Genomic DNA, 70,772 nt, shown 5'->3' with positions numbered 1-70,772 from the left:
GTCCATGGTGGGATGGTCCTTGCCTATTTGAAGCTCTTGACGCCATTGAAATTCCTCTACGAGATCCTAAAGCTCCTTTCAGGTACGGTGTGTTTGAACTTTTTACAGTAACACTTCCTTATTCCTCCTCAAAGTCCATATGTATGTGCATGTAAACACGCGCGTACACACATGCATATGCTTTTGTGTGTATTTTTTAAGAAATTAACTTTGATAAGGTTGGATTTCTGGTTCTCATAGGATGCCCATACTCGACAAATTCAAAGACATGGGTACTGTTGTTATGGGCAAAGTGGAATCTGGTAGTATTCGTGAGGGAGATTCCTTGTTGATTATGCCAAATAAGGTGATTTATATCATCTTTTATTTTATTGATCTTTTTTCGGAACAATTATGAACTTTGTTCTTTCTTTTCTACTGCTTTTTATCCCCCATTCTTAATATGATTGCATATTAATCTGCAGGATCATGTGAAAGTTGTTGCTATATTTATTGATGAGAATCGAGTTAAACGTGCTGGACCTGGTGAAAATTTACGGGTTAGAGTATCCGGTGTTGAAGAAGAGGACATATCATCTGGATTTATCTTGTCTAGTACTGGTAAGCTTTTGCTGTACTATGTAAGATGCGTTGCAGCATATTTTTTTGTGAAATATTAGAAAAGATTTTATTGAATAAAAGATGCTACCGAAGATGTTTCACAATTATATTAGATGAAGTATGTGAAAACTAGTAGTATCCCTTGGTTCATTTATTACTTCTGCATGTAATATTAAAGTAAGTTTTAGAGTAGTGTGCCATGCCATGAGATGTTCAATATCTATACATATAGTATGTGTAAACTAGTGATGTCTCCTGGTTCATTTATTACTTCTGCATGCAGTATTAAGGTAAGTTTTAGAGTAGTGTGCCATGCCATGAGATGTTCAATACCTCTACTATTGTACCATGTTGTTTCAGTTTTACTTTAAGCAAGTAATACCTTTTTCAGTTTTGGTAATTGGGATGGTAGCCTAGGCTTAAATTCTGAAAGGTTCGAAAGGTTGATTCAGAAGTAAGGCATTCAATAATGGTGATAGAAGAAACCTTCTTCCAATTTCTCCTTCACAAATGTTCTAGTCAATTCATTATGTGTCTCTCTACCTTTAGATTATGGCTGTGTTTATATGGTTATGCATTTGCTGATCAGTTGTGTTTTTTGTTATGATCTCAGCAAATCCAATACCAGCTGTAACAGAGTTTGTTGCTCAGTTGGCAATCCTTGAATTGCTAGACAATGTACTTACTCATCCTCCTCTCTTTTTTTGCATTTGGTTTTTTACGAAATTTCTCTGTATTGATCTAGAGCACCTGTTGTATAAAATTAGGCAATTTTTACTGCTGGGTACAAGGCTATCCTGCATGTCCACTCTGTAGTTGAAGAATGTGAGGTTATTGAGCTCATGCATCAAATTGATCCGAAGACAAAGAAGCCTATGAAAAAGAAAGTCCTCTTTGTGAAGAATGGTGCAGGTGTTGTATGTCGAATTCAGGTACATGCTCTGTAAATTTGGGTATGAATTTGGTTCTACAAATTGTTATATTGCCATACTAGAGTTTTCTAGGGATGTTAAAAGATTTAAACTTATGATGATCATGTGGGAGGATTGTTGAGTTTCAGATAGAGGAATTAGTTGCTCATGCAATGGTGATTTATTAATTTTTTCAATATTACAAGCTTCTTCTAATCTTGTTTTGGAAACGTTCTTACAGGTTAGTAACTCCATTTGCATAGAGAAATTCTCCGACTTTCCACAACTTGGGAGATTCACTCTTCGCACTGAAGGTAATATTTAAGAAATAATGTCTTCTTTTTTGTCCAAATGATATCATTGTAATTATGCTGAAAGCACATTACCCTGTCCTACAGGAAAAACTGTCGCCGTGGGAAAAGTCATGGGTTTTTAAATAGAGAGCACAATTTTGACTTGAGGTAAATAATATTTCCTTAAATCACTTGAAATACTTGTGTAAATTTAAATTCATAAGCATAGCTCACAAAGAGTTTGATTGGTTTACTTTTGGTTTTTATTATTTCTGTACAAATTAGTTATGGTACTTGGATTTCATCAGGATATTAATTTGGACATAACACAATTCCTGCATAGACAAATGGAGCTGGCCGCATTGAGACATAGTTTACAATATTAAGCTTGAAATGTGTCCATATTGAAGAGTAATCGTCTGGTTGCAGCCAGTACATGTGTACTTTTATTTATGTGAGTGATTTTGATATTTTATTGTGGATTCTTTGTGAAAATTTTGGGAAACTGAAATACATAGAAATGGAGATATTAGTGGAATGAAATGTACAACTATTTCCAATTAGTATTTTAACTCTAATGAACAGGAATTGAGTTTGACGGATTGGTTGTGGTTGAAAATAGGCATCTTCAATTTTTTTCTCTATGATTAAATTTAATTATCATTTTATTTGTTAAGGGCTTTGTAGGCAGTTTCTTCTTTTATTCGTGGACGAAGTGCTAATAATTACTAGAAATTCGGTTTAATCTCACTAAGAAAGATTAATTTTCGTAATTTTGTATGATGGGTAGTTTTAAAAAATATCATTTACTATGTTATTTTTCACATTATTATAAGAGTTAAAAGGTAGTGCACTGACAGTGTAAAATAGTTTTACACTGTCATTCAATAGAAAAACCATCAATTTGCCATGTCATTAAATAATTTTTTAAATTAAAAAATGGTTTAATTGGATACATGGTGGTGATTGGTTGACAGTGTAAAACTATTTTCCACAGTGCATCACCCCTTTTCTCTTATTATAATCATAGAAAAATAGTCATTTATATGGATCATAGGACGAAAATAAAACTTATAACTTAGATCTATACCGATCAAAGTAATGAAAAATCGAGACTGAATCAATGGAAGAAATTGAAACAGAAAACCTAGATCTATGTTGAAACTAAATTAAATTGTTACTGAAGTATTCAAAACTAGCTTTCTCTGATGAATATCAAAGAATAAAGAGGAAATTTTAAAGTGGAGATAGAATTTCACTTCAATAAAATAGGGCATCCCTTGGAAAATAAAAAGTTCTTTAACAAAACTATATAATTGATGTGAATGTATTCTCTCAAAAGTCTAACATTCAAAAACTTCTAAAGCACATTCTTGGAATGTAGTCCCCTCAAACTTAAATATTAAAAAACTCAAAATATATTTGGTTTAAAATTAAAATATTTCAACTTTTGCTCGTATTTAAGTTCATTGTATATTCTACACACTTCAAAACCCTCAATAATAGACATTCACCCTAAATCCTATTAAAATAGTTTAGTATTGAAAAACTAACAAAAGAGCTTAAATACCAAAAAAACATTCTAAAAAATAATTATTAGGACACTAATGATTGTTGAACTTTCTCTTTAATTTTGATGTATCATTATCCCTTGCGAGACATGCATATACGTTGTATCTAGAACATCAAACATGACATTAAGCGTATAATTTACGTAATATAAATAATTAAATATAACTATATAATATAACTATATGCATCCTCTAGACATGTCTTTGATCTAAAGTGTCGATAACATACTAATAACTAAAAGCAAAGTGTTGATGATTATTACTTTACACAAGTTTAACATTTGGATTTCTCATAGGTTTCATCCACATATCAGCCACAATTTTTGATGAAATACTCCACAACAAATCTTGCCCTTTCACCAATGCATGTTTTCCTTTCTTCCCTCCTTTTCCTAATCCATATTCAATCAACCATTGCATTGAAGTTAGCCTTTTCTTCTCACTATCCCAACCATTCTTCTTTCCATCACCACTCCTCACCTTAAACCCTCCCACATGCATACTACTTACTCTAAACCTCTTCTCCTTATCATCTTCATCATCATCATCATCATCACCCTTTGTATCCACATTTGTTGCATGAATTAGCACCATCATAGGTCCTCCAACTGCTTCATACCTTCTTATTGGATCCCTTAATTGAACCACAAACATCAATGTGATATTCGATAGTTCATCGTTTTCAAAGCTTTGATCTCTAATCCAATCCTCAAGTGAAATAGCCGAACTCAATAGATCTTTTTCTTTGTTCTCTTCCTTTGTATGAAATGATGAAACATCGAACGGAGCTTCTTCTTCCGCCATATCAGCTTGAATTTTCAATGCTTCAATAGCCATGAACTCAATCTTCTGCATTGTAAAAGCTAGAATCTTCTCTGCCGTAAGTGGAATATCATCAACATTCCAAATTCCTGTTGAGATTCTTTCTTGCCTTCCTAAACTCATCGCGTTCGCCATTTCTTTCAACGCGGAAACTATCCGTGCAGCACTCGAGCTAGCTCCTTCTTTGTTTCTACCTTGTATGATAGCAGAAGCAATGCCTTCAAAAGCAATCTGTTCAGCAGTTTTGCCTAAGAGTTCGTCTATTGGCATCAACGAGAAAATTTGAGAAGTAAGTTCGTCAAGATCAACGGAAGCCAGTTTCTGAAACAACTCGAATCCGTTTAAGGATTGTTGAGATGCTAACACAAAAGGCTTTGACATTTGCATTGCGAGCTTCGGAGTATCGTTTCTAGCTACATGATTGTCTAAGGGATTCATCGATGCTAAGTAGCCTCCGTCTTTTGTTTGAACAACGCAACCTAAGCCTTTTCCAAGATCAGAAAGATACACTTTGGAATTGGATTCTCCACATGATGAAGAATTCTCATCATGTTCTTCGAGTTCAAAATGTGGAATTTCGGATTGGTTGATTTTGGATATTCTAGACCTTTGATCTTCAAGCATATGAAGAAACTCTCTTGTAACATTTTCTTCATCAGAATCCAATCTTTGCGATTCCGTGTCAAAATCTTTGTTGTTTTCTCCCATCATGGATTCAAGAGCCTTTATCTGCTTAGAAAGTGATTCGAGTTCGGTTAATCTTGCTAAGTGCAATTGATCATGGACTATTTCCTTAACAATTTCACTTGAAGATGATTTCACTTCAAAAGATTTCTCAGATCCTTCTCGTCCGTCTTCAACTTCGACTCCTCTATCAACAACCTCGAATTCCGGAAGATCAAGATCAAGGTCCTCCACTTTTTCTTTGTCATCAAAAACTTTCTGACTTGATGAATATGGATCATGAACTTGATTTGGATTTGGATTTGAATCATCATCATCAAGATTCATATCATTCATACCTTGAATATCTTCTGCTAACCTTCTCTGTGACGGAGTCCAAGCATCGTTTCTGGTAACGATTCTTGGACTAGGCATGCTAAACGACGACTTCGATTGTCGACGAGCGAACGTAGAAGTAAAGTTTTTGAACCTACTACTAGGCTTCAAATTCTCCTCATTGCTATATATTTCAACTCCTCCATCTTTCTCAATGATCTGAAACCCGAGTTTTAATACCAACTCTCCTCCGTTTGCTTTTCCTGATAAACCAAAGCTTGTCTCCCACTGTCTAACTCGATTTCCTTGTCGGCTTTTCTCGATCGATTCTTGAATCAACTGGCTTAAATCCACTAAATTTCTTCCAAAATTAAGCTCTTTCGCATCGACTGCGAAAAGGTATATCAAAAATGGCCTTGACTCAAACTTGAGATTCTTTCCATTACCTTGTTGGTTGCAATAAACATTACACCTAATGAAAAGTGTCTCTTCAAAATCAGCAGCACCTTGAGAAACTCTTGATGGCATTGTTTGAACAGCACCATCTTTGTTCTCTTTCTTTCTAACACAAACAGAAAGCCTTAATCCATTCATGGATGCAGGAAGTGATTGAGCAGTGATTATTTCAACAGAAAACAAACAGCTTATTTTCTGCTTACCAATATGTGAAATAGCCCTTATAGGCTTCCAATTCCATATCCCTTTTTTCTCAGCCGAATTCGCCTTTTCGTCGAACTTCTTGTTATCTGATTGAATAGATGATGATGGTGATGATGCTAATGATGGTAATGATGACTTAACATCTTCAATATTTGTTCTTGATTTCCATGGAGACAAAGACATGCGGCGCGACCGCGGTTTTTCGCTGTTTCTGTTGCTGTCAAGTTTAGCAGTGTTGTTATCATCTTTAGGAGATGGAATGGAAGGAGTTGAGGCTCTTGGAAGAGTTAGAGAAGCTGTTCTTCTAGCTGTTGTTGTGTGTGATTGGTAAAGTGATTCACTTAGAGCCTCAAGCTCTTCAAGAAGCTGAACATTGGAGTTTCTCCTGGTAGAGTTATCAGCTGCTGCCATAACTAGTGAATGAAGAAGTTGTTGCAGCAACAAATTGTGATTGTATTAATGATGATGATTTCACAAAGAGAGAGAGAGAGTATAGAAAGAGTTTTTGGAATAGTAAGATGATAAAAATGCTCACATGTGATATAATGGTTGGCTAAATTGAGAACTTTAGTCTAAAAGATTATATGATATATTCTGATTGTGATTACGTCCAACCTAACAATATCAGACCAGTAATATAATACAGGGTCATCTCATATTTTTAGAGACTATATGTAGATTAATCACAATTTACCTATAACAAAACAAATAAAAGTTATATTTAATCACGATTTAACCATGATAAAATATTTTATGAATCTTATTTATGCAATGTCTGATCGTCTATATTTTATACTATGTGCAGTAATCTGTCTTCCGCGTCCTTATGAAATTGTGAAGTTGTTGGACATATGTGAGCCAAGAAAATGGTATGAAGTGAATTTGTGGTGGATAAAAGATGAACGGTAGCATTGAATTGATGCCTTGATGAAGAAGACAAATATGAAATTTGATAGGTAAAGTGGACCCAATGAATTTAATGATTGTTTTCTATATTTAGTTACATGTGTGAGTGTTGCATGGGGGTAGGGATCTTATGTCAGAATAATTTAAGTAAACTTATGACATTATTTTTCTTTTGAGTATTACTTTTCATATATAGCAATAAATTTTGATAGTTTCATTTCATCTATTTATGTCAATGACTATGGAGAGATAGATACCAAATTTTTCACACAACATGTCATTTAATATTTTAGCATAAGGTATAAGAATGCAATTATTAATGAATTAAAATGACATTAATAACTACATATAATTTTTTTACAAGATTTTTTAAACTCTATTTTCTTAGTGACATATATATATATATATATATATATATATATATATATATATATATATATATATATATATATATATATATATATATATATATATATATATATATATATATATATATATATATATTTGAAGGAACATATTAATTGTTACCATATATGAGAAAAGGTGAAATGGTTGATTTGAAACAAAAATTACATGTGTCATAGGTTTTAGTCAAACTGAATGGTCTGGTTGGATTGAGAAGCTGTGAGTAATTGCTTGGATATGGTTCAACCATGTAACCATTTAAGTCTTAGGTGTTTGAAAGAGAAACACTTTATGTTTCCAAGAGGATACGTGTACAAGAGCATAATCACAGGTCTTTCCTACCAACAAGTCCTTTTTTTGGTGTTCTAAAAGTCTACTTTTGAATCACCCTTTCTTGCCTTCTAAAAAACACCTACATTTTGATAAAAAAAAAAAAAACACCTACATTTTAAAGGCAGACACATATACACATGACAATGTTGATGAACTCGTTCAAATTTAATGGTGTTTGGTTCCTTAACATACTTTGATATTTTGAATAGCTAATTTATCAATTAAATTAAGATTATCAATCAAATTTTAGGGTTAAATATATTTTTAGTTTCAATAATTAGGTTATAATTTAATTTTAATTTTTAAAAGTTTTTTGTTTTTTTACTAGTGGTTTTTTAAATGTTTTTCGTCTATATCTTTGATCCCGCCCATTTATTTTTACTAATAGAGGGTTTGGCGTAGAAGGCCACGTGACATAATTTTTACAAACCGATGGATACGTGTCAAACATGAATTTGGAGGAAATAAAATTAATTTAGAATTAAGTAACCAAATATTATTTTAAATTGTTAAAAGCTCTCAACCATTTGAAATCTTGCAATTTTCAGTTGAAAATTCATCTTGTATTTAAACACAATTCGTAGTGCTTGAACCTTCTATTTCTGCTCCATTAATGTCTCGTATGTAGATTTTGTTCGAATCATTACATCAACAAGTCGAAGGTTGTCGTTTATAACCGAGTATGTGTTAGAATCCCATTTGTGCATAGTTTGTATATATGTTTTGTGGTATTTCTGAAACTCTTGTGCCAAATTTGATTACTTTTTGATATAATAGTATGTAAATAAATAACTCTATGTTTATTTTCTAAATTAAGTTAGTTTATTAACTCGTGTTATGTTTTCTTTAGGTTTTAACAATTTTTGAACAAGATGGAATGAGAAGAATGATCAAAACAAGCTTGCAATGAGGATGGAATGCAAAAAGAAGAATTTTTGTGCAAGGAGGTCCGCTCAGCGGAGTCCAAGCGGACCCAGGCAGGGATGCAGCAGTTTTTTTCATCAGCAAGTCCGCTCAGCGGAGCTGAAGCGGACGTGGGCAGTGAAGAGCAGAAAATTTACCTCCGCTCAGCGGACCTTGAAGGCAAAACAGATATTTTTACTGCTCCGCTCAGCGGACCCCCTCCGCTCAGCGGACCTACTTTTTCAACTTTTGTTCTTAGCCACATAAAATTGATGATTAAGCATGGTTAGCTTTGTTCTTATCATAACACACATTTGAAAAGAAAGTTAGGGCAAGAGAAGAAGAAAAAAAACCATTTGTTCTTAAGAGAAAATCAAGATTTCCAAACATCTTTCTTTGATCTTCTTGAGTTTGATGTCACTAAATCTTGGTTTGTTGCTTGTTGTTGAAGCTTCCATGGATATGGAGGGCTAAGTTTCATCTTGTGTCAAGATTAGAGGTAGTTAGTTTGTAAATATGTACTTTCTTTGATCTTTTATGTATGAACTTGGTTAATGATTAATACATGGTGAATATCTTGTTATTTATGTTTCATTTGTTGTTTTGGATCACTATTGAGAGATATGTTTCAAAGCTAGACCTAAAAGATATTCATCTATCAATAAACAAACTCTAGAGATAGATTTGTGAGTTGATATTCACAAGTATCAAGCTTTTAAGATTATCATGTTGATTGTCGGCATGAGAGATCATCTGACGGTGAATATGATAATAATCACGATATTGCTTTAGAGATAAACAGTATCGAGAGGATACGTGATTGTATTAATCAGGAATAGGTTCATATATATAATCTTTAGAGTACATATGAAGCAAACTAATGAACACTAATCTTGACACAGTTTTACCAAATCGTTTTTAAACCCGAATTTATTGTCTTTAATTTCTTTAATGTTATTTATCTTTCATGATACTAAACACATCCAGAGCCTTAACTCAAAATACACTAAGCTGTAGAACGGCGATAATATCGCATCAATCCCTGAGGAGACGATACTAAAAATACTTATCCTATACTTTCTAACAAAATGGCGCCGTTGCCGGGGATTGGCGTTAAGATATTATAAGCATATCAATAGTTTTTGTGTGTTTTGAGTATAAATATTATTATTATTACCTAGTCTTTGCTCACTTTTTGGTTAGTGTTTCAGCTCTGGTTTATGCGTGGGAGTGTCCCAGCAGATCAGCTTCTTTTTGATCCAGAAATTGAAAGAACTGCAAGGAGATTGAACAGTAAAACCAGAAGAAGAAGGAAACTAGCCAAAGAACGAAGATTAGCCCAAGAAGCAACTACTTCATCAACACCACAAGTTATAGAAGAAGAGATGGCAGGGAATGGAGATCAGGATCCACCACCACCACCACCTCCAAGAGCACCATGTGCTAACAGTCCAAGAAGAGCAGCCCAGTTTGCACGAAATGACAACAATGTAAGAAATTCTGAAATGAAGACTGGCATTCTTCAACTACTTTATGCTAGTCCTTTTTCAGGACTTGATCATGAGGACCCATATACACACTTGACAAAGTTCTATGAAATTGCCGGAGCAGTCGGAGCACCTGAAAAGGAGGAAGAGCAAGTGTTTAAAAGATTATTTCCTCACTCATTGATTGGTAAAGCAAAGGATTGGTACCTTGATCAACCTACTCAAACCATGACAAATTGGAATGAGTTAGAAGAAAAGTTTCTGGATAGGTTCTTTCCTCAGTCAAGGTTGCTTGAAGCAAAAACAGCAATTTCAGTGTTTTCTCAAGGTGTGAATGAAACTCTTAATGAAGCATGGGAAAGGTATAAGTCAATGTTGAGAAAATGTCCGAGTCATGGCTTTGATGAACTCACCCAGATTCATATTTTTCGTAATGGCTTACAACCTCAACCGAAGCTTCTTTTGGATGCTACTGCTGGAGGTTCTTTGATGGCTAAGACAGCAGAGGAGGCAATAGAGATAATTGAGAAAATGGCCAGGAATGATCATCAGGTGCAACATAACCGAGGAGTTGTTCAAAAGAAACCGGGACTTATTGAATTAGGAACCAATGATGCTATTCTTGCTCAGAATAAGCTTCTTTCTCAACAAGTGGAGGAGCTTACAAAACAAATGGCAAGGTTACCTCAACAACTCAAGGAATTACATGATCCTAACAAGAACAAACAAGTTGCTTCGTGTGAGCTTTGTAGTGGAGACCACCCTACCGGATATTGTCCACCGGTGAATGAAGTGAATTACATGGCGAATCAAAATCAAGGAGGCTATCAACAAAGACAAGCTCCTTACCAAAACCAAGGTGGATACCAACAAAGGCCTAATGCACCGCAATATGGTCAAGGGTGGAGACAAGATAATTATCAACAAAGACAAAGTCCTTATCAACAACAACAACCTTCTCAAGACAAGCCTTCAAAGTTGGAGGAGACTCTAAATCAATTTATGCAAGCATCAATGGCGAATCAAAAGAGTAATGAAGCGGCAATAAAGAATTTAGAGACTCAAGTCGGCCAACTTGCAAAACAATTAGCCGAGAAGCAACCCGGACCATCATTCACGGAAAACACTCAAACCAATCCTAAGGAGCATTGCAAAGCGGTTGTAACTAGGAGTGGGAGGGTGCTTGAAAGTGAAGTGGAGAAGGAGGTCGAGGAGGAGGAAGTTAGGATAGAAAAGGAGAAAGAGGTGGAAAGTGAAGTAGAACCAAAGAAAAATGAGGGAGTCTTAGTTGAAAATGAGAGTGAAGAAAAAAGTGAGGAAGAAGAAGAAAAAAATAGAGAGAAAAAGAGAAGGATTAAAGAGGGAAAGAAGAAAGTTACGAGTCCTCCCGTTCGTAATTTACCGTACCCTCGTGCGCCTTCGAAGAAAGATAGTGAGAAGCAATATGCTCGTTTTCTTGACATATTTAGGCAATTGCAAATTAATATTCCTTTTGGAGAAGCTTTAGAGCAAATGCCAAAATATGCCAAGTTTATGAAGGACATTCTCACAAAGAAAAGAAGTTACACTGAGCCCGAAACGGTTGTCCTAGATGCTAAATGTAGTGCCATCATTCAAAGTACTTTACCAAGGAAGGAAAGAGATCCAGGAAGAGTTACTTTGCCGGTTACTATTGGTGACATTCATATTGGAAGAGGTTTGGTTGACACGGGATCAAGTATCAATTTGATTCCTTTATCCATGGTCAAGAGGTTAGGCATTGTGGATATGAAAAATACAAGAATGACACTTCAATTAGCCGATAAGTCTACAACTATGCCTTTTGGGATAGCGGAAGATTTACTTGTGAAAGTTGACAAGTTCTTCTTTCCGGTTGATTTTGTTGTCATTGATATGGAGGAAGATGTTGATACCCCGTTGATTCTAGGAAGACCTTTTATGAAGACGGCAAGGATGATGATAGACATTGATGATGGTTTGATGAAATTGAGGTTCCAAGATGAGGAAGTGTGTTTTGATCTCTCGGAAGCAATGAAACATCCAAATGATACAAGTGATTGTTTTAGAATTGATGCTATGGAGGAAGTTATCATGCAAGTTGAAAGTAGAGCTCATATGTTCAATCCTCTTGAGAAAACATTAACCAAAGCTCTTGATGTTCTCAATGAAGAAGAAGAAAAAGAGATTGAAGAGTGTTTGCGAGATCTTGATGTTTTTGAAGAGATAAGTCCTTTTGAAGCAAAGATGGAGGAGTTGAAAGATGAGCCAAAGGTGGAAGAAACCAAATTAGAATTGAAGATGTTACCGCCCCATTTGAAATATGTTTTTCTTGAAGAAGGTGGTAAGAAGCCGGTGATAATTAGTGGTTCATTGTCTAAAGAGGAGGAAGAGAAATTAATTTATGTGTTGAAAGCTAACAAGGAAGCAATAGGATGGGTTCTTTCCGATTTAAAAGGAATTAGTCCGGCCTATTGTATGCATAAAATTATGATGGAGGAGGATTTTAAACCGGTAGCTCAACCTCAACGCCGGTTGAATCCTACAATGAAAGAAGTTGTAAGAAAGGAAGTGGTGAAACTATTGGAAGCCGGAATGATTTATCCTATTTCCGATAGTGCATGGGTGAGTCCAGTCCAAGTGGTACCAAAGAAAGGAGGAATGACCGTAATCACAAATGAAAAGAATGAGTTGATTCCGACAAGAACCGTGACGGGTTGGAGGATGTGTATTGATTACCGAAAGCTTAACCAAGCTACTAGGAAAGATCACTTCCCTTTACCTTTCATGGACCAAATGTTGGAAAGGTTATCGGGTCAAGAGTTCTATTGTTTCTTGGATGGCTACTCCGGGTACAACCAAATTTCGGTCAATCCGGAAGATCAAGAGAAAACGGCGTTCACTTGTCCCTTTGGAATTTTTGCTTATAGGCGAATGCCGTTTGGATTGTGTAATGCACCGGCCACTTTCCAAAGATGTATGCAAGCTATCTTCTCGGACTTCATAGAAAAGACAATGGAAGTTTTCATGGATGACTTCTCCGTTTTTGGAGCCTCATTTGATCTTTGTTTGAAGAATTTGGATGCCGTGTTGAAAAGATGTGTTGAAACCAACTTGGTCCTCAATTGGGAAAAATGCAATTTCATGGTTACTGAAGGCATAGTTCTTGGTCACAAAGTTTCTTCCAAAGGAATTGAAGTCGACCGAGCAAAAGTGGAGGTTATTGAGAAGTTACCACCGCCAACGAATGTCAAAGGAATCCGAAGCTTCTTAGGCCATGCGGGATTCTATAGGAGATTCATCAAAGACTTCTCAAAGATTGCAAAGCCTTTGAGCAACTTGCTCAACAAAGATAAGTCTTTTGTTTTTGATAATGCATGCTTTTTAGCTTTTAATGAATTAAAACAAAGATTGACCACCGCACCCATAATCATAGCACCCGATTGGAAACTTGATTTTGAACTAATGTGTGATGCTAGTGATTATGCGGTAGGAGCGGTGTTGGGTCAAAGAAAAGGAAAATTTTTTCATGCTATACATTATGCTAGTAAGGTTCTTAATGAAGCACAAATTAATTATGCAACAACTGAAAAAGAACTACTAGCTATTGTATATGCATTAGAAAAATTTAGGTCCTATCTAATTGGTTCGAAAGTTGTTGTTTACACTGACCATGCAGCGATAAAGTATTTGCTTACCAAGCCGGATTCAAAGCAAAGGCTCATTAGGTGGATATTGTTGCTACAAGAATTCCACTTAGAGATTAGAGACAAGAAAGGAGCGGAAAACTTGGTGGCGGATCATTTATCAAGGTTGGTGAATGAAGAGGTAACAAACAAAGAAGAAGAGGTTTTGGAATCATTCCCGGATGAAAAGTTGTTCATGGTGGAAGAAAGGCCGTGGTTTGCTGACATGGCTAATCATAAGGCATCGGGTTGGATGCCGGAAGATTGGAGTAAAAGTGCAATAAAGAAGTTTCTCCATGATGCCAAATTCTATGTGTGGGATGATCCATACTTGTTCAAAATTGGTGTGGATGGTGTGCTAAGAAGATGTGTGACGAGAGAAGAAGCAATGAGAATCTTGTGGCATTGTCATAATTCACCTTATGGTGGGCATTATGGTGGGCAAAGAACGGCGGCAAAAGTTCTTCAATCCGGGTTATATTGGCCGACGTTGTTCAAAGATGCTTACTTGCATGCACAAAGTTGTGACAATTGTCAAAGAAGTGGTGGAGTGAGTAAAAGGAATGAAATGCCATTGACAAATATGTTAGAAGTGGAAGTGTTTGATTGTTGGGGAATAGACTTTGTAGGACCATTTCCTTCATCTTTTGGTTGTGAGTATATATTGGTTGCGGTTGATTATGTTTCAAAGTGGGTGGAAGCATTAGCGTGTTCAAAGGCGGATGGAAAGACCGTAATCAAATTCTTGAAGAAAAACATTTTTACAAGGTTTGGAACACCAAGGATTCTCATTAGTGATGGTGGCTCACATTTTTGCAACACACAACTTGAAAAAGTCTTACAACAATATGGTGTGAAGCACAAAGTAACCACGGCCTATCATCCACAAGCTAATGGTCAAGCCGAAGTTTCCAACCGAGAAATCAAAAGAATCTTGGAAAAAACAGTTTCGTCGTCAAGAAAGGATTGGTCACAAAAGTTGGATGATGCTTTATGGGCTTACCGTACGGCATACAAGGCACCGATTGGTTTTACTCCATTTCAAATGGTCTACGGGAAGAGTTGTCATTTACCTGTGGAGTTGGAGCATAAGGCATTTTGGGCCTTGAAGTTGCTTAACTTTGATCCGAAGGCAAGTGGTGAAATGAGAAGATTGCAATTGCTTGAGATGGAAGAATTGCGATTACAAGCCTATGAATCCAACAAAATCTACAAGGAGAAAGTGAAAGGATATCATGATAGAAAGATTGTGGAGAAGGATTTCAAAGAAGGCCAAATGGTTCTATTGTTTAATTCAAGGTTGAAGTTGTTTCCGGGCAAATTGAAATCCAAATGGTCGGGTCCGTTCCGAATCAAAGAAGTAAAAGACTATGGAGCGGTTGTGCTTGAAAATCCGGCAACAAATGAAAGTTGGACCGTGAATGGCCAAAGACTCAAGCCGTATCTTGGTGGTGAAGTCGATCGAAATTCGGAATCCGTTCCGATTTTTGATCCGTAAAGCCGCCTCGGACCGTCGAGCTAACCGACGTTAAACAAAGCGCTAGTTGGGAGGCACCCCAACATTGTAAGTATTCTCTGTTTTTTTGTGTTTTGGGAAATTTGAAAAGTCGGTGGAGAAAGAATCGAGTGGAACAGACTGAGAAAAAACCAGAAAAATGTTGTTTTCTGTCATCCGCTCAGCGGACCCCCCTCCGCTGAGCGGACCTGCTAAAAACCAGAAAAAAAAAAGGCCCAATGGACCAAACCGGTCCAAAGGCCCACTTAAGAAAGAAGTCTGTGGCTGAGCGGGTTCAGAACCCTAACTCACCACAATTGTGAAACTCACTTGCCTCCACTTGCTCTCTTCTCTATCTCCACCATTTTCAAACCTTCAAGTCTCAATTTCTTTTCTATCAACTGCTGTATCTTGTTCTCTTCAGTTCCAGACAAGGTATGTGGTGTTTAATGTTGCAATTTTCTGTTTAAAGCATATTAGGGTTGCATAGATATGTTTCTTTTAGGAATCGGTGTGATTTAGTAGTAGAATTAAGAATAGATTGTGTATTAGGTTTGATTTTAGAAAGAAATTCTGTTTAGGTTTTAGATTTAGGTTAGATTAAATTGTAAATGTTAGGGTTCCTTGAATTGGATGTTAATATTCTGGTTTTCCATTGCTTATGTGCTTGCTTCCTTGTGCTTGAAAGGGGTTTGAAACCCCATGGTTGTTCCTGGCGCAGACCTCTGTTCTGCAGAATTTTTGATTTTCTGCGCAGGTCCGCTGAGCGGACCCCCTCCGCTGAGCGGACCCTGCTGAATGCAGAATTTCAATTTTGTTTTCTGTTGGGTATGCAATGGTGTAGGGCCTGGTTTAATACTACCAATGGACTTGTAATATGCTATAAATGTTGCTTTTGACGATGTTTGTTCGATGTTGTGTTGTTTTTTTTGTAGATGTCGTCAAGAAGTGATCGGGGAAAGCGAGCTAGGCAATTGGCAGGCTCGAGTTCAGGAGCTGCTCCGCCACCACCCTTTGATTCCCATAGGTTTCTAGGACCAGAGCAGCAGGAGAGGTTTGAGAAATTGGTTGGTCGGAAGATTTGGCCAGAAAAGGTGTTTGACCTCCCGCATAGAGGTAACTTTTATCAGTTTCTGGAGAATATCGCGGAACGCCATTGGGAAGCTCTGATTTCTCCAGATACTCAAATCAATGCGGACCTTGTGCGCGAGTTCTATGCAAATGCGATTCCGGTTGAGGGAAGGGTGTACACTTACACGTCCTATGTGAGAGGTAGGGGCATTTCTTTTTCAAGGGATGCAATTAACAATTTTTTGGGAAGACCGTCTCCTCGTGCTGCAGGTGAGAAGTGTGAGTATGCAAGAAAAAAGGCTGCAAAGACTTGGAATATGCAGGAGATTGCTGATCTGCTATCCTTTGAGCACCGAGGGTTCACTCTTAACCCTTCCGGTTATATTCAGAAGATGGACAGGAAGAACATGACTCAAATGGCACAGCTGTACACAGTTTTCCTCCTGAACAATGTCATGCCGAGGAGCCATACATCTGACCTAACCATTGACATGTCTTGTCTTTTGTTTTGGATTATGACAGGTGGAGAGGTGGATGCGGCTCAAATCATTTCTGAGGAGATTAGGATTGTGGCTTCAAGTGGTACCAAAAGAGGGACAAAGCCGTCTGCTCAGCTTGGTTTTCCAAGTTTGATTATGGGGCTGTGTAGGAATGCAGGTGTGGAGTTCCCTAATGTTGCAAGCATGAAGTCCACTAGTGTTGTGGACACAGGTTATGTGCATAGGCACTGCTCTCCCAAGCTAGGTGTCCAGCAGCATCCTCAGCCACAGAACATGGCTCCTCCTGCTGGTGGTAGGTATAATGAAGAATTAGCTTGCAGGTACAATTGGGCGTATTTTGATGCCAACAGAAGATCGCAGGCGATGATTCATGATTCACTGTGCAAGCTCTATCGCCACCAAGTAAACCCGGCGGATGTTCCCTCTTTTCCTACTAATGAGGATTATGAGGCTCATTGTGCATGGCCTGCGGAGAGGCCATTTTTCAGAGAGGGGGATGGTGAAGAGGAAGAAGAGGAAGGAGATGGCATGGAGCAGGATGATGAGGAGGATTGAGGATTTTCAGTGATTCTTTTTTATTGTTGTTTATGTAGTTTATGTTTAGTTTTATAATACTCTGTTAGTTGCTTTTATGTTGTTGAACTAGTAGCATAATTTCTAGTACCTTTGTTAGTATTAGTAACTACTTTTGTGCCATCCATCTGAGGATGAGGTTTGTTGTACTTTGGTGGCCGTAGGTGCCACCCGAACATATTTTGTAGGCAACTTATGCCTTTGTTGTTTAAGTATTTGGTTTATGTGCTTGTGTGGGCAAGTTATGCCCTTGTTGTTATAATATTGTGTTTTAGTAGTAGAATAGTGTACATATATTATATGTTAAGGTGTATATAATTTTTTGTGTTTGTCTTGGAATAGAAGTGATGCTCTAAAGAAGAAAAAGTGATAAGGTGTGTCAACATCAAAAATTTGGATGGTGATGATGATATTCTTGATGATGTTCATACCAAGGTAAGTATTTTGTTGCTTTGTAGATTATAAGGTGACTATGAATTAAGGACTTTACACAAAGTTTTGATCACATTGCATTTTAGAAATTTTGTTTGTGTTTGAATCAAAAATAGGACAAAACTAGATAAGTGAGTGGACTTCCATTGTGTACAAAAATAAGAGTGTTCTAGTGATTGATGTTAACTCAAATGATTCATGTTTAATCTTGCTTTGTATGAGACATTAGAGCTTAGAAGGGATCGAGGCAAATTTTTTTTTGAGTAGTATGAGAAAAACCACCTTAAACAAGGCTACCCGTGAGTGTGTGATCTTTTGTAACCAATTTTGAGCCTAAAATTTTTGTTTTGTCAAGTGACTAAAAGAAAAAAAAAACAATGAATTTTGATAAAGAGAAGTGATTCACTTGACAATTTCTTTGGTAAACACTTAACCCAATAGTATTTGAACCTTAAATGGAAAGCATTGATGTCTTTATAGATAGAAATGTTTAAAGTTGGGGAGAGATGTTTCTTAAAGATAAAGAAAAGAAAGAATATGGTGGTGCAATGCATTCTTTGAAAAAAAAAAAAAAGAGGAAAGACAATGATAAAAGAAAAAAAAAAGATGTGTTAATGGTCTAAAGAAAAGGAAAGGATGCATTGTATGGTGAAAAACAAAAGGGTAACATATTAGTAGTGTTGTACATAAATAATGCTTTCCATGATCATTCACCCTTTTTGTTTCAATGGCCGTGTACATATAATATCACTTGTTTGGAACCCAGGCCAAGTTACAACCAAATGAAGTCCTCAGTGATCTTTGTCTCTATTGTCTCGTGTGCATAGTAAAGATGAATATATGAATTGTTTTGGATGTGCATCATTACTAGGGAGTGTGATTTGTCCTTTATGCTATCATGGCAATTGTCCTTCAATTTTTTTTTGTGAAGTGAAACATAGGTGATTCATTCATGAACATTATCTCTTTAATGCAATTGTGTTGAAAGCTTGTGTTCAGAAAGTGGTTCATAGTCATGTTAGAATCTTGTACAAGCAAGGAAGACTTATCTTGTAGGTATGTAACTCAAGTTTGAACCATTCAATTGATGTTGCTAACCTCATGTGATTCGATGATGTATGTTTTTGAGCTAGCTTTGTTCGAGGACAAACAAAGATCAAAGTTGGGGAGAGTTGTTAGAATCCCATTTGTGCATAGTTTGTATATATGTTTTGTGGTATTTCTGAAACTCTTGTGCCAAATTTGATTACTTTTTGATATAATAGTATGTAAATAAATAACTCTATGTTTATTTTCTAAATTAAGTTAGTCTATTAACTCGTGTTATGTTTTCTTTAGGTTTTAACAATTTTTGAACAAGATGGAATGAGAAGAATGATCAAAACAAGCTTGCAATGAGGATGGAATGCAAAAAGAAGAATTTTTGTGCAAGGAGGTCCGCTCAACGGAGTCCAAGCGGACCCAGGCAGGGATGCAGCAGTTTTTTTCATCAGCAAGTCCGCTCAGCGGAGCTGAAGCGGACGTGGGCAGTGAAGAGCAGAAAATTTACCTCCGCTCAGCGGACCTTCTCCGCTCAGCGGACCTTGAAGGCAAAACAGATATTTTTACTGCTCCGCTCAGCGGACCCCCTCCGCTCAGCGGACCTACTTTTTCAACTTTTGTTCTTAGCCACATAAAATTGATGATTAAGCATGGTTAGCTTTGTTCTTATCATAACACACATTTGAAAAGAAAGTTAGGGCAAGAGAAGAAGAAAAAAAACCATTTGTTCTTAAGAGAAAATCAAGATTTCCAAACATCTTTCTTTGATCTTCTTGAGTTTGATGTCACTAAATCTTGGTTTGTTGCTTGTTGTTGAAGCTTCCATGGATATGGAGGGCTAAGTTTCATCTTGTGTCAAGATTAGAGGTAGTTAGTTTGTAAATATGTACTTTCTTTGATCTTTTATGTATGAACTTGGTTAATGATTAATACATGGTGGATATCTTGTTATTTATGTTTCATTTGTTGTTTTGGATCACTATTGAGAGATATGTTTCAAAGCTAGACCTAAAAGATATTCATCTATCAATAAACAAACTCTAGAGATAGATTTGTGAGTTGATATTCACAAGTATCAAGCTTTTAAGATTATCATGTTGATTGTCGGCATGAGAGATCATCTGACGGTGAATATGATAATAATCACGATATTGCTTTAGAGATAAACAGTATCGAGAGGATACGTGATTGTATTAATCAGGAATAGGTTCATATATATAATCTTTAGAGTACATATGAAGCAAACTAATGAACACTAATCTTGACACAGTTTTACCAAATCGTTTTTAAACCCGAATTTATTGTCTTTAATTTCTTTAATGTTATTTATCTTTCATGATACTAAACACATCCAGAGCCTTAACTCAAAATACACTAAGCTGTAGAACGGCGATAATATCGCATCAATCCCTGAGGAGACGATACTAAAAATACTTATCCTATACTTTCTAACAGTATGAAGAAAAGGGAAAAACGTTGATTTGTTGGTGTGGTGGTCCCATTGAGGTTTTGAAATCGGGGGATGGTTTCATTGAGACATTAAAAATTATATTTTGTGATCCTTCACAGTGCAGTTCAAGACGGTCCATATGTTGCCTCAATTTATATTTTTTTGTTAAATACTATTTTAGAATTTCTTTATCCATCACTTTTATGCGTGTGCTGCACAACATGTTTCATGTTAGAAATGTTTGAATATAACAATTTGGTCTTGATTGTTTAATGTAAGTCGTATTTTGACTGTATTTATACTGCATACCGTATTTGACTCAATTTGAACAAATTTGATTTGACTCTATGTTATGTACATGACATGGGTTTATTTAAGTAGGTGTTATACACCAAAAGTTATTTTGTAAAAAACCGTAAGTTAAGGTACGAGGATGAAGAAGTTTAAGCATATAGTGGACAAGATCCTGATTTCAGATAACATTTTAAAGCTTGTGATTTAATCAAAGGGATTGACTCAGAGTTTGATGTTGAGACTATGAAAATGTGGTGAAAACACGATGACGATATAGTTTGGATGAAAATTTAAAACTCTTTAGGAATGATGGAGATGCGAATGAGTTATCTGTGTTTGGTGTTGAAAATAGCCGTGAAGTTGAAATATTCATTGAGTCCAAATCTGTTTTAGGTGAGGCCGCATTTATGGATATGGTTAGAGAGAAAAAGAAGGGAATACATTTTAAAGATAGTGAAGAGGAGAGGATGTATAGTATTGATGGTGCTACCACGAGTGAACCACTCAACCATGTCTTTATCACACAAGAGATGGGTAGGGAACATATCATTGAAAAAGAGTATATGATTGACGAACTTAACACTGGGACAGATGATGACAGTTGTGATGATAGGCCTATTGTGATTAGATTCAATAAAGAAGATGCATTTATTAAGGATTTTATTTTCAAGGTTGGAATAAAATTTTCTTTATTGAAGCAGTTCAAGAATGCTATAGTAGGGCATAATGTCTTGAATGGTAGGGAAGTCATATTTGAGAAAAAATAATGCAAAGAGGTGTATGGTGGTTTGTAATCACAAGGAACATTATAACTACACAGTGTTACGAAGTAGAGTTTTAACCTCCACAATATTTAAGATTAAGACATTGTCTCACAAGCACAGATATGAAAGACAACTCTTCAATAAAAGTGCCAAGGAAGTTTGGGTTGCAAAAATGATTGTTGATAAGTTGAAGAATTTTTTTATAAATAATAAATAATTTTACATTTGATCAATTTTTTTTTTTTTTTACATAAATGTGTTGTCAAAACATGCATCTATAAGTCAAAATAGGTTATAAACTCTGGTGGTAGGAGGAACATAAATTCAGAAATAGAAGGATGAAAGGCGACTAATGGTGTTTATGGAGGATTAAAGTGCCCCCAAAACTAAGCATCTTCTTTGGCGATTGTGTCGGGGCTGCCTTCCTACTAAGAAAAACCTCCGACAATACTTTGTTCCTTGCCCTCTTAGCTGCTAGTTGTATAATGCCGAAGTGGTGGATGAATGAAATATATTCTTTGGTTGTGCATTAACGAATAATTGTTGGAATGTTGCCGCGCTTGAAATGTTATCAGGCCACGACTTGCCGCTATGAACGAGGCGTGGGAACTAATCCAAGATATAAGTAGTAAGGAAGATTCAAAAGTAGTAGGGAGAATGACAATCATGGTTTGTATGTTATGGAATAACAAGAACAACTATATCTGGAATGAAGAAAAGATTGATGCTAATCACTTAGGTGCGCAGGGTTACCATTTGGAAGGATTGGTTCTTAGCCCAAGAGCCACTTAGGAATGACATGAATAGAATCTAGCACAAAAGTGCTTGGCAACCTCCACAAACCGTTTGGTTGAAATGTAATGTGGATGCGGGGTTTAGTGACTAACTTGACACGATTAATAGAGGATGAGTGTTAGAGACCATGTTGAGAGTTTTAGGGTGGCTGGTACATTGTTGGATTATGGTCGATGTTCTATTGTTGAAACAAAGACATTGGCTTTGAAGGAGGAAGCGATCAAAGGAGCAATCCAATTAGACTTGAATAATATACTCTTTGAAAATGACTCGTAATCAGTGATTCAAGCTATTCACGCTACTTCGTACGATAACTCCAATTATATATCCTTTAATTATTATAAAGTTAATATTTCTAACACATTTATAATTTATATCTTTTAACTCTCTCGCCGGTGTGTCTTACTCTTATGACTTATCCGGTATATGCCTAGGTGATTTATTGGTTGCCTTTAACAAATATAAATTGCGCATATAGAAGAAGTAAACAATTATTGTTGGTTGCCTTTAACAAATATAAATTGCACAAAATTTCTTAATATGACTCGGTCACGCTAATATTTTAGGCAATTTACTACATAGTTATATTTTTTAAAAACAATTGGAGAAGAGATAATTTTTATTAATTAAAAGTAGATTAAAAAACTTACAAAGTTAAACTCTATCAACCATGATGAAAAATTTCTTTCAATTTGAAAGACTATATTTACGAGGAGAGAATGTTTAATTTATACTTAGAAAAAAATTCTCTCATAAGTAATAATTCATGTATTGTTTTTAAGGAAATTGAGCCAATAACTAGATCACTATTTATCGCATTTTATGGATTGGTATTTATTTTTTCGGTATAAAAATGTTAAAGAAAGTTAGGAGTAGTTTGGCTAGCCACTTTATGAACACTATGGTTGGTAAGGAACGATGTTTGTTTCTAGAATGAAGTTTGAAACTTTAACAATACCGTTTGGACCATAAAGTTGTTGGTTTGGAAGTGGTTTTTTTGCGGAAAAGTTACACATTCCAATTATTTTTTTTACGAGTTTAATAAAGACCTGTTATTATTTCTCTCGTAAGTTTAATTGGTTTGTAATATTTCTTTTTATCAGAACTTTCTATTTTTTATGTAATCGGGTTGGAGAACCCTTAATTCTCCATATTAATATATCTTGCTAAAAAAAATATAACCATTAGTAATTGAAAATTATGGGGTAGCTAGATAGTCCCACCATAGCATAGAAAACTTATCATACATAGAAAATCTGCAAAGATAATCAACACCACATTTACTCCAAAGAAAACAGCATAAACTTATTGACCTAACCATACTTCTCACATTTTCCTATCCTGCATTCAAAACATAGTTCAATAAAAAATATTCTCAATATCAACAATCAAATCAAGAACAAACAACATTCATTTAGACTTTGATAAATTGAGTTTAAAATACAAAGTCCAAATATAATCTGTCTGATCTTGATAAGACGGTCTAGATGGACGACGACCCTATTCCTTACATGCCAAAGAACGGACATAGTTAATACCAAAGCTAAAATATTCAACTACCAATTCCCTTGGTGGAACACAATCTTTGATAGGTGAAGTTTTGATGAAGTTATGACCCCACTCATTAAGAGAAGGAAAACTTTCAACATTGACTAATTCAACTTCTCCAAGCTCCTCAAGAACATTAAGCCAATATGATATCCAACCAGCTACAATATCAAGATACCCAATCTTCTCTCCACCAAAGTACTTTTTCCCTTCAATCTCCTTCTCAAGAAATGATAGTAACTCCTTTGCAGCATCAATAGCTTTTGCTTTTTCTTCTCCTTGAGCCACACAAGCTTCCCATACACCAACCAAATACTATTTCCATTAAAATAAACTTAAGTCAAATAAAAAATCTTAATTTAAATATAATCTCCTCGAAATCCTAATAATTTTTGTAGCAGACTTCTAAAAAAAAACGTGTATGTGTCAACTATGATTACCTTTAATTCATTCATTTTTAAAAATTATTTTTAATGTCGATGTGTCTGCGTCGTGTTTTTTGTGTCTGGGCATCATATAGAGAAAATAAAATCATGGATCTATAGTATTATATTCACCTTTTCATCAATAAACTTTGCCCAAAAACGAGCTAATGATCTCTCATATGGATCTTGTGGCAGCAAAGGATTGTTCTTCCATGTCTCATCTATGTACTCAAGGATGACAAGTGATTCAGCTATTGATTTTCCATCATGAAGTAGCACTGGAACTTTCTTGTGGACAGGATTGGATTGGAGAAGTAAAGGACTCTTGTTTAATAGATCTTCTTGTATGTATTCATATTCAACACCTTTTATCCTTAAAGCCCATTCAATTCTTGCACAAGGAAAGCTTTGAGGAGATGCAATTAGCTTCACTTCTCCCATTATTTTTAACAACTATACTTTTGTAAATAATGAAGAATACCAATATTATATATATATATATATATATATATATATATATATATATATATATATATATATATATATATATATATATATATATATATATATATATATATATATATATATATATATATTAGTTTAAGAAACTGAAAGTGACCCAGAATATAAAAAGAGAGGCTATTTTGAACTTGGTCATATTTTGATTAGTCTAGTTTTTCTTTTTTTTGGATAAATAAACTATGGAAACTAGAACACTACGACTAGGTTAAAGTTACATCTTTCAATCACTTAGCCTCCATTGCACTAAATTCTAAAAGAGGAATATTGACATCTTTATAAAAAATGAACTATATATTTTATGGCACCTAATCCGTTTATGAAAATTTCTTTACCCATTTCTCTTTCTCTATGGAGGGTCACCCCCAGCGAAATTCCCAAACTACCCCTGCTTCGGAAATGAACTTCCGAAGCGCTTTTTTTTTTAAAAAAATTTCCTTGATTCGGAAGTTCATCTCCGAAAACACCTCATGGGGGGTGCGTTCGGAGATGAACATCCGAAAACACCTCATGGGGGGTGAATTCGGAAGTTCATTTCCGAATTATGCAGAAATTGTGTTTTTTTTTAATGTTTTTTCTTAAACGCAACCGCATTTTAATTAAACGTTACCGGCAAATAAAATAAACAATAGATAGACTAAAAACACTAATATGATAAATAAACAAAAAAAATACTAATATGAAAATATTATATACAAACCGAAATAAATAAAAATAGTGTGCTAAATATACAATCCAAAATCAAAAAATGAATAAACCCCACCACTACTGGGTGTGCCTAACCCGCTCACCCTGGGCCCTCCTCTGCCGCCTGTACCCCGCCGCACGGCCCGCATCAGTGACGATGATCTCCATCACGGCGACTGCCTCTGGTCCGCCCTGATGAATGACACCTCGATCCAACGCGTCCCGCCCAAGCATCTCTATCCGCTGGCAGATCGGAAGGAGATCAATGGCGTGGTCATCCTCCGCCTGCCGGTTCTCCAGGATCTCCTCGTGTGCTGGCCTAGGAGCGCCGGGAACGTCGGGTCTCAAGACAGGATGGGACACCCGGTAGAACCATGTGACGTACCCCTCCACACTGTGCCAGTCCTGGGTGACCCGCATGCGACGGTACTCCTCCGGTACCACATGATGCTGCCACTCCTCCCATATGGCAGTGAGCTGCACTCTGGTCACTGTGTCAGGAGCAGCCTCGAAGGGTGACCTGGGTATGATCTGCACGAACCCAAACTGCCGCATGCACCGCTCCGGGAGATACCGGACCATGATGCCGGTCCCGCATGCCAACCAGCCTGAATATAGAGCAACCCCGTCGAAGGGGACATAGTCGGCGAACGGCCTCCAGGTGACGTCGTCGTGCATCGTGCGGTCCAGGTACAGGCGGTATGGTCCCACCGCATCGTTCCCCCTCTGGAGGGCGTATCTGGCGGCCCTGGGCATGGCGTCAACGTACGCAGGATCGATGTGGAAGCCGTGGATGCGGGAGAAGTAGGAGATGATCCAGCTCTGAAACACAAATACGATAATGTATTAAAAATAAATACGAAACATAAATAAATAAATAAATACGAGAATGTGTTAAAATCAAACGTACCGTAAGCAGAGTGCAGGATCCGACCAGCCTCGTCCTCCAGTTGGAGGCCTCATTCAGCTTCTGGTAGAGATATGCCAGAGTAGCTGCCCCCCAGTTCCACTAGTGAACGGTATCCAGGTCCATGAAATAGCGGAGGTAGGTCACGTCGACGTACCTGGCGCTCTTGTCCACAAAGCATGCAGCGCCTACCACATGCATGTACCAGCACCGAAGAGCGCAGTCGTGGTGATACTGTGTGAATAGCTCGTCACCCGCAGCCTCGGCCTCGGCAGCCGCGTCCAGATGGTGCTCAAAATAAGTCTTCAGTGTGGTGAACCGGATATGAGGCCCAGATGTCGTGGCGCACTCAAAGTGAGCAACCTCCTCCTCCATGCCCAGATAGAGCGTCATCCACTCGATGGCCTCGACCCTCTGGATCCGGGAGTGGTCCAACAGCGGCCCCCTAATCGGCAGGTGGAGAAGACACTGCACGTCGTGCAAGGTGATCGTCATCTCCCCAACCGGCAGGTGGAAAGATGACGTCTCCTTGTGCCAGCGCTCCACAAATGCCCCCTGCATGCCGGTGCTGATGGTGGTGTACCCGGTCATGCAGAGCCCGCTAAGCCCTGAACCTCGCACGTGGTCGTTAAACCACTGAGCTGCTGGTTTAAACAGACCGAAAATCTTCCTGGAGTGGTTCACCATTTTCAATGGCTCTCTCTCCTGTTAAAAAAAAAAACAAATAAGCGAGAAATAAACGGTAAAATTATAAAAAATGGTGACAAATAAACGGCTAAGTTAAAAAAAATACCTCTCCCTCCCAGATCCGCCGAGCGACGTGATCCTGGTAGTGAATCAGCAGGGAAGTGTCAAAAGGCCCTCCCGGAAAGCTATCCACATCCTGCTCCTCCTGCTCCTCCTCCTCCTCGACTGGAGGGTCAACATCCGGTATGACCTCCTCCTCCTCCTCATCCTCATCCTCCTCCTCTCGCTGGCGGGAAGAAGATACCCGAGCCAGCCTACTCCTAGAGCCTGAAGCAGATGAACTCTCCACCAAGTCCTGTGGAACGCGGACACGGCGTCCCCGTCCCTGGGTCAACGCCAGCTGCGCCGCCGCCCGCTCGCGTCTAGCCGACGCAGTCTGGGACTCTCTCCCCTGTCTGATGCGTGTTGGCTGGTCTGACATGATCCTGTAAACAATCGAAATCGATTAATATGCGAGACAAATGAAAAAACAAAAAAAAAATGAACTTCTGGTACAGTTCGGAAGTTCATTTCCGAAAACTGGGATGGAGGTGTTTTCGGAAATGAACTTCCGAAACACCCCCACGCAGAGCTTCTCTGCAACCTCCAATGGCAGACCCAAAAACCTAAACCAAATCCATTTTTTTGCCTACTAAACATCCTAATATCAGTACTAAGCTATCTTAATGTCATTTTTTCAGATTCTAAACACCCTAATATAGTTTAATCAAATAGATCTAAAACTTGAAAAAACAATGATAAAGTTACCAATTAGTGTTTAATGATGAGTTTGGTTGAGTTTGGAAGAAGAGTTTGGCTACTTCACACTTGCTTCTGCAGAAATTTCGCCTATGGAAGTGTTTGATGATGATTAGGGTAAATGATTTGGGGGAGGGGGAGAGTTCTGCTTAATCTGCAGAACGCGTTTTATTTCGGAAGTTCATTTCCGAAATTGTAGTTTCGGAAATGAACTTCCGAAATAAGACATTTTTTTAAAAAAAAAAGGCGCTTTCGGAGATGAACTTCCGAAAACACCTTTTTCATGCATTTCGGAAGTTCATTTCCGAAGTCAGGGGTATAATGGGGTTTTCACCAGAGGTGGACTAGAAGATAGGGAGGTGGCCAAAGAATTTCTCTCCGTTTATTTCTACTTTTTATTTTAAAGGAAAAAGAGAAAAATATAAAAAAATAAGGAGAGTGGAGATACTATGTCCAAAGTATAAGAGAATACCATATGAAAGACATATAAGGAGTATCAAAATCGGGATTAAAACTAACATGAACAAGCAATTTTTTATAGATAAAACAACTCCCAATTCAAAACAAAACTACGAGGATAAAACGAACAAATTAACCAGCAAAAGACAAGGCTATAACTATCCAATACAAAATAACCAGTTCAAAACCACTCACTCTTTATTGACTAGGATAGCGTTCTCTAGCCAGGCCGAGAAGACACATAAGTTTTTCACAGATTTATCGAGATACCATTTTCAAGCCAAGAAGGTGCTCATGCCTTCCACATCTTTTGGTGTCACAAAGAACCTGAAAAGTTTATATAATTCCAAGATTTTCGAATCGAATTAACCATGACATGCTAAACCATCAACCTCCCTCTAGTCCTAAAAACTCCTTACAAGGAGATAAACATATGAAAAGAGCCAAGATATCACTAGGAAAAACAGTACACCACTCCAACTAGGGATGACAATTTGACCCATACTCTTTAGGTACTCGCAAAAAATGTCCACAACTGATATGATAAAAATCCGCAAAACAGGTATGAGCGCGGACACGGATAATTACCCATTAAAATAAACGGGTATTAGTGCGGACACAAATATCTTACTATCCACCCCGCCCTATGCCCGCACTACATATTTATATAATGTCGTTAATATTATTATATAAAAATACATGTTTATCAATTTTTTTAAAAATATATCACTATTAAACTATTATACATTTTAATAAAAATGTTTATTTATTTCTTAATTCAACAATAACATCCATATTTTATTTTAATACGGTTAAAAAACTTAAAATTATATGATATTTTATAATTCATCAATTTAATTTAACAATAAACGGGGGTAAACGAGTAAGTGTATTGAGGTACCCATAGGGTACAAGTACGAGTATGAACATTGATGTTCATGTGGGTATCAGGACGAGTACTATAGTACCCTACCCTAACCCTGCTCATTACCATCCCTAACTCCAACCACCTAAGATCATATACCAAAAGGAGGACGCAAGCGCATAAGTCACAAAGAGATGAGAGGATGACTCAATGTGCAATGAACAAAATGGACAGGAAATCCAGAGCAAAAGGGACACGAAATATACGAAATAAATTCCATCAGTCAACTCACACCACCTCCACACATCCCTCTCAACAGTAGGGATGAAGCCACTAATCACAGATTGGAAATCTATTAAAAAAAGCCATCTCATTATCAAAGAGGAAATGTCTCATCCATTTGAGATCCCAGACCCAACTCTCCCCCCTCCCATCTTCCAACCTCCTCCACAAAATTAGAAGTTTAGTCATAAATCAAGAAAAACACAGAGAATCTAAGACGAAGAGGAGAGTCCCCAACCGAAATATCCTTCTAGAAAGAAGTAAAGGACTCATGACTGACTGACTCGTGACAATGTTCAGATGAAAGTCATCTCAACTATTCAAAGTTTCTTGTACAAGTCTATAACACAGTGGTCATTTAGCACTATGAACACGTTTTAGACCTTTAATATTTTTTGAACGCGTCTCTTTTTATGTTTATTTTTACGTACACTACCTTTAAACCTATATTAAAGTGATTAATTTAATTTAACATATTATTATTTCACTTCACACTTAAAATTATGATTAATTATTTTTTATATCGTGAATTGAACTAAAGACATGTTCAATTGAATGAATTAGGTTTAGGTTTACAACCTGCATAAAAAAAGAATGTATCTTTAATGGCAATGGATTCATTATAAAAAAGTGTATGTTTATTGGCATTGAATTTATTATTAATAATTGTAGCCCAATACTTTATCAAGTATAGCCGTTGCATCTCCCACACGCTCCTGTTCTCTTTTTCTCTCCGTTTTGTGATTCCACCTACTCTCTCTCTCTCTCTCTCTCTCTCTCTCTCTCTCTCTCTCGCAAATCTTCAATTTTTCATCTCAATTTCAAACCTTATTGAAATTCCCAATTCACACTCCCCAAACCCTAACCGCTACCCGCTCCTTAATTATCGATTTCCGTAGCTGCAATTGACAATCCTTGCCGCAAAAATGACTGAATTAGATCCGTCTAAGAAAGTAGCTGATAGGTATCTCAAACGTGAGGTCCTTGGTGAAGGTACCTATGGTGTCGTTTACAAAGCCATTGATACCCAGGTAAATCTTGGGGTTTTCCTCTAATGTCCAGTTTTTCGTTTAATTTGTTGAGTAATTGTGAGAAATTTCAATGAAAAACGATTTTTTTTTTAGTTTTTTCTTTCTGGGTTGTGAAAATTGGAGCTTTAAATTAAATTTGGAAGTTGTAAGAGATGTTTGAATGTGTTATAGGTAGATGGGTGTTATAGGAATCTTGAAATAAGAAGAAAAAAAATGCATTTTTACATTGAACTTTGGAGTAATGTAACGTCTCATATTGCATTTAGTATTTGGGCTTTCCTAGGATAATATTCATGAGCATGTTTCTTAAGTTGTTTAAGTTTAGATTTTATGCAGTTGTGTAATTTTCTTCTAGTAACTTGCAATGGTCAATTCGAATTTCAAATTTTTTTGGAGTGGTGACTGGTGAGGGTTACTAGTTGATTTTGTTCTGGATATAAGATGTATTTATTCAATAGTGAAAATGATTTCACATCAGTGGTACTATTATGATCCTGTGGTCCTTACAAAGATGTATTTATTTTATGGACAGACGGGACAGACGGTTGCTATTAAGAAGATTAGGATTGGCAAGCAGAAAGAAGGGGTGAATTTTACGGCTCTTAGAGAAATCAAATTGCTTAAAGAGCTCAATGATCCAAATATAATTGAGTTGATTGATTGCTTCCCACATAAAGGGAATTTGCATCTTGTGTTTGAATTCATGGAGACAGACCTTGAAGCTGTCATAAGAGACCGGAATATTTTCCTTTCACCGGGGGATATCAAGTCTTACCTTCAAATGACGTTTAAAGGTCTTGCTCATTGTCACAAAAAATGGATATTGCATAGGTGGGTAATGTAACTGGTTTGGTCATTAATAATTGAAATGTATTATTAGTTTATAACTGAAAAGTTTTCATCTGTATTTTCAGGGATATGAAGCCTAATAATTTGTTGATAGGACCTAATGGACAGCTGAAACTTGCTGATTTTGGTTTAGCACGGATATTTGGAAGCCCGGATCGCAGGTTCACTCATCAGGTTAATTTTTTATGTACAATAGCATGTGAATCCTTTGGAAATTGTTGGAAAAAATTGTGTGGCCATCCCTATGTTCAGTTATTTGTCATTTCGTTTGTTTGCTTTCATTGCAGTGGTACAACACTATAAATGTGTTGGATTGAACAGGTGGGTTTATTCCCACACTGCCTAGAGATATCAGATATAACCTTTGTAGTGCTTATAAGGTTTGGACAATCCTCAGCTTATAAGCAAGTTTGTGAGCTGAGTTAGGATCAAAACATAAGATGATATCCGAGCTATCTTAGTTCTATTATCGCCCATATTATCCAAGCACTAGACCCAATAGCCCTTGGCAATTAGGAAAAACCCAAATCTCGCATTAGCCAGAGATAACACCTAATTAGAACATATAAAGTCTAGGTTGAGTTATTTGTTGTTGGGGGTTGCTTGCATCATCAGCGGTCCAGGTCTAACGTGAATGGTGGTGTTGCAAAATCTGCCTTAATAGCCGCCACCCCTATGGTCTTTTATTTCGCCACTTAGTCTGCATTCATTGCACTGGTGCAACACCTTTAGTGTGCTTGGTTGCGCATCAGGCCCAGTAGCCTTGTGTCTAGACAATCATCGTATTACAAGCCGGCCGGTATTGTAGAGTTGTGTTAGGTCTTACCCAAATTCCAAGGGGGAGTTTGTTTCCCGGTATCAAAATTTAATTCCAGGAATAATTTCCCCAGGCATAACTTTGCAAGAAATAAATTTTTGAAATAGTGTTTGGGTAGTGTTGTTAATTTCCAGGAATCTTATGCTTTATTTTCAATATGTATTCACAAAAATAGATATTACAATTCATAAAATACTCTTCCGGCTAAACTGGTCTTATAATAAGATATCATTATTATTGTGATTTCTGAAGTTGGCCAACGATTGGAATAATGCCGGAATAGTGGTTTTATTAGTATGTGGAGAAGTTGAATATGAATATTATATGAATATCTGTTCTAGGTAACCAAATCATTATTTTGTTATAAGAAACAATGGCACTGGAGTAAAAGCACTTTTGTAGTAAACTTGCAATATGGAATGAAGGTACTGCCAGAAATATTTTTAGAATCCACAAACAAACGCCCCCTAAGATGAACTAATTTCTTTTGATAAAACCCAGCATTCTTAGTAAACTGAATATAAATCAAATTATAGCATTAGTCATCCCTTCCTCATGTTCTTTAATTGTGATTTTCTAGGATAACCATATTAGTGATGTATAATCTGTTGAACTAGTAGCAGCTTATATTCAATCTTCTATGGGATGAAAAAGTTCTGTTTGAACCCTTGTCTATCCTTAAATTTAAAAGTTTATAGTCTCTACACGTTAACTTTTGCATAATATTGAACATTACTTGTTTTGTTTTTATGTCTGTATTCTGCACTTTCTCTTAATGAATCTCTCGAATACTTGAATAGGTGTTTGCACGGTGGTATAGAGCACCTGAGCTATTATTTGGTACTAAGCAGTATGGCCCAGGAGTTGATGTTTGGGCTGCAGCCTGTATATTTGCTGAGCTTCTTCTTCGTCGGCCCTTTTTGCAGGTAAATTATGATTCTCATAGTGATGGATTATTCACGTGGTAAATCATAAATGGTTGATATTTATGGAAATGATGGGATATTTTGTTTTTCTTCTCTTCACTTATTACCACTTATTAGCCATATATCATTTTAGGATGAGAATAACCATTCAATATCATGACTGTGTGCTTCAGCATCTTTCTTTTGGATAATAATTTCATGACTTGGGTTTTATTTGTAGGGTTCAAGTGATATGGACCAATTAGGAAAGATTTTTGCAGCATTTGGAACTCCATCTCCTTCTCAGTGGTCTGATATGGTATACCTTCCTGATTATGTCGAATATCAATATGTGCCTGCCCCTCCTCTGCGTTCTTTATTTCCAATGGCAAGTGAAGATGCTTTAGACTTGTTGTCTAAGATGTTTACATATGACCCAAAGGAACGAATTTCGGTGCAGCAGGCATTAGAACACAGGTATAATCTTTTAAAGATTCTGTTAACGAAAAAATTAAGCAATTTATTTCTTTTTTCGTTTTCCTTAATTTAATCTCCTCTTCCACTTCAGATACTTTACTTGTCCTCCTCCGCCCACAGATCCAGATAAGCTTCCAAGACCAGCCCCTAAGAAGGAAATTAAGGAATCAGATTTGAATCCACGTGAGGGTCCCACAGTCTTATCACCTCCTAGAAAGACTAGGAGAGTAATGCCAGGACGCGATGGACTTGAAGGAAGTTCGTTGCAAGGAGACAAGGTTGATGATACTCATTCTAACCGGGAACAGGCCGCTGGTGATAATATAGGAAAAAGTGATCCCGCACCAATGTCACTTGATTTTTCTATCTTTGGATTAAAACCTCCAAACAGACCAACAATTAACAGGTTAGTCGACGAGTAGATAATAATATTGATCATCCAAACGTTTCAAAGCTGCATAATAATGGTTTTTCTTTTGTTCTGCAGTGCTGACAGATCACATTTAAAAAGAAAATTAGATCTAGAATTCCAGTAACAAGAATGAACATTCTATATATGACCGTGCACCAGTACAAGACGATTGTTGCAATGAATAAGCTTTTATTGTATTTCTGTCATTCCTTATCTTTGTTGATCTGCATGAAGAAGCTGCTATGAATGTGTAGAGATGTTTAAATGAAGAAGTTGCTGTGCAAGCTGATAAGCATCTCGTTTCAGCAGCAGTTCAGTTCAGAGACCCAAAATAACCTATCATAGAAGAAAATGACACAGTAACCATACTCTGTTGACCCTTTGTTCTCAATTTGTGTTCTGTGTAAAAAAAAAAAAAAACTCGTGCAAGTACACGGAAGAAGGCAATGCCGAGGGCATTTTCTGTAGCCATTGCTGTATCTGACTTATGAGGTGCAGTGTTTGGTGAAACCGATTTTCGACATTAATTTGTTATTCATCATAAGAGAAATTATTGTTTACACTTTGAGGGTAAAACATGTACTTTTTGGCTGCTTCTGACAGGTTTTTGTTTACTGAACAAAATATTTTGAAAGAGATGTTGCTTGATTGAATGCTTTTATGAGTGTGGTTTGTTCCATAGCTGGATGAATGGTTTGTTGATTATTTTGCCAAGAAGTTTATAAAATATGAAGTGTATACTTTTTGAATTAGTCAATTCATTTTTTTTTAAATAATAACGTTATTAGATAAAGGATCCACGCAAAACAAACGATTTAATTAAGAGACTAAAAGCCGATTTCAACCTAATTTCTACTATCTCTTCAAAAAAATACACACCCAAACCTTTTAAATCCTCTCTTTTATTTTTTTTTTCTCCTATATTTTGGTTTATTAGTCTGGAGAGTAAAGTTTCATCGCTTAAAGGTGAATAAGTGGGATGTACGAAATTCGAATCCACGCCTTATGATATGATGTTATTGGAGTATAGACCAACCAAAGATATGTTTACTATATTTGTAAAGTTGGTTAAGTGGTTGGTTAGTTAGTTAGGATGGTTAGGTTGTGTAACTAACTTCAAGTTAGAATGTGTAACTAACTTGATGATTTTAGCTTGTATAAAAGGAAAACTTTAGCTTCTCCAAATATGATGAACATAATATCAAAGCAACAAGATCTTGATTAACCTTTCTCTTCTTTCTCTTACATGCATGAATGTTCAATGAATGTTCATTCAATATGATATCATACGCCTAATAGAGACCATTTTTCGTTGCATCATCATCATATTCGTTGAAGATTAAAGCTTCAAAAAAGCTTTATATACTGTAAAACATGTTATGCATCAAGTTTTAGAGAAACTTCATTGGCCGAATTAAATATTTCACCATAGGATTCACACCATGGAGTTCAAACTTCTCAAGCAACATCAACAAAACTTGCTTTTTCGGGTTCTGCAAATACGTTTGCATCAAAACTGTCAATCAAGCTCTAAGAAAACAATTTCTTGCCGTGGAAATAACAAGTTGAAGGTGTCATCGTCTAAAAAAAACTCCACAAAGTTTGAACTAACACCATACAATTTGATGTTGATGTACAATTACCATCTTAATTGGCTTAACAAAACAATGTTCTCAATTTTATAGTAGGACATTCAAATAATATATAAAAATAATAGCTATATTCCACCTTAATCCATTTCATACACTATTTTCAAAAGTCATCCATTTTTCACCCATTCTCAAATAGAAATTCAAACAAAATTTCACATCATCCAAATTATATGATACATATGAAACAAAATAAAATGAAATGCTAACCTAGTTATATTAATAACCGAAAAAGGTGTAAGAAAAATGTGATTCTTTTGATGATATACTCAAATAATAATTATGGTTTTAATTAAGTTCATGATACTGAATTTTATTTCTATTTTCTACATAAATTTTCTACTCATAAAATAACAGTTTAGGTTTCTAACTATTTAGCTGCAACATTAATTTCTTCAAGGGGAAGTGCATTAACTTGACCTCCATTGCCTCCTACTCTTATTGCAGCCTTATTTGCCTGAACAATGTAACATAATCTTGTTAACATTGGTAATTAAAAATTGTTTGAAATTCTTACAACTCGATACTAATTCGACAAAAACAGAGAAAAATTAATGTATTTTTCAAAATTCACCTATAAATTTTTCTTTATTTTTGTAGAATAGGCATCAATTCGGTTGACATCGCAATCATAAAAGTCAGTATATCCGTAAACCACTAAATTTGTGTTGATAAAAAAAATCATTAGAAATTGAGAAAACTTACTTCTTTATTCCAATCAGTGCGCATTGTGATGATAACAAAACACACGACTTGAATAATAAGTGCTATTGTAAGACCTAAAAATAATCCCTGTATTTATAAAGAATCAAGATAATCTCAAATTTAGAATAGTTCTAAATCAACTAGTTTAATCACTTCTGAGCAATATTATAAAAGGGATTAAAAAAAAGTCTTACCTGTCCCTTCATGTGGAGGATAAAAGCAAATACAACAGAACAAGGAATTCCCACAAGATAAAAAGATCCTAGGTTAACATATGCACCAAATTTCTGCCAACCACATCCTCTGGCAATACCTTTTCACACAATTTTCACACAATCAAATAATTAGTTAGTTTTCGATCCATGTAACATTCAGAAACAATGTAGTATTCCTCTCGTCTTATTTATAAGAGAAAATTTGTTTATATATATATATATATATATATATATATATATATATATATATATATATATATATATATATTAAATAATCAATGTATCTGAGATATATTATTACCTTGGAATGCTGTTTGAAATGAATCTATAAAGATAGATATTGCGACAATCGGTGTCATAGAAGACACATAAGAGACTACTTCACGTACGTTACTAAAAGCTTTGCCCCAAACTTTCCATACCGACAAAAGAAAAGCAAACTCTATAACTCCAAAGGTTAAGGCCATGATTAAGGTCACTATTACAGCTAAATATGCAGTGTTTGGACATCCAGCTCCTAGTTCGTTTGAGATTCTTGTACTGTTGTGTAGAAATATGTAATGAGATTCATATTGTTAAATATTATACTCTCTGATCTTTAATATAAGAAAAAAAATTATTTTTTAGATTTATTGAATAATCAATATACAATATATTTGATTTATTATACAAACATCTGCGTTGATTATTCAATAAAACTAATAAATCAAACTTTTTATTATATTAAAGGCTAAGGGGATTATTAATAGAGTTTATCATGATTAATCAAAATAAATACAGTTTAACATGAAAGACTAACCTTCCAGCAACACTAACTCCAAATGGTACCATCCAGAACATACCATTTATATTAACACTGAAAATTATATTAAAAAAAAAGAGTACATTTGGTCATATTTAAGAAATAAATAAATATAATATCAAGAACATGGAGTTTTCTAATTATTTAAGAGAAACTAACCATATAGAAAGCACTGAAGTTTGCAATTTTGGATTAGAAAGAGCACCAGACAGAAGCACCATTATTTCAAATGTCCATGATTCCAAACTATAACATAACAATAATGTAATATAGATGCAATTAGATAGATATTTTAAAGAATAACAAGTGTTTAATACTCCATTCGGGTTTTATTATAAAATATATATTTTTTTAATTTATTGAATAACTAAGTCTTATGTATCTGAACTATATATATAAATTCAGAACCGTCTTAAGTTTTTAAAAGCTATAGACAATCTTCTACACTCTAAAAGATGGGTTTTATATAGATCGGAGATATTAGTTATTCAATAATTTTAAAAAATAATAATTTATTTTTAGAATTGAGTCAAATGAAGTATTTAGCCTTTTTTTTTTTATAATAAAAAAAAGTATTTAACTTTTGTAAAAAATATCATACCAAACCATGACTGCAGAAGGAAAAGCAAGTTTGAGGAATTGAGGAATATTGTGAAGAGATTCCTTTGAAAGACCAACCCAAGTATTCTTACAAGAAGATGATAGCTTGATGTAAAATGCCAATAGTATCACATTAAACCAATTGGAGATACAAATTGTGATAGCAGCTCCTTCAATACCAAGTCCAAATTTTATAATGAAAACCCAACTTAGAACAACATGTATCAATGTAGTGAGTCCACTAGTAGCCACCATAGGAAAAGTAATGTTTTGTGTTTGTAGGAATTTAACAATGCATCTAAGAAGGCCATTGGCTGAAATGCTTGGAATTGAGTAACGAGCAAAGAGTTGAGCTTGTGATGCAATGGCTCTGTCTTGATGTAGTAGAATTAAAATGGGTTTTAAGTATGCCAAAATAATTGATAATGGGATACTAACAAGAGTTGTAGCTATCATTGCTCTTTGTGTGTAGATTCCAACCATGTGATATTGTTTTGCTCCATATGCTTGACCACAAAATGTGTCTAGTGCACTTGACATACCCATCTAAACATACATTAACATTAGTTGCAAAGAATAGTATAGTATATTTTTTAGTCAACTAATTCTGAATTACACAGTGAACCAACTAATCTGGTTTCGTGGTTCAGAGGAACGACTAATTAAGCCTGATTCGTAGTTGCAAAGAATAATATAGTATTTTGATCAAAGAAAAATAATATTGTATTTATCATTATCTTTGTTTTTATAATTTTATTTGTAAAATAATTATCAATGTTATCATTTTCAATAATAATAATTTTATTCTAAATTATTTTTTTGAAATAATATTATCATCATGATATAAGTTTTAGATTTCCCAAAAATATAAATTTTACAATCTAAAATTTGATAGATTAATAAACTAAGTAATTTATAATAAAATTAGGGATATTGACAACTGTTGTACTTTGTTAGTAACACCAAAATTGTTAAGAAATTTTGTCAATATGTAAAATATATTAAAATATTTGACTTGTACTAGATTAATAATTTTAAAATTATAAGCAAATTATTTCTATTAATAATGTTCATAAAATATTCATTTTTCTTAAAAATAAGAAAAATGTTAACATTTACCTTAAAAACACATTTCAAATAATCTAACATGTGTTTAATTCTACAATGATATAAATTAATCTAGTATAATTGATTATGATTAAAAGTAAATTAGACGAAGTAAAGAAATTTTTATATTTAAATACATTTACATAAAAGCGTGTTCAACATATCCAGATTTAAAAGCTATAAATTTGAACTTTAACTTTGAATCAACTTTATAGACAAAATTAATTTTACCAGAAAAATAATCAAACATATAGAGAAATACATTCATTATTCAATGAGTCTAAAAAGAGAATATTTACTTATAAATCAGGTCGGAGTAGTACTTGAGATAACAACGCTTCTCTAGGCAGCGTGTGGAATGGCCAACAACGGACTTTTTTTGATATATAATCTAAATGGAGAGTCAAGTTAAAATTAATTTTATACATTCAAAATTAATTTTAAATTCCAACCCAGATCTAAACATAAGGCATATAATGTAAACAAAAATTTAAAAAAAATCTTAAAAATAGTGCATGAAGTGTTTTTGAAACACAAGTTGACATGATACTAAATATATTTTAGTAGTGCAATGAAACATGTCTACCATGACTTTCAACAAAAATGAAGAAAGTGAAGATCAATAAAAATGAAAATGAAAAATGAAGAAAATGATATCAACATACCAATACATTGAAGCCCATGACATTGACAAATGAAATAGCCAAAGAAGCACCAGCAAGAAGCAATTCCTCATTCAAATGTCCAACAAACATCAAAGATATCATTTGTAAGCTGTTTTGAAACACACAAACCAATATCATTGGACCTGCTAGCCATAGTTGTTTTTTTGCTTCTTCTATAATCTCTTTTCTCTCAAATTTCATTGTTCTTTCTTTTCTCTCTCTCTTTGAACTCTCCAAAACAAAAACACAAGTGTTAACACAAGTGTTTTTTCTAAATGGATTTCACTTGAAAACAACACTCTTTGAAGACTCTTATAGTAAAAATAGCAAAGTTCTTTTGAATTGAAACTTGGCTTTTGTCTAGCTTGAATTAGGAAAAAAACAAATATGTTTTAAGAAATATCTTTAATTACAAAAAATATTTTGATATCCATTGGCTTTATAGTCTCTGACTATTTCTACACCTTACATAAAATTAAGTTCAAATTTCAAAGTTGTCACTAATAATAATAATGAAAGTGTAGCTTAATTGAATTGAGTCAACACACTTTTCCTTATTTTTTACAAAACATTTTTTATTTATTTTTTGACCAAACAAAAAGATATCTTGTTCAATATGTATAAGAAAAATGATAATTTTTAAGAAACAAGATCCTCAAAATAAATTTCAAGATCTTAAAAATAATATTTTGAAGGAACTTTTTGAAGATTTCAATTAAGTTGATAAATGAAAAATATATGTTGGAAAAAATTTTCAAGAAAAATATTGTCATGAAAAAATGCAAGTTTTCAACCGACAACATTTCTAACAAAGTAAAAAAAAATCCTAGCAATGTGAATTTTTTTGAGAATTTGCAAAGGTTTAAGAGACCTCGAAAAATAGATATATTACTATAAATTATATATTTTGTAACTGATTCTTACTTCCGTCATTTATTCCACTGAAGTAATATATATTTAACCGTGATGAAAAGTGTTATCTATATAAGCGATATTTGTTTCACTTTTGAACAGAATTGCGTTTTAACTCCATAAGTGAAACCTTAACCTTTAATTCCTTATTTTAATCTTCTTAAACGTCCGCACAACACTGCTTCCCAAAAATCTAACAAATCTTCTCCAACTTGCATGGATCCAGAAAAGATGTCATGAAACTTGCAAGACAGAAACAAGAAACTCATTTCTCTGGCTTCCTCTTCACATTTTCGGTAGGTGAAAGATTTCCACCATTCATGTTATAAGTTATGTTATTGTTGTTGTTCAAACTATTTGTCGTTTAGAACTTGTAATTTTTCTTGTTGTTGAGACACTAAACCATATAGGTTGTATGTTGTTGTTTTTATTTAGTTATTTAGTTATTTTTGTTGAGTTGATAAATTTTTTAGGGTTGTTTTTGTTGTTGGTAATATGAGATTAAAGGTTTTATGTTGTTATTTTTGTTGAGATAAGTAAAAGGTTTATATTATTGTTGTAATTTTTGTTCAAAGGTCATCAAAATTTCCAAAAAAATTTCAAAATTTTACCCTACATTAGAATTTGAACCTAAGACACATTGATTGCAGCACAACATGTTTACCACTACACCTTTTCACCTTTTGTAATTTCATTTGCAAATGAGATATATATTTATTTTAATCTTTGTCTTCTTCATTTTAACTTCTAGGTTTCAACAATCTGACTAATGCTTTCCTCAACCTGGGTTTTTCAATCTAGGTTTCAACATCATTAACCCTAAAGCCCCAAATTCATAATATAATTTGTAGCTTAATTAATAAATTAGGATTCCAAGTAATTAAACAATTTTCACTAACTTTAGCTTAATTCTTTTTTTTTTAATTCTAAGAAAAAAAATCATATTCATGAACATGGCCTTCAATGATTCATGATAGAAAAATTTAAAAGTGATGGAAATCGGAAATTTGAAGTCTGAAATAAGACGCTTTCCTCAACTTAGGTTCTTCAATCTGGGTTTTAACATCATGAACCTTAAAACCCAAATTCATAAGTTTTAATTTGTAACAGTAACAACAATTGCATAGATCGTGCGAAATTTGCTCAACTTGGTTTCAATATGGGTTTTTTAATCTGTAACAACAATATTTATAACAATAATATATTTCTCAACCTGGGTTTCAATCTGGATTTTTTAATCTGTAACCATACCAAACGATTATGGTTAGATGTGATTATTATATTTAACCAGTACCAAATGATTTGGGTTTCAACCAGTACCCGTGCGTCCTAAATAGATTTGATTATGAAGAAGAAGGAGATGAAAGGTCAAGGTGAAGACGAAAAATTTGATATAGGAACTTTTTTAGAAATTAATTTTGTTCTCGTTACTGGATGAAGAAGAATTCTTTGAATTGTAATTGCTAATTAAGAATGAGAAAGTTAATAATAAATAATTAATAATACGTAAGATAAACATTAATTGCAAAGTGATGTAGTGGTAAGTGGATTCTCTTGAATGCAACGCGTACAAATATGTGCCACGTCAGATGCCACCCAAGCAAAAGTTGACGTCATTTAAAAAAATGGACGGAATGAACTAACGTGGACCTTTTTGAACAATTAAAAGACCACTTCGAAACTTTTTAAAGATAAGGGACCATAATGGATCCCAACTTTTTAAAGATAAGGGACCAAAATGGACCCTGAGATAAACTTAAGGGACCAAAAATGATATTTACCCTATTTTTGTTGATCCAAGTAAAAAGTTTGTGTTATTGTTGATGTTTTTGTTTGGTTATGTTGTTGTTTTTGTTGAGATAAGTCAAAGGTTTGTGTTATTGTTGTAATTTTTAATATTTATGTTGTTATTTTTGTTGAGTTATGTTGTTATTTTTGTTGATACAAGTAAAAGGTTTATGTTATACTAATGCTTTTGTTGAGTTATGTTGTTGTTTTTATTGAGATAACTAAAAAGTTTGTGTTGTTTTTATGGTTTAATTTTGTTAGTTATGTTGTTGTTTTTTGTTGATATTGTTTTTTTGTCATATGTTGTTGTTAAGGATGTTACTCCTTGTACACCTTTCATTTTGTTCAGCACAACATGTCTAGAGCACAATAAATTGATCGAAGATGCAATTAAGTTTATTATATCGTATGTGGATTGAGTATTTTATTAACTCTCACTGAATATATAACCTCTCAAATTGAATTAGAAAAATAATAATTTAAAAAATTAAGCTATATTTTAAGAACAATTTACACTAATCAATATTTTCGAGCTTTCTATAATCCATTATTAGTATCTCGATCTTTAACCGTTAGTATTTGATTTGATACTTCTAGTTCTTCAATCAACACTTTCTTATCGATTAATTAACACTTCATTACATTACAGTTTATATATATATATATTTATAAAATTTTACTTTAATTAGAGAAATGAAATTTATAATTCTCACAATAATTTTATAAGTTAAAGATATTTTAAATTGAAAAAGATTATATTTTTAAAAAGTTGATATAAATATTTTTCTTTATAGTTTTACAGAAAATTAACCATGATATATGTTTTAAGTTATATAAATTTTTTTTACAAAATATATATGTTACAATTAGAAAATTTGTATATTTTTATAACATATTCCAATTATATATGTTAAAAAGGAAATTATGAAAATTTATATATATATATGGGACATATCAAATGTGAATTTTGACTATAATAAGAACCGAGAATTTTTAATAATAATCATTGGATTTGAATTAATGGCTCAGATTTACCTCATATTTTAAAATATTTAATTAATGTTTAAGTGAACAAGATATTTATGAAATATGTATTTAAAATAAGAGGTAAATCTGAACCATTAATTCAAATCCAATGGTTATTATTAAAAGTTATATATATATATATATATATATATATATATATATATATATATATATATATATATATATATATATATATATATATATATATATATATATATATATATATATATATATATATATATATATATAACTAAGAATATAACATGTCACTAAACACCCTAAATTGCCCTTGATGACAAAATTATTTTCTCTTAAAAATGCCCTTTTTAGTAATTTGCTAATTCAAAAATTATACCAACCAATGACATTACTTCGTTCCTCCAAATGACACTCTCTTCTAATTTTTCCAATTACCTCTTTCTTAACATTTCTATATATTACCCATTGGCTTTTTCCTTCCAACCTTTCGAATCAATACACCTTTTCAACTTGCTGAATGACACCGGTCTCATTTCTTAACTCTGAACTTCACTTTTCCTTTTTCTCCTTCTCTCTCTGCAGTGAAAACCCAAAGCCTCAGACCCTAGCTTCCTCGTTCGAAAATCACCATCGTTGCACCCAGAAATCATCATCCTTGCACCTCTTGTAAGCTATCGATTTCAATGTCTTCCTTCTGTTTTTGATTTCCATTTTCATCTTCGTTATCGATTTCCTAAATGTCTTTCTTCTGTTTTTTGTGATTTTCCACCTATGGTTAACTATGTTTTGTTGTTATCAACTATGAAAATATTTGCTAATAATTCAGGCCGGAGGGAGTACATGTTAATTTGTATTCTTTATTCTCTCTTTATTGTTAGGCCGTTAATATTGCAATATCTTATGAGAATAAGTAACTTATATGAGAATGATGGAGGAGAAAAAAAATGACACATAATCTCCATCATTTATTTTAATATCTAATGGTTCAGATTCATTCTCACATTCTCATTTAAGTTATCCATTCTCATAACCATTGATAATCATTAATCCAACGGCTTTAATTAAAGTTTTATATAAAAAAATATTTCCAAAAATAATTAGATTAAATGATCAATTAAAATCGTTAGATTAATGAAAATCAATATTTAAGATTTGAAGTAAGTGTTCAACACTTACTCTTGGAGTAAATATATCCCTCTTCATATATATATATATATATATATATATATATATATATATATATATATATATATATATATATATATATATATATATATATATATATATATATATATATATATATATATATATATATATATATATATATATATATATATATATATACCTTTTAAAATAAATGAGATGTCAAATATTCAAATTCGCATCCTTCTATCCATCCTTTTATCCAGTATCTTTATATAACTACCAAACTGAATTGATTTAAAAAGATTATTACATGAACAAATAATTTAGAAAAAAAATTGATATAGTACATCGATGGTAATAAAGAGGAGTATTATTTATAACACTTTTAATTTAAAATCTTCTACCTTACATTTACAATAAATGTAGATTTTAGTAAAATTATTAATTTTGCTTTTCTTTAAATAATATTTTATTTTAATATACATGAATTAATTAATTGAATAATTTGTTTTCTTTGACAAAGGAGAACATATTAGAGAAAAACTTGCATGGATACGCACATAAATCATTAGTGTTAGAAACAACCAATAAGAAAAGAGAAATTTTTAAATTTATTTAAAATTTAACTTCTTTTTTAATTGGATTCATGGAGTGGTTGTGATTGAGTAGGAGAGAGAAAAAAACTATTTTTGTTTTTTAATTAATAAAAATTTGTGATTGGCTGTTTGTAAAGCCACTTGTTATGTTTGTGTTCATGCAAGTATTTTTCAACATATTATTATCTTTTTTTAAGTATAAATTTTTTTCTTGAGTGGAACCGAAAATTACTCCATGTTTGAGAGCAAATTTTGTCATTGATTAGAGTAGGAGTAGGACTGATGTGTGTAGGATTAGAGTAGGGCTAGAACTTATTGTCCAAATACACATCTTAATGATGATGAAGTAGTTTTACTATTCTAGGACTAGAAATAGGACAAGGATTGTTTGTCTTGTCTCCCCTATATCAAATTGCATGGTTCACACTTCACATGTTATTGCATGCATGCCCGGGACCGCTTGAAAGTTAGGATCTTCAATTCTTTCTATCAATTTAAAATCGGACCATCATCTACTCCTATATTAACCATCTAACTTAATTTTGGTGGATTCTTCAAAGTAGTGTCATGCATGCATTACACTTCCCAATACACCTAGTAGTATGAGGAACTTTCAATCAATTAAGACAAACTTGTTCCTTTGAAGGAAGCAGTGTTAGTGTCGTCTCTTTCAAAATACCAACAAAGGATAATTTACAAAAGAGAGGAGTGTTGAATGAAAATTAATTGGTTTGTCCTTATGGATGTAGGTTGATGGAAAGTGTTTCTCATTTTTGTTTAGTCTAAATTAAATAAGCACGTGTGGTCCGAGATTCTCCGTTGGTTAAACATATATATTGTAATGCACAATTGTGTTATGTCAAACTTTCATCAGTTCAGAGGATTATGCAGATCAAACAGAAATAAAATTGAAAAATACAGTGTAGTTTGGTTTGTTAGCATTTGGGTAATGTGGAAAGGGCGTAATGAAAAATATTTCAAAAAAAAGTCAGACCGATAGAGGATTGGGTCGAAAAAATCAAAATCTTGTTTTGGAATTGGTTGAGAAGTAATAAAGCGACAGATTCTCCTACCCTCTCAACAAATGGATGATTTGTCCAAGACAGTGTTTGTGGTTTGTCGGGTGAAGTTGCAGCTCTCAGTATGTTGTGCAGGTTGCAGGCTCTTGGAGTCAGGTTGTTGAGTGCTGCAATCGTACTGTCTTTTTTAGGCGAAAGGTTGGTTGTTACGGGGTGTTGCTAGTGGCTTTTAGTGGTGGAAGGAGGCTTGAAGTTTGTTTTGTTGTTCTATGTATGCTGGTTGTTGTGGATGTGTTTTAGATAAATGCCAACATTTAATAACTTTTGAACTCTCCATAATAAAGTTCGCAGGGAAGGTGTCTTGTTAAGCTTGAGGTGAAAGCAGCGACACAGAGGTGTTGCAGATGTTCGTCCATGATTTTTTCCATCAGCACCGACGTTAAATTCTTGTGGACGGGACGGTTTCTGTCAAGCAACTTGTTTTTTTGGGTGTTTTTGTAAGATATTGAGATCAACCGTGTGAGAATAGTGCTTCAGAGACTGATTTTTACATATAAAGATTTACAGTTCATTACATGTTATAGTCGATGTGAAACTTATATACAAATATAAATACATATTCTATTAACAAATAAATACATAGTCTATCACACCCCGCAATCGAAGCGGGATGTTGACAGACGCTTTGACTGGTCCTAAAATCATCAAATAAAACTTTAGGGAGACCTTTGGTGAAGATATCAATAATCTGGTGTCGGGAAGGTCCATTTCAGTGTGTTTTGTGCACTAATGCTGGATAGGATTGTCGCATAGCTAGATAGTATTGACACTGTCACAATACATAAGAGTAGCCTGAGAAATAGGAAAATGAAGCTCCAAGATAAGGTTGCAGAGCCAACATGATTCTGAAACCACATAAGCAACGCTTCGGTACTCAGCCTCTACATTGGAACGATAAAGTGTAGGTTGTCACTTGGAAGACCATGAAATTAGGTTGTCACCTAGAAAAACACAATAACCCAAAGTAGATGAACGAGCTTCAGGACATCCACCCCAATCAGCATATGTGTAGGAAACAAGCTTCTCGATAGGAGAATGATAGAGATGCAATCTGTAACACCCTTCTAAACCTCACGACAATTAAATAAATATTTCAGAGTACATGAAACAAGGGTGCCACAATTATGTTTAAAAAAACAAACATCATACGTCATTGCCATGCATTCACTGAGGAAATTCAACATAATTCATCATAACTCATAAAATAATCTCATGTCAACACAGCGGAAATCCAACATTCGGATGAGTATAACATCTTTAATACTACATTCCAAAATAAAACCAAGATCATAAAAGTAGAGTTATTAAAACATGAACCCTAAGCTAACGTTCCCCAGTGTTACAATTATCAGAGCATGACACTTGACGCTAAACTAACACACTGACTCATGAGTTAATCCTCACCGAGTCGAAAGCCGCTATCTTCAATCTGAAAATGACAACATGTAAGGGTGAGTCTCATTCTCAATTAGAAAATGTTATAAGTTATAAATAGTAAGACATCATTTGCATATTATTCACCCAATTGCAATTATGATCAGATTCACAACAACACTCATCAATCACAACATATTATAACATTGGACAATCTTCCATTCATGTTATAATAATGCAAATATCCTAATGCAATGCAACTACATGCATGTGGTACCAACATCATCAATGGGATTAACCTACCGACCGATCCAACATCGTCGAGATACGGCCCTGCCAGCACAGATTCCACACAATGGGAATCATGCCCTTCACTGATCCAACACATCGTCATGGATACAACCTCATAATGATTATGAATGCATGCAAACATATATGAAACATACTTATACCATCGTCAAGTCTATGAGTAACATCATCCAATACTCAATCCATCATCATCGATCATCATCAAGCATGTATATATATATATATTAACATCATTCACTACAAATCAATCATCATCATCATTATGGACATACATATAACCACATCAATCCTCATCATCGTCGTCCATAAAGAATATACATGTATTCCCATCATCCAAAACAAATCAATCATCATTATACAATTCTTAACAATCATCACATAATCATGTTTTCAAACACATCTTATATTGTCACATTTCATCATATATGTCAACAATACATCATCCATCAAATTAACAAAATACTCACATCATACTCATATCCTTTCATAGAATATCTCATAAGCTTCATTAATACAATCAAACAAATCATCATATAACTCATGCATTTAAACATAGCATGTATTGTCATATCTCATCATATATATACACAATACATCATTCAACAAGCAAATAAATCATGATCTAAAATAATCAAAGTTACACCTAATTTCATCATCTAAGAACATACATTATTTCATAAGGTTCATCATGCTTGAAACGACACTAAAAACGAACATACGGTTTGAAAGTTATGGCTTTTACAAAATATTTTATTTTTCAAAAACAAACAGTGGTAACCGGTTACCCAAACCCCAGTAACCGGTTACTGCATCTCACGTAGCCCAGAGTTTTGTTTTTAATAGGGGTAATCGGTTACTGCCATTTCAGTAACTGGTTACTGCCTCCCAAACTTCATTGGTAACCGATTACCCAAACCCCAGTAACCGGTTACTTCGTACCTGTAACCCCAAAATTGCCATTTTACAGCACCCGTACCATTCCACATTCCATCCAATGTGTACCATGACATGTTAAATCACCAAACAGTACAAGAATACACCTTTTAACACAACTTTAGCACGTTTTAATGGTAATCTAACATCATACATAACATTATTCAATCAATTTATCAAATCTCCCAAAACCCCAATTATCCCAAAACCTAACACATATCACAATCGGCATAAACAACATACTCATTCAATCCCACCATCTATAATCTCATAATAGATGCTAAATGGAAGAGTCCCCCTTACCTTAAGGTTGATCTTGAGTCTCCCTCTTTTCGCGCTTCTTCACGTTCCCTGCTCTTCTCACGTTTTGAACTTTTCTTCTTCTTTGCTTCTATTCTCTCCTTTTCCCAATTATCTTACTTTATGAAAATAAAGCAAAGTAACTTTAGTAATAGGGCCTACCAATCACACCCCTTCCATTACTAACCACAACTTGGCCCAATAACCTTATTTATTGGCAATTCTCTAATAAGTTCAATAAAATGCCAAATAATTTTTTTAATTCAATTTAAAAAATTAAGTAAATTAAATTAAGAAAATATGGAGTGTTACACAATCCAATTTGTAAGGTGCCATGAACGTAACATAGGATGCGTTTTAGTGTAATCATGTGCTCAGTGCAAGGAGCATGCATGTGAAGACACATTTGTTGAAAAATATAGGAGATGTCAGGACGGGTAAATGTGAGATACTGCAAAGTACCAACAAGATTCCAATATAATGTAGGATCATCATATGGAGTGCCGACAGAGATATTGAGCTTCTTCTTTGTGTCAACTGGAATAGTGGATGGTTTGCATGAGGTCATGCCTGTTCGAGCAATAATATCGCCGACATAGGTACTAACTAATAAACAATCCTTCTGCATGTTTTTTCACTGCAATACTTTGAAAATAGCTCAGCGGTTCTGATCCTTCATAGCAAACTCGGAGGCAAGGAGTGCCATGATAGATTTATGTAGGTCATGAGAGGAGGTGATGAGAATGATGTCATCAACCTAGAGTAAGATGTAAGCCATGTCAGAGCCACGACAATATATGAAGAGTGAATGATCAAAGGTGTTCTGCTGAAATCCAATGGTGGCGACAAAGTCAGCAAAGCTCTATTACCATACGCAAGGAGCTTGATTAAGACCATATAGTGATTTTCGCAAGCGGCGCACATAATCTAGGTGATGAGGATCACGAAAAACCCAGTGGTTGATGCATATCGACTATCTCATGAAGTTCACCATATAGAAATGCATTATGGACATCTAATTGATGAATAGGCCATGACTTAGACAGAGAAATGGTAAAGAACAGTGCAAATAGTTGTTGGTTTAACCACATGACTGATTGAGTCGACCCTAATTGCTTTCTCTTTTTTAACTTCCTCTCCTATTATAGGTAAGTACACATCATTTCCACGTTTTCATAGATAGACGAGTGACATAGATAATGATCTTCATAGTTAAATGTTGAACACTCATTCCAATAAATAGATAACTATAGAACTCTCGCAAGGACAACATACTACATCGTCTATTCTGAAAGAGTTCTGGTGGCCCCTCCAACGGGGAATTTGCACTTATACCAATATAATACGCTATAAGCTCAATTATCATCCATCATATATAAATCACCCCATGTTCAATCTAAGGTATAATTCCCATCATAATTCACTCTACCTTCTTTTCATTCACTTCATGACTTAGACATTAGAGTGTCAACCTTGCAAGTATACTCCACACTACTGCACCTCCACATCAAGAAAACACCTCACCAATTTATCGATAACTCATAATAGAATAGTGTTAAAGTGGTTGAGGATGATTTTGGTCCAAGAAGAAACACCTTCAAATTTTGCCTTATTGTTTTGAAAAACAATAAAAAAAAGTACCATGAGCTAGAGCATTTTTTTATGTATTTGACTATGCTTGCAACATCAAAGATTTAGAAATCTTTAATCTTTGGTGTAATATTAGGCTGAATCTTTAATCTTTGGTGTAATATTAGGCTTGGCAGCAAGTAATCTAGTATCATCCAGGATGTCGATGGCATTAGTGAAAATCTAAGTAAGTACTCCCTCGATCTCATATTATAAGTAAATTTTATATTTTAGGCTCATTGAATAATTAATATATCCGGTCTATATGTAGACCAAATGCATTAATTATTCAATGAACCTAAAAAGTAGAATTTGCTTATAATATGAGACGAAGGGAGTACTTGAAATCACCTAAGAAAAGTTTCTTTTATGGAGATGAGAAGTGTTGTGAAATATCTTTATGATGATTTGATGAAGAGAGAGTTATCATATTTAGAATGATGAAAGCCAATTGAAATGAGAGTTGTGGAAAGTCTACTCCATCTTGTTGAATAATATAGGCTTTTGCTACAAATATGAATAGTTTATTTGTCTCATTTATTTAAGTGAAGATAATTAATTTAGGGTTGAGAGAGATAGAGAAAAAAATAAGGATTCAAAAGAGAGAAAAAGTGAGAGAAATCTATTCTCGTTTTTCTGCCACTAATGTCACTAAATTGACGATCGCAAATCCGTTAACCGTTGGATCAAACTCAAGTTTGGAGGGCATGGCACAACACCTGTATCTAACTTTTTACCCTTCAAAATTTGAAAACAAGGTCTGAGTTGAGAGATATATGTCTCCCACTCAAGTTGCATATTTGAGTAATTTTTCAGCTCTTTGATTCTTATTTGTAAGCTAATTTGCTTTGTGATTTGAAATTATTAACGCTATTTTGTGAATCCGTTGTGTATTGTTCTGTTATTGTGTCTGAATTTCCTAATAGGTTGTTATATGTTTGGGAAATTTTATATCCGCTATGTATTGTTTTGTTATTGTGTCTTAATTTCTCATCACCAACTCTTACCAATGAGAATTTTTCCTTTGGAGAAAGTAGTTAGAGACCATTTATTGCATAAAAGTATCAATATGGTTCGGATAAAACCAAGTAGAAGTTGGTGAACATGTGGTGCCCGAATACATTTGTCACTAACATAGATCACATTTACATTTACTAACACCTATAAACAGCACATGCTCTTTTTCCTCAACATTACATGAAGATATTGAGTAAGAAAACATTACACTAAAGTACATATCCTTCACATTCTTCATGAGACTAAGCTCTCTGGCGTTATTGAGTTATAAACTCTATCAGTAGCCTTCTTTGCCTGAATAAAAGAAAACCGAAAAAACGAAAAACTATGTCAGTACACAATAATGCATCACATGAATACTAAATGAAAGAGATTATTAATAAAAAGTTAACCTGTTTCTCCCAATCCGTACGAATTGTAACGATCGTTAGAGAAAATACTTGAACAATAAGCGCGCATATAATCCCCAACCATAGTCCCTACATTAAGTTCTTATCAGCAATTTGAATGAAATGATCATGTTGATTCAAGTGTGTCAAAGTTAGTTACAAGCTATTTTCTTACCATGCCACCGATGCGAAATACAAAAGCCAATACAATGCCTAATGGAATCCCAGCCAAGTAGTACGATCCCATATTGACATAAGCACCGATTTTCTGCCAACCACATCCTCTAACATTGCCTGAAAGAACACATTGTAGTCCGTCTAGGAAGTTTGATAACGCGAGAATCGGCATCATTTTTGAAATATATTGGACGACTTCTACTTCGTTGGTATAAGCATAGCCCCATATATTGCGTAAAAGTATCATCACCGCTCCGATTAAGATGCTCTCGATAATTCCAATCACAACAGCAACGCACACAGCCAAACGTGCAGCCCACGGATGACCAGCACCAAGTTCATTCGAAACACGAATGCTGCAAAAATTGATCACATACTATTGAAACCACACTCGCGCACGCACCGTACACACACTAAAATGAGGCTTTTTCATATATGTATACTATTGAAACCATGCTCGCGCACGCATCACACACAAGTTATACTAACCTTACAGCTCCACTGAGTCCAAGAGGAATCATCCAAGTAGCTGATACTGTGCTCAAGCTAACGAAAACGAGTCATCAATAACAATAATGTCAACTGTCAAGTATGTTTAACACGATTGAAAAGAGTATGAAATAAAGAACCAACCAGATAGATAGCACTGAGGTTTCCAACTTCGGATTAGGAAGAAGACCGGATATGATAACCATAGATTCAAACGACCACATTTCCAAGCTGTTTGACATGATTCATTGAGATTAGAAAAACGAAACAATACACGAGAATCACAGCTCAAAAATAGTCATTTCGGTCCTTAATTGTACGAGGCAGTGTCACGATAGTCCTTAAATGTATCAAAATTACTTCACTCCGTAGTATGTAATTTTGACACATTCAGAGATACTACGCTAGTAACAACGCTTCACGCGTTTAAGAACCAGAATGATTATTTACTCATAAGTAAACAATTTGTGGTATATACCAAACCATAATAGTTGAAGGAGTTGCAATCCTAAGAAACATTGGGATATTATGAAGTGCTTCTTTGGAAAATCCAGTCCATGTTTTTTTACATGAACTCGAAAACTTGACATAAATTGTAAGCATAACAACATTCAACCAATAAGATATAGAATTTGCTAGAGCAGCACCACTGCTTCCAAGTCCAGATTTGAAAACCAAAATCCAACACAAAAGAACATGTAGTAAAGTTATGACACTAGAGAAAAACATCATTGGAAACACATTGTTTTGTGTCTGTAAGAATCTGTTGAGGCATTGTAGAAGACCATAAGCAAAAATGCTTGGAACCATTAGCTTTGCATAGTTACCAGCTTCTGTAGATATTTCAGGATCTTGGCCAAGGAAAATGAGAATGGATTTAGTGTTTATCCAAATAAATGTTATTGGAATGCTTGCCGTCATTAGAATCAAAATTGCTCTTTGCATGTGTATGCCTAACATTCTGTACTGTTTTGCTCCATATGATTGGCCACATAATGTGTCCAACGCACTTGCCATTCCTACCTGTATTTTGACATAGTTAAATCGTGGCTAACTAGGAAGCGCAGACACAGACACAGACATCGCACACTACACCAACACTAACACATCGACATCGATAATAATTTAAGAAAATAAATACATTAAACGTAACCATAAGTGTCGGTGTCGTGTCAGTATTAGTGTCTAACACTGACCCTGACGCACTTTTTATTCAAAGATGTCAATGCTACAGAGGTGGCTAACCTACACGTAGTCTTCGAAAACTTAAAATCTCAAAGTGGATAAGTTTCCATATGATTGTAAGTAGGGAAAGAAATGAAACTGACCATTACATTGAAACCAGTGGCAGTGGCAAAAGAAGTGGCCATGGAAGCACCAGCCAGAGGCAACTCACCAACATGTCCAACAAACATGATAGCTATAACTTGTAGGCTATAATTTAACAGGCTAACAAATATTAATGGTCCTGCTAACCATAAAACCTTCTTCACTTCTTCAACAACTTTTGTTCTTTCTCTTTGGTTTTCTACATCTTGTTTTGAGTTTTGAATCAAAGGAGATTGTAGAGATGAGTTATGTTGGTGTTCTGTGTCCATTGTTCTTGTTTCTGAAACAAAGTCAGAGGAAAATGAGATGTGTTGGATCCACACATGCAAGTCACCATGGTCGTTATCATTGGACCAAAATTTATGTTTTAAAAATATAAAAATATGAATTGTGTGATCTCAAAGTAATTTTAAAATTGGATTCTTTAGGAAAAGAATATTATGTACGTCATTATAGTACATTTACATGTGTTCCTAGGGGCACAATGTCATTGTCAATGTTTTTTTACTAAACAATATTTAATGCAGCCTTCCAAGAAGAGTACAAATTGATTATGATATCTTTTAATTATTTCACTCCATGGTTTTTGTTCACTTCTTTTTAATAGTTTTCTAGTTAGATTTAATTTAACAGTCATTATTTGTTGGAATTATAAAATATTGGAATTATAAATTTGTATTTAGGAGTCAATACATGTACCTAGGAGTCTATGCCTAGAAAATTACATACATGCATCTAGGAACTAGCAACATCCTTGAAAATCTTATCTTGTATTTACTCTCTAGTGTGTATATAATCAAATTACTTGAGTGCATTAGGAACTCAAGCATTTTACCAAATATTCAATTCTCTACATGGTATCAAGAGCTCTCGATCTTGAGAGACTTGCTTCCGCATAAACCCTAGCCGTCTTCATTTCGGTAAATCCTAAGTCACCTTCATCGTGACAATTTTTCCGCCTTCATTGCAGCCTTGTTACCCTTCATTGCAATTTTTCTGCTGCCTTCATTGCAGCCTTGTTACCCTTCATTGCAGCCTTGTTACACTGTCCGAAACACCTCACTCAAACCCCTCTTTATTTCTTTCATATGTCAACCCTTCATTGCTGTCTTGTAGGCCCCTCTTGAGGAATATTTCATCTTCTTGTTATTTTTATTTTTAGCTTGCTTCTAATGGCTAAAAAAAATTATGCTGATTACTCTTTATCATTCACCGAGGATGAGGTGAATCATTTAAAGGTTATACTTGACTCTGTCAGTAAGCCTTTTGGTAGTTGTTCTCGACCGATGACCGGCTTGAGCGTATGCTCTCAATCCTTTAGTGTTTGCGATAAAATCCCTAAGAATGCTTGGATTTTGGACTCTGGTGCCACCGACCATATGACATTCAATCCCAGTTGGATTTCATCTTACACCTCCTCTGAGAAGAACCGTTATGTTACGGTTGCTAATGGTTCTTATGCTCGTATTGATGGCTCTAGGAGTGTTAACTTGCAACCTTCACTTCAATTACAGGATGTGCTACATGTTCCCACACTCTCTCACAACCTAATATCTGTTCGTAAACTCACCCGTGATCAGAACTGTAAAGTAATATTTTTCACTTCTTATTGTGTTTTTCAGGATCTTACCACGGGGAAGACAATTGGAGTTGCTAAGGAAAAGGGAGGGTTGTACTACCTATCTAATGAACCAAATTGTTCGAAGGTGTTGGCTTCCTACTTGCAGACTGAGTCTTCGGTGTCCTCTTCTCATTCCGCCGCACAAATTTGGCTTCAGCACAAACGTCTTGGTCATCCACCATTCTCTTTAGTTAAGTCTATGTTTCCTTCTTTATTTTTACATCATTCAGTTGAGTCTTTTAAATGTGACGTTTGTGAGTTAGCTAAACATCATCGTGTCTCTTTTACTCCTAGTTCCAATAGAAGTGTTGAACCTTTTGATCTCATACATTCTGATGTATGGGGACCAGCACCTATTTCTAATATTTCGGGTGCTAAATGGTTTGTATCATTTATTGATGATTGTACTCGAGCAACTTGGATTTTCTTGATGAAGGATAAATCAGAAACACCAGAATTGTTTATTAGTTTTTTAAATATGGTACAAACACAATTTGGCAAGGGGATTAAAAGAATCCGCTCTGACAATGGCAAAGAGTATGCCAATCACATCCTTTCAAATTTTACCAGTCAACGGGGAATAGTTCATGAATTTACATGTGTCGACACCCCACAACAAAATGGTGTTGCAGAAAGAAAGAATCGTCATTTACTTGAAGTTGCTCGAGCCATTCTCTTCCAAATGGCAGTTCCTAATTCATATTGGGGAGAAGCCGTTTTGACAGCTGCCTACTTGATTAATCGAGTTCCATCTCGCATGTTAGGTAATGTCAGTCCTGTTCAGTTTATGACTTCACGGTTTCCTTCTGTTTCTATTTTGCAAAGTCTCGAGTCTCGAGTATTTGGTTGTGTTGCCTTTGTCCATATCCATAAACAACACCGAAGTAAGTTGGACCCCCGTGCAGCCAGATGCATCTTTGTTGGCTATCCCCCAAACAAGAGAGGATACAAATGCTATCATCCTCCTAGTCGTAAGTACTTTGTCTCTAAAGATGTCACGTTTCATGAGAATTTAGCCTACTTCTCTCGTCCTCAGCTTCAGGGGGAGAGCATTCAGAATGTAGAATCTGATTCCGAATTTTTAGTCCTACCAGAGTTGCCCATGACTCCTCTCATAAGTCCTATTACCGGTCCTACAATTGAGTCTCCCGAGTCGGCTGTGAATCCTGTGTCAAGTCCTATTACTGATCCTCCTATTATTGATCCTGCTTCTCCAAATACAGAATCTGAGTCGCCTGCTTCTATTTTTGTCCCTCCTTTGTCGTCTATTTTGCAGGAACCATCATCTTCCATACCAACAAAAACTAAGGCTGGTGAGCCAACCTTAGTGTATCAAAGAAGAAGTAAGCCCGACCTGCTCCAAACACAACTCCAATTGCCAGAACCGGAGGTAAGTGTTGAAACTCATAATCCTATTAGTGATTCCCATAGCTCTGACACTTGCGACACTAATACAGATGATTTGCCTATTGCTTTAAGGAAAGGGAAAAGGTCATGTGCCAAATACCCTATATCTCAATTTGTCTCCACTAAAAATCTTTCCTTGCAGCATCAAAGTTTTATTTCTGCAGTTGACTCTGTGGTCATCCCATCATCTGTTCAAGAGGCATTGAAAGATAGAAATTGGGTCCAAGCCATGGATGAGGAAATGAAAGCTCTTGAAAAAAATGGAACTTGGGAGATTGTTGATAGACGGGAAGGCAAGAAACCCGTTGGTTGCAGGTGGATCTATACAGTCAAACACAAATCAGATGGTACTCTTGATCGTTACAAAGCCAGACTAGTAGCAAAAGGATACACACAAACATATGGCATAGATTATGAGGAAACCTTTGCTCCAGTTGCGAAAATGAACACTGTTCGAATCTTATTATCTCTTGCTGCTCACTATGGATGGGAATTACAACAATTTGATGTCAAAAATGCATTCTTGCATGGAAACTTAGAAGAAGAGGTGTACATGGAAATCCCGCCGGGATTTGGCCCTTCATGTGGATCCAACAAGGTGTGTCGATTGAGGAAAGCCTTATATGGGCTAAAACAATCTCCTAGAGCATGGTTTGGAAGATTCACAAAAGCAATGGTGTACTTAGGCTACAAGCAGAGTCAAGGAGATCACACTCTTTTCTTTAAGCACTCGCATGAAGGAAAACTGACTATCCTTCTTGTTTATGTTGATGATATTATTATTACAGGAGATGATCAGGCAGAGAAACAATTGCTAAAGGAAAAACTATCGGCAGAATTCGAGATGAAGGACCTTGGACAACTCAAGTATTTTTTGGGAATTGAGGTTGCTTACTCAAACCAAGGCATTTTCATATCTCAAAGGAAGTATATACTCGATCTCTTGCAGGAAACTGGGAAACTAGGATGCAAACCTTCAAGTGTTCCCATAGAGCAAAACCACAAGTTGAGCCTTGAAGAAGAAAGTGCCAAAGTTGACAGAGTCCAATATCAGAGGTTGGTAGGGAAGTTGATTTACCTGGCACACACTAGGCCTGACTTGGCTTATGCAGTCAGTGTAGTGAGTCAATTTATGCATGACCCGAGAATGCGACACTTACAATCTGTTGATCGCATCTTGCAATACCTCAAGGCTACTCCAGGAAGAGGACTATTGTTCAAAAGAGGTGGAAGTTTAACTATAGAAGCCTACACCGATGCTGACTATGCAGGATCAATTAGTGATAGAAGATCCACTTCGGGTTTTTGCACCCTCTTGTGTGGGAACCTTGTCACATGGAGAAGTAAGAAACAAAATGTAGTGGCTCGATCAAGCGCTGAGGCAGAATTTCGAGCTTTGGCTCAAGGAATTTGTGAGTTACTTTGGATGAGGATCATTCTAAATGATCTGAAAATACAATGTGAAGGGCCTATGAAGTTGTTCTGTGACAACAAGTCAACAATCAGTATTGCTCATAATCCTGTTCAGCATGACAGGACCAAACACATTGAGATTGACCGCCACTTCATCAAGGAAAAACTAGACAGTGGTTTAATAGCTACATCCTACATTCCTTCTAGGCATCAACTAGCAGATGTGTTAACAAAAGGCTTGCCACCTGATCGTTTCAATCAATTGACTTGCAAGCTGGGAATGATTGATATCCATTCACCAGCTTGAGGGGGAGTGTTGGAATTATAAAATATTGGAATTATAAATTTGTATTTAGGAGTCAATACATGTACCTAGGAGTCTATGCCTAGAAAATTACATACATGCATCTAGGAACTAGCAACATCCTTGAAAATCTTATCTTGTATTTACTCTCTAGTGTGTATATAATCAAATTACTTGAGTGCATTAGGAACTCAAGCATTTTACCAAATATTCAATTCTCTACATTATTGTTGGGGTTCCACCTTTTCACTCCTTTTTAAAACTTAGACCTCAGCTTAATTGGTCTAATGACCATTAAACGACTTCGTAACGCCAAATAACCCTTTAGAAACGTAATGTTTCTCTGATTTATGAAGGATATTGTATCTGACAGAGTGATATTCTGGATCCTGTAACGGTCAGAGTCAAAAATGGAAAGTCGTGTTGGATCCTTAGAATTATTAGTAGGTTTGATGATACATTAAGTGTGACTTAATGGCGAGACTTCATTAAATATAAGGATGTTATTCTTAAAGTATCTGTAGTCAAGTTTTATCATCAAATAGGACAACAGTAATGCATAGAGACTATTATGCGAGTAGACTGATGACTGTATCTTACGAAGAATATCCATATACACCTTATCAAACTCTCCATGCAAGAACACATTTAAAATCAAGCTAATGCAGTTTCCATCCAAACTCAACACTGGAAGATAATGATATCACAACACAACACATATTTATCACCAATTTATCCTTGTAATAAATCTCATATGCATAAGTATATCCTTTTCTAGTAGTATAAATGTCATATGCATAAGAAAACAAAACACACTGACAAAACAAAAATAAAAATCATCTTCTTCATGAGATTAAGCTCTCGGTTGTTATTGAATCATTGACTCTATCAGAAGCCTTCTTTGTCTGAATAAAACGAGTCAGAAAAAACAAAGGCATGTCAGTATCAACTATCAAATAATGAATCATAAAATCAATAAGAAAAATGAACAAGTTTCTAACCTCTTTCTCCCAATCGGTGCGTATCGTAATGATCATTAGAGCAGATAGTTGAACAACGAGTGCGCATATCATCCCCAGTATCAGCCCCTACAATAAGTACATCTACATTTATCAGCAAATCGAACCAAATCACATGATCGCTATTTTCGCTAAAGGATTAACCATAATATTTACCTTCCCACCAACATGCAATACAAAAGCTAATACAACGGCCGCTGGAATCCCGGCTAAATAGTATGCTCCCAGATTAACATAGGCAACAATTTCCTGCCTACCACATCCTCTAGCCGTGCCTGACAAAACACATTGTAGTGCATCGAGGAAGTGGCATAGGGCGAGAATCGGCAGCAAAGTTGCTACATATTTGACAACTTCTTCTTCATTGCTATAAGCATAGCCTAATATATTGCGCATAAGAAACATCACTGTTACGACTAAAACGCTCTCAATAATGGCAATCACCACAACAATGCGCACAGCCGAACGTGCAGCCTGTGGATTTCCAGCCCCTAGTTCATTCGAAACACGAATGCTGCAAGAATCATTCAACCACTTATTTAACTACGCGCAAAATAAAGCTTGAGAAAAAAGTCATATACCGAGAAATACTAACCTTACTGCTTCACTAAGTCCAAATGGTATCATCCAAATAGCTGCTTGTGTATTCAAACTGACAAAACCAAGTCACTCACAATAAGTTGATGAAAATAACAACAATAATAATAATGTCGAAACAAAATCGACGAGAATCTCAAATATAAAACCGACCAGATAGAAAGGACCGATGTCTCCAACTTTGGATTTGGAAGAAGACCGGAAAGGAGAACTATTAACTCAAATGACCACATTTCCAAGCTTCTCTCCGCGACAGTTTCAATAAAAAAAAAATGGAAACATCATTAGAATAGAATCTCTACAGAGAAATGAAAATATAACTAACAAGGTCCAGAAAAGTGATTACCAAACCATTAGAGCTGAAGGAATGGCAAGCTTCAAGAAAATAGGGATGCTGTTAAGTACTAGCGCCTCCTTCGAAAAACCATGCCAAGTATTTTTACATGAAGGAGAAAACTTGACATAAAGTGAGAGTAAAATAACATTCAACCAATTAGACATTGAAATTGCTACGGCGGCCCCTTTGCCACCCAATCCAGACTTGTATACCATAATCCAACATAGAGGAATATGAAGTAATGTCGTAACCGCGGAGCAAAACATCATTGGAAATACAATGTTTTGAGTCTGTAAGAATCTGTTGAGGCATTGTATTAGACCATAAGCAAAAAGACACGGAACCATTAACTTAGCATAGTTTCCTGCCTCCGTCGATATTTCAGGATCTTGGCCGAGTAAAATGAGAATGGATCTTGTGTTTGCCCAAATAATCGCGAGGGGAACCGCGATAATCATGAGAATGAACATTGCTCGCTGCGTGTGTACACCTAACATGCGGTACCGTTTTGCGCCAAATGATTGTCCACATAATGTGTCCAATCCACTTGCCATTCCAACCTGTTTAACCAAAACAAAAACAAATTAAGTGTAGCGTAGTATCCGACACGCATCAGTGTCCAACACTCGAATGAAGGATCAAAAGTAAAGAAATCGGATAAAAACTAACCAATAAACTGAAGCCGGTGACAGAGGCAAAAGAAGTAGCCATGGAAGCACCAGAAAGAGCTAACTCACCAAGATGGCCAACAAACATAACAGAAATGAGATTGATACCGAAATTCAAAAGTGAAACTGAAATTAACGGTCCTGATAGCCATAACTGTTTTTTCACTTCTTTAATCAATTCTCTTCTATCTTCTTCCTTGCTGTTTTGCTTTGTTTCTTCAACAATCAATGGAGTGTGAAGAGACATTCTTTTCCTTCTTTTTTTTCTTTCTGTTTCTATCTTCTATTATTAGTTTCACATAAGAGGAAGAGGATGAGGGAGAGAGAGAGAAAGTGAAATCCTGTGTCTGAAATGAAATCTAACACTTTTTATTGATTTTGATAAAAAAGAAACATAAGAGAAGAGAAAAAGATAGCGGGAAAAACGTGTATTATTGTCATGGCTGTGTTTTGTGGTTGAAGTAAAAAGTTTTACAGTTAAATTCTAGTTATTACATTATTACTAGTGAAACTCACCAACATGTCCTACAGACATGATTGCTATAATTGAGATATGTTGGATTGTATATAATTGAATTTTGCAGATTTGAATTCTTATTCATTTAATGAGATATCTGTTCTGCACAACAACTATCAATTAAAATTAAGTTGAATCAAAGAGATTAATTTATTTATTTGATATCATTAATACTTAATATTTTTAATAAAGTTAATTATTTTTTTCCTTTTCTTTATAATATTAGAGGGAAACTCTTCTCACCATTAGGTGTTATCCTACACCACCATGAAAAGTCTCAAATGGCTCTAGCGTCTGGAGATGCATCGCACGACGCACCTATTCCTTACAAATCTAAGACGAAATTGCTGAGAAACTTGTGTTCTATGTATGATCGTCTCGATAGGGCTATGTATGATTGGGCTCTCGTATTGGACCTTTGACCGACCTATAACAATTACCGATTTATGAGATTTTGGGAGTCCTAGTCTCCTAGATAAGGAAAAACATATGGAAACTAATGAATCACATTTAAATTTCAATACTAATTACGTTTAAAATTTTGAATTCATCTTATATTCTCACGGGACAATTACATTTGAATCCTATCACTTCAAAATTGAAAGTATTATTATGCATTTCTATCGATACACTTTTGCCATTGGATCTGAATGCAAGATTCAAATGAGCACACTTGCACACAGATCCAAGAACTCTACAACTACTGCATAGGACCCGACTGTGTATCATGGTGTTACATGGTTTCAGTAACATAGATCACATTCATATATATCTCTTTCACAATCAGCTCATATTCTTCATGAGACTAAGCTGTCTGTTGTTATAGAATCATTGACTCTATCAGTAGCCTTCTTTGCCTGAATAAAAGAAAACAGAAAAACAAAGGCATGTGTCAACACCAAATAATGCATAGCACGAATATTTATCAGAAGAATGAAAGAAATCATTTAGAAAAATGAAGAAAGTTTTCACCTCATTCTCCCAATCCGTGCGAATTGTAATGATCATTAGAGCAAATACTTGAACAAGGAGAGCACAAGTGATCCCCAGCCACAGACCCTACACAATGATTATATTTATTAGCAGGTTCAACCAAATATGATCATGATTTTGGTTAAGAGATTAACAATTGTTTTTACCTTCCCGCCAACATGCAATACAAAAGCTAATAAAATGGCCGCCGGAATCCCAACTAAATAGTATGCTCCCAGATTGACATAAGCACCAATTTTCTGCCAACCACATCCTCTAGCAGTGCCTAAATCATAGGTTAAAAGGAGAACATTTGTAATGACTGAATAGCTATCATACGCCCCTGTACTTGTTATATTTATTTAATACATGTGAAGTTTCCTCTCTACGAGGTTTACAAAAGAAATCCTCTAGCTCATGCTTATGCTACAAGCAAGAAGGAAATCTTAATCTGAGTAAAAAAAAAATGGCTGCAAAACAAGATATTGTTTAAGTCTCAAATGTTATGGAAGTGAAAAAAACAACCACATTTATTATTTTTATGACTTTATCAGTGTTTTTTTATTCAACCATAATGAAGACAAGAAACCAAACGTTATTGGGAATAAGAGAAACCTGAAAGAACACATTGCAGTCCATCTAGGAAGTTGGATACAGCAAGAATTGGCAACATAGTTGCTACATATGTGACAACTTCTTCCTCATTACTATAAGCATAGCCCCATATATTGCGTATCAGTATTATCACTGCTCCGACTACGATGCTCTCAATAATGGCAATCACTACAACAACGCAGACTGCCAAACGCGCGGCCCGTGGATTACCAGCGCCGAGTTCATTTGAAACACGGATGCTGCAAGAATCATTCAACCATTCTAAAGCATGAGACAAAAGTTTAACATGAAAATAAGAAAGAGAACAAAGTTTTTGAGAGATTCAGCTTAAGTAAAACAATGAGACTGCTACTGAATTCAAAATTGCGTAAGAATTAGAAAATACTAACCTTATTGCTCCACTAAGACCAAATGGGATCATCCAAATAGCTGCTGATGTATTCAAACTGACAACCAATGATAAGTTGATGAAAATTATAATGATAATAATAATTTGAATACAACATCAAAGAGAATCTCAAATAGAAAACCTACCAGATAGAAAGCACTGATGTTTCTAACTTTGGATTTGGAAGAAGACCAGAAAGGAGAACCATTAGTTCAAATGACCACATTTCCAAGCTGCTCGCCACGATGATTTTAATAAGAAACATGGAAACAACATCAGAATCTATAAGGACTATAGCAAGAGTAGCCGCATTATGAGCACTTTTCCTTTCAAAAAAAATTAGAGAAAGTAATTACCAAACCATGACAGCTGAAGGAATGGCAAGCTTCAAGAAAATAGGGATGTTGTTAAGTGCAAGTGCATCCTTGGAAAATCCATGCCAAGTATTTTTACACGAAGGAGAAAACTTGACATAGAGTGCGAGTATGGTAACATTGATCCAATAGGATATAGAGTTTGCCACGGCAGCCCCTCTGCTACCCAATCCAGACTTGTATACCATAAACCAACATACAGGAAGGTGTAGTAATGTCGTAATCGCAGAGCTAAACATCATCGGAAACACAATATTTTGTGTCTGTAAGAATCTGTTGAGGCATTGTAAAAGACCATAAGCAAAAAGACATGGAACCATTAACTTAGCATAGTTTCCAGCTTCTGTAGATATTTCAGTATCTTGGCCAAGTAAAATGAGAATGGATCTTGTGTTTGACCAAATAACCGCAAGAGGAATCGCGACCACCATGAGAATTAACATTGCTCTCTGCATGTGTACGCCTAACATGCGGTACTGCTTTGCACCGTATGATTGTCCACATAATGTGTCTAATGCACTTGCCATTCCAACCTATTTAACCAAACCAAAAACAAACAAAAATAATAACAAGTCAAACAAAAGATTATTATCCATAATCTGGTTTCCCCTTTACAATAGAATTGCTACTCTATTCGCAAATGATATACATTATTCAATAATGATAAACTCAACATTGTATTCTCTTATTTATACAAATAGCCATATAACAACCTCAACTAATTAACTAACTAACTACCTAACTAACTAACTAATCAATCAACCAATTAACTTCTAATAACAAGTCTTAACTACTCTACAATAACAACAATCAAGTTTTATCCTACTAGGTGGAGCCGGCTATATGAATCAACTTCCGCCATAATGTTCTACCATACTGCTATCCAAATCATTAATCTCAAAAAATTTCTTAATAACTTCTTTTATAGTTTTCTAGGTTTTCCTCTACCTCCGGTCGTTTTTCTCTTCTCTGTCTGATCTACTCTCCTTACCACAGAATCTACGTCTATTATCCATAATCTTGTTTCCCCTTTACAATAAAGTTGCTACTCTATTCACAAATGGTTTACAATATTCAATAATCATCAACTCTACATTGTATTCTCCTATTTACACAAATAGTCATATAACAACCTCAACTAACAAACTAACCAACCAACCAACCAACTAACTAACTTCTATCGAAATAGTTAATCTCAAAAAATTTCTTAATAACTTCTCTGATAGTTTTTCTCTACCTCCTTGGGTTGTTTTTCTCTTCTTCGTCTAATCTACTCTCCTTATCACAGAATCTACGTGTATCAGTCACAAATATTCATACATAATTAAAGAGAGAAAAAAAGTGTATAAACAATGAAAAAGCATAGAAAAACTAACCAATAAACTGAAACCAGTGACAGAAGCAAAAGAAGTAGCCATGGAAGCACCAGAAAGAGCCAACTCACCAAGATGACCAACAAACATAACAGAAATAAGATTGATACCAAAATTCAAAAGCGTAACCGAAATTAACGGCCCTGACAGCCATAACTGTTTCTTCACTTCCTGAATCAACTCTCTTCTATCTTTTTCCTTGTTGTTCCGTTTCGTTTCTTCATCAACCAACGGAGAATGAAGAGACATTTTTGTTGATTCTCTTCTCTTTCTCTCTCTACTATTCGGAGGAGAGAGAAAATGGAATCGTTTGTGGCTATTAGAAATGTAACAGATTTTGTTATATAAAAAAAATATGGAAGAATAGAGAAATGAAATATATATATATATATAAAAGTGTAGCGGGAAAAGGTGTTTTGGATTTTGGTGTTTGTATGGTTTAGAATTAACAATGGACTTTTGCAGAAAAAATGAATAAAAAAATGGTTTGGGAAGAAGGAGTTCGGTGACGATGTGATTCATTCATGCACTTTGTTTTCTGATTTATATGGAAATGGAATTGTTATTAAATTAATTATGATTTTGTTGGTTGTTGTATTAATTATGTTTAATTAGGATTAAGGGTAATTAAACCATAATTTTATCCAATTAAATCATAATTTTATTTAAAAAAAATTTAATGACATGACACATTTATGATTTTCTATTGGATGACAGTGTAAAACTATTTTACACTGTCAGTGCACTACCTTTTAACTCTTAATATTAATTATTTCTATTCTAAATTAAGGTGTGTAATAATGAAAATTCGATGAAGTTCATTTTTGAACTTTTTTGATTGAGAGTTCATTAAAACTTTAAATAAAGGAGAGACCCATGTAAAATTTAAATAAAACCTCTTAGTCTTATATATTTAATTTGTTATCCTCATTAAGAGGGTTCATAAGTTCCTTCAACGGACTTTTAAGAAGGTATATGGAGCCTTCGAATACAGTCGATCAGGCGGAAACACTTTGTTCAAACATCTATATTCTCCTCTCACAACTCGATCCATTCAAGATTCATTCAAGGTCGTTCGGTATGAAGCTTTGGTGGAGGACATCAGTGCAACTCCTTAGGGTGGAGAGGATTCACTTTTTATTTTAATGCTAATAGGGTGTTGTGCCCTTATGTTCTCTTGCGACCTGCATGAATAATCATATTTATGTATTTACCTTTTCATTTGATTTTTTTCCGTATATGATGTGATTTATTTAATTTTTCTTCATGGTCATTCCGCTTTATTATCTGGGTCATTGTTGGCTTGGTTTCTAAGTTCCGAACTAACTTGTGGTTCCTGCTCTTGTCGTGATCAAACCTATGTATTTATGTTGATGGGGGTTTATCCTGTTAGTCCTATCATCTCCGATTCTTTGGAGCTAATTGTGGTATGTTTTACTTGTTGAGAATCAAGTGTGAGTGTGGATAATTGTCCCACATTGGAAATGTGTGTGGTGACTTGAGCATATATAAGTGGAAGAATCCACTCACCTATTACCTTAAGGTTTTAGGTGGAGAAGTGGTGTCTCTCCCACAAAGGTGTGTTGCTCAAAGGAATGTCCCAAAAATTAATAATGCTCCCAAACTCGACCCTCCCCCGATGTTGCGCTAACAATGGTATCATGAGCCTTTGGTTCGAGAAAAAAGGGACCGACTAAAACTTGTAGTTTAAAGTCAACGGATACATGTAGTTGAAGTCAACGGATACAAGTGTATGTGGAAGATAAGCTTCCACATGATGGGGAGCATTGTGTAAGACTCACACTTGATGGGGAGTGTTGAGAATCAAGTGTGAGTATGGATAATTGTCCCATATTGGAAATGTGTGTGGTGACTTGAGCATATATAAGTGGGAGAACCCACTCACCTATCACCTTAAGGTTTTAGGTGGAGAAGTGGTGTCTCTCCCACAAAGGTGTGTTGCTCAAAGGAATGTCCCAAAAATTAATAATGCTCCCAAACTCGACCCTCACCCGATGTTGCGCTAACATTACTGATGAGATTCAACGCATTCGTTGAATTTATAAGTCATGGTCGGTGTGAATCTGAATAGCAACCAAGTTTTAGTCATTATACGTGACAGTCGAGGAGAGTTGGCAATGGTCTTCAGCGTCACTAGGAACAGTCTCCGGTCAAATGTGGGGCTCTTGTCCCTGTCCATAGGTTTTATTCTAGTTCGGGTGGATGTCTTCGGGGCTCTATCGTCTGCGTCCTTATAATGACTAGTTCTTGAGAGGGGGTATGCCAGTTGTGCTTTGAGCGTGTTCCGCCTTGTAAGAACCTAATTCATGAACAAAACCTAAGTTATATTGTCGAAGGTTATAATAATATTTGTATGTTTAACATTTCTTTTAGTTAGAAGATTTATTTATTCAAATTTCGAAAAGCATCGAGAGATACTTATCTAGTTGGGGAAAACTGTAGGTAAGGCATGTGCAACTTATTTTTAATTTCTTCCCTAATCAACTATGTAATCTAAGAGTATAGATATGTGTCACCTAGACAATTGACTCCCGAAAGTCCGCGTTTGACCATGTAGTGATTGTTTTATCATCGAAATAATGTGAGTCTTGGTATGTAGTCGGCTTTATCCCCATCGGAATGGTACAACCCTGCCACCAGCGTATTTGTGGTTGGTTTACTCGCATAGTATAACATTGGAAATCCATTTGGTGTCTTTCATTTCAAAAATGAAGTAGGTGTCTACTAGTCTTCACGGATTTGGCTGGATTACCATCGATGTGAACAATTTTGTAATCACCCGTCGGAATTGACATAACTTCTTCACGCTCATCAAGGTCGAACATATTGGCTCTCTCAAGGCCTTCAACTTTCTTTCGATTTCTTCTTCTCTAGGTGATAGTTGTCGATTTGTTATTTCTCCATGGTGAGTTATAGAATCGTTGAAAGCCAAGAGATCTCCGCCACTACTTAGATTTATATCTAGTTGACAGAGTTATAGTTGCTCGAGCACGTTAGCGTAAAGGATGCTACACAAACTTCTGTCGTCTACGAGGAGTCATATTACTATGCAAGATTAGAGAATTCGACAAAGTTCTTCGGTATGACGCAAGAGGTTATCCCCTCTTTCTTATGGTGGTTATAGTAGATATCTAATTTTGGATTGAGAATGATCAGTTTATGGAGTTTGATAATGAAATTTCGCAGGAATTTGATGTCGATTCCCATAAACACCGCCACTATTATGTATTAGAACCGTAATTGATGTTGATGGATGATGTAGAACTCTGATCTCTAATTCGGTGATACAAAATAGACCTTACAAAATTAACACTTGAACACTCAAATCAGTTACAAAATTCAAAATAAATATGAGAAAAAAATGAAGATAAAAAAACATCCCTTAAATTTTAAGTGTGTTTAATATATATATATATATGGCATACCATATGAGAATGCCATATTTATATGAGAATGTGAGAATGAATCTGAACCATTGGATTTTAAAATAAATGGTGGAGATTATGAGTGAATTTTTTTTCTCTCTCCTACATCATTTATTTTAATAATGGAGGAGAGAGAAAAAAATATTCACACATAATCTCCACCATTTATTTTAAAATCCAATAGTTCAGATTCATTCTCACATTCTCATATAAAAAAGTCATTCTCATATGATATGCTATATATATATATATATATATATATATATATATATATATATATATATATATATATATATATATATATATATATGTTAGATCATCTTAGTTGAACTTATACATGATTGGATCTTATACTAAGCCGTTGGATCATGCAGAACATATATAAATAAAAGTTTAGAGATGAATTATCTTAGCTAATCTTCGATATATATTGACTTAACAAATTTGTTCACAACTGATATACTGACCTAACCTAGTAATATACTTATCAACTATAACTCCATAGAACCGTATCACGTGATAGCAACAAAATATTCTCCAGATTTTTTTAAAAAAATTGATTGAATAATAAATATTCTTCATTTAAAAAAGATATATTAGTTGTTTAATGAATTTGAAGATTGAATTGTTTTATAGTACAATAGTAGTATTGGCCACGTCATGATGAGCCACCATGTACGAAAGTAGATCACGTGAATTGTTTGAGCACGTCTGTCGTGTATAAACAAAACGCAGAGATATGCCATGCCATCGATATTGAATAAAACCAAAAAGTCACATTTCAAAGAACACGTTTCGCAGTTTTTGAGGAAGTAAAATTACAAATGGACTATCATCATTGAACAATGAACACTTCACTCTCCTCTATTATTTTGCTCACTGTTTCATATTTTTCTCCGACTTTCAAAAGTCATATTAGGAAAATAAAATAGTATCTAATATAAATTCTTAAGTCACATTCTCATATTTTTATATCGAATTGGCGGTGGATAGAATTGATTCTGAGAGAATTGAGTTTGGTAGAATTGATTTTAATAGAATTGAGTTTACAAGAATTGATTTATGTTTGGATACAATGATATAGAAGTGATTGTTATCAATTAATGTTGTTTGGATAGTTTTAACAAAATTGATTTTGAATTGTATAATTACCAAAATGGTAATAAATTCTAGTACAAATCAAAAAAAAAAGAAGTAATTGATGAAAATTAAAGAGAATAAAGTGGAAAATTTAAAAGAGTTGTAATAAATAATATATAATAAATGTAGAATTGATTCTACTAAACTCAAAAGCTAGGAATTGTAGCTTATACTAGAATTGCTTTTGGAGGAGAAGAATTGATTTTGAAAAAGTATCCAAACAAGAAAAAAAAAACAATTATCAAGTTGAAGTGGACTAGAAATGTTTTTGGAGCTTGTAGAAGCCAATCCAAACATGCACGAAATTAAGATTTTTCAATTATTTAATAACATATAATTTTTATTTTTATTCCTTAAAGTTTCACCAAGGTATTTTAAACTCATATGTCTATTTTATAGTATTAGCATATAATTTATATTTTTTATCTTTAACAATTCATAATAAATTTTATATAATTATTCATCCGGTTTTAAAAATAATGTATATTTAAAAATGGATAAAAATATGAGAGAATATTAAAATTGTTTGAGTTTGAAATAGGATATTCAGTTTTGTTAATGGTGTTATTAAGCTTAATTAATTTAGCAATAAGACTAATTTACTAATTCTATTATAACAAAAACAATAATTATTACCAACCATTTATCACTCTTTAGGCAGCCACACAATAGCAACTACGAATTTTATCACCTTTTATTGACAATAGTCA

General features: G+C 34.7%; 8 protein-coding genes across 12 annotated transcripts in view; 2 read left to right on the top strand and 6 right to left on the bottom strand.

The window, feature by feature from the left end:
• The window catches only part of LOC131594400 (eukaryotic peptide chain release factor GTP-binding subunit-like), a 9,729-nt gene extending 7,323 nt beyond the window's left edge, over positions 1–2,406 (top strand). For 4 of the 5 annotated variants that reach the window (XM_058866520.1, XM_058866518.1, XM_058866519.1 and 1 more), the window contains 8 exons: positions 1–82; positions 241–346; positions 465–600; positions 1,214–1,278; positions 1,368–1,532; positions 1,753–1,825; positions 1,910–1,972; positions 2,113–2,406. The exon at positions 1–82 is cut by the window's left edge and continues 69 nt beyond it. In XM_058866520.1, coding sequence (XP_058722503.1) covers positions 1–82; positions 241–346; positions 465–600; positions 1,214–1,278; positions 1,368–1,532; positions 1,753–1,825; positions 1,910–1,947 — 665 coding nt within the window. In that variant the 3' untranslated portion in view covers positions 1,948–1,972; positions 2,113–2,406. Of the gene's footprint in view, positions 83–240; positions 347–464; positions 601–1,213; positions 1,279–1,367; positions 1,533–1,752; positions 1,826–1,909; positions 1,973–2,089 lie in introns of all 5 variants that reach the window. The other variant, XM_058866517.1, reaches the window with a different exon arrangement.
• A 1,195-nt stretch (positions 2,407–3,601) lies between these two features.
• LOC131594399 (protein PLASTID MOVEMENT IMPAIRED 1-like) lies at positions 3,602–6,456 on the bottom strand. The gene has a single exon (XM_058866515.1). It carries the CDS (start codon positions 6,265–6,267, stop codon positions 3,640–3,642), a length of 2,628 nt encoding a protein of 875 aa, XP_058722498.1. The 5' UTR covers positions 6,268–6,456; the 3' UTR covers positions 3,602–3,639.
• Positions 6,457–23,159: 16,703 nt separating this feature from the next.
• LOC131598756 (glutathione S-transferase U7-like) lies at positions 23,160–24,427 on the bottom strand. The gene is made up of 2 exons (XM_058871329.1): positions 24,094–24,427; positions 23,160–23,851 (listed from the first exon to the last, which is right to left on the bottom strand). The coding sequence occupies exons 1-2, from the start codon at positions 24,400–24,402 to the stop codon at positions 23,489–23,491; spliced, it is 672 nt and encodes a 223-aa protein (XP_058727312.1). The 5' UTR covers positions 24,403–24,427; the 3' UTR covers positions 23,160–23,488.
• A 5,426-nt stretch (positions 24,428–29,853) lies between these two features.
• Positions 29,854–34,309, top strand: LOC131594398 (cyclin-dependent kinase D-3). The gene is made up of 7 exons (XM_058866514.1): positions 29,854–30,196; positions 30,729–31,027; positions 31,111–31,219; positions 32,663–32,788; positions 33,009–33,244; positions 33,336–33,650; positions 33,732–34,309. Exons 1-7 carry the CDS (start codon positions 30,092–30,094, stop codon positions 33,778–33,780), a joined length of 1,239 nt encoding a protein of 412 aa, XP_058722497.1. The 5' UTR covers positions 29,854–30,091; the 3' UTR covers positions 33,781–34,309.
• A 1,270-nt stretch (positions 34,310–35,579) lies between these two features.
• On the bottom strand, positions 35,580–39,646 carry LOC131598754 (protein DETOXIFICATION 16-like). Its single transcript, XM_058871328.1, has 8 exons — positions 39,400–39,646; positions 37,629–38,173; positions 37,187–37,273; positions 37,025–37,081; positions 36,527–36,765; positions 36,205–36,323; positions 36,011–36,097; positions 35,580–35,762 (listed from the first exon to the last, which is right to left on the bottom strand). The coding sequence occupies exons 1-8, from the start codon at positions 39,598–39,600 to the stop codon at positions 35,676–35,678; spliced, it is 1,422 nt and encodes a 473-aa protein (XP_058727311.1). The 5' UTR covers positions 39,601–39,646; the 3' UTR covers positions 35,580–35,675.
• An 11,819-nt stretch (positions 39,647–51,465) lies between these two features.
• LOC131594397 (protein DETOXIFICATION 16-like) lies at positions 51,466–54,231 on the bottom strand. Its single transcript, XM_058866513.1, has 7 exons — positions 53,871–54,231; positions 53,021–53,565; positions 52,687–52,773; positions 52,543–52,599; positions 52,052–52,409; positions 51,880–51,966; positions 51,466–51,781 (listed from the first exon to the last, which is right to left on the bottom strand). Exons 1-7 carry the CDS (start codon positions 54,138–54,140, stop codon positions 51,722–51,724), a joined length of 1,464 nt encoding a protein of 487 aa, XP_058722496.1. The 5' UTR covers positions 54,141–54,231; the 3' UTR covers positions 51,466–51,721.
• A 4,579-nt stretch (positions 54,232–58,810) lies between these two features.
• Positions 58,811–61,623, bottom strand: LOC131594396 (protein DETOXIFICATION 16-like). Its single transcript, XM_058866512.1, has 7 exons — positions 61,239–61,623; positions 60,579–61,129; positions 60,386–60,472; positions 60,231–60,287; positions 59,792–60,149; positions 59,618–59,704; positions 58,811–59,521 (listed from the first exon to the last, which is right to left on the bottom strand). Exons 1-7 carry the CDS (start codon positions 61,482–61,484, stop codon positions 59,462–59,464), a joined length of 1,446 nt encoding a protein of 481 aa, XP_058722495.1. The 5' UTR covers positions 61,485–61,623; the 3' UTR covers positions 58,811–59,461.
• Positions 61,624–62,246: 623 nt separating this feature from the next.
• On the bottom strand, positions 62,247–65,981 carry LOC131594395 (protein DETOXIFICATION 16-like). The gene is made up of 8 exons (XM_058866511.1): positions 65,480–65,981; positions 64,086–64,636; positions 63,876–63,962; positions 63,731–63,787; positions 63,342–63,580; positions 62,894–63,012; positions 62,727–62,813; positions 62,247–62,611 (listed from the first exon to the last, which is right to left on the bottom strand). The coding sequence occupies exons 1-8, from the start codon at positions 65,723–65,725 to the stop codon at positions 62,552–62,554; spliced, it is 1,446 nt and encodes a 481-aa protein (XP_058722494.1). The 5' UTR covers positions 65,726–65,981; the 3' UTR covers positions 62,247–62,551.
• Positions 65,982–70,772: the final 4,791 nt, after the last annotated feature.

Source organism: Vicia villosa, linkage group LG4 (assembly GCF_029867415.1).
Source record: "Vicia villosa cultivar HV-30 ecotype Madison, WI linkage group LG4, Vvil1.0, whole genome shotgun sequence".
Classification (NCBI taxonomy): domain Eukaryota; kingdom Viridiplantae; phylum Streptophyta; class Magnoliopsida; order Fabales; family Fabaceae; genus Vicia; species Vicia villosa.
The sequence above is the reverse complement of the archived record's forward strand: the minus strand, read 5'-3'. Positions and strand labels throughout refer to the sequence as shown.

What these genes read in the sequence shown, in the direction of transcription:
- LOC131594396 (XM_058866512.1), bottom strand. Translation starts at nt 61,484, where the DNA reads ATGTCTCTTCACACTCCATTGATTGTTGAAGAAACAAAGCAAAACAGC. An exon ending in CCTTCAGCTCTAATGGTTTG is followed by an intron (nt 60,473 to 60,578) that starts GTAATCACTTTT and finishes CGCGGAGAGAAG; the next exon opens with CTTGGAAATGTGGTCATTTG. An exon ending in GCACCGATTGGGAGAAAGAG is followed by an intron (nt 59,522 to 59,617) that starts GTTAGAAACTTG and finishes CGTTTTATTCAG; the next exon opens with ACAAAGAAGGCTTCTGATAG.
- LOC131598756 (XM_058871329.1), bottom strand. Translation starts at nt 24,402, where the DNA reads ATGGGAGAAGTGAAGCTAATTGCATCTCCTCAAAGCTTTCCTTGTGCA. An exon ending in CAAAGTTTATTGATGAAAAG is followed by an intron (nt 23,852 to 24,093) that starts GTGAATATAATA and finishes TAATGGAAATAG; the next exon opens with TATTTGGTTGGTGTATGGGA.
- LOC131594397 (XM_058866513.1), bottom strand. Translation starts at nt 54,140, where the DNA reads ATGGACACAGAACACCAACATAACTCATCTCTACAATCTCCTTTGATT. An exon ending in GGACTCAGTGGAGCTGTAAG is followed by an intron (nt 52,410 to 52,542) that starts GTTAGTATAACT and finishes CAATTTTTGCAG; the next exon opens with CATTCGTGTTTCGAATGAAC. An exon ending in GTACGGATTGGGAGAAACAG is followed by an intron (nt 51,782 to 51,879) that starts GTTAACTTTTTA and finishes TCTTTTATTCAG; the next exon opens with GCAAAGAAGGCTACTGATAG.
- LOC131598754 (XM_058871328.1), bottom strand. Translation starts at nt 39,600, where the DNA reads ATGAAATTTGAGAGAAAAGAGATTATAGAAGAAGCAAAAAAACAACTA. An exon ending in ACTTCAGTGCTTTCTATATG is followed by an intron (nt 37,082 to 37,186) that starts GTTAGTTTCTCT and finishes TATAATTTTCAG; the next exon opens with TGTTAATATAAATGGTATGT. An exon ending in ATTTCAAACAGCATTCCAAG is followed by an intron (nt 36,324 to 36,526) that starts GTAATAATATAT and finishes TTGTGTGAAAAG; the next exon opens with GTATTGCCAGAGGATGTGGT.
- LOC131594398 (XM_058866514.1), top strand. Translation starts at nt 30,092, where the DNA reads ATGACTGAATTAGATCCGTCTAAGAAAGTAGCTGATAGGTATCTCAAA. An exon ending in ATCGCAGGTTCACTCATCAG is followed by an intron (nt 31,220 to 32,662) that starts GTTAATTTTTTA and finishes ATACTTGAATAG; the next exon opens with GTGTTTGCACGGTGGTATAG. An exon ending in CAGCAGGCATTAGAACACAG is followed by an intron (nt 33,245 to 33,335) that starts GTATAATCTTTT and finishes CTTCCACTTCAG; the next exon opens with ATACTTTACTTGTCCTCCTC.
- LOC131594399 (XM_058866515.1), bottom strand. Translation starts at nt 6,267, where the DNA reads ATGGCAGCAGCTGATAACTCTACCAGGAGAAACTCCAATGTTCAGCTT.
- LOC131594395 (XM_058866511.1), bottom strand. Translation starts at nt 65,725, where the DNA reads ATGTCTCTTCATTCTCCGTTGGTTGATGAAGAAACGAAACGGAACAAC. An exon ending in GGTCTTAGTGGAGCAATAAG is followed by an intron (nt 63,581 to 63,730) that starts GTTAGTATTTTC and finishes TGATTCTTGCAG; the next exon opens with CATCCGTGTTTCAAATGAAC. An exon ending in ACTGCAATGTGTTCTTTCAG is followed by an intron (nt 63,013 to 63,341) that starts GTTTCTCTTATT and finishes CCTATGATTTAG; the next exon opens with GCACTGCTAGAGGATGTGGT.